The 72089-nt window shown below is 45.0% G+C and overlaps 2 protein-coding genes and 2 pseudogenes across 2 annotated transcripts; 3 read left to right on the top strand and 1 right to left on the bottom strand.

Moving 5' to 3' along the window:
* Positions 1 to 12193: 12193 nt before the first annotated feature.
* Positions 12194 to 13152, bottom strand: LOC115641107 (annotated as a pseudogene).
* Positions 13153 to 27636: 14484 nt separating this feature from the next.
* Positions 27637 to 31382, top strand: LOC115641197 (olfactory receptor 2D3-like). Its single transcript, XM_030544268.1, has 2 exons — positions 27637 to 27648; positions 30471 to 31382. Exons 1-2 carry the CDS (start codon positions 27637 to 27639, stop codon positions 31380 to 31382), a joined length of 924 nt encoding a protein of 307 aa, XP_030400128.1.
* An 11003-nt stretch (positions 31383 to 42385) lies between these two features.
* Positions 42386 to 58280, top strand: LOC115641200 (L-amino-acid oxidase-like). Its single transcript, XM_030544270.1, has 7 exons — positions 42386 to 42398; positions 47841 to 48064; positions 50197 to 50303; positions 52756 to 52957; positions 55704 to 55757; positions 56616 to 56749; positions 57467 to 58280. The coding sequence occupies exons 1-7, from the start codon at positions 42386 to 42388 to the stop codon at positions 58278 to 58280; spliced, it is 1548 nt and encodes a 515-aa protein (XP_030400130.1).
* A 12284-nt stretch (positions 58281 to 70564) lies between these two features.
* LOC115641106 overlaps positions 70565 to 72089 on the top strand; it is a 1592-nt pseudogene continuing 67 nt past the window's right edge.

Below are 72089 nucleotides of genomic sequence, written 5' to 3'. Positions count from 1 at the left end.
GCAAGTGTCCTGCCCTCTGCCTGTGCCAGACAAATCACTGGCCAGTTATTCCAGAACCCTATACCCCTCTGACCCAGATCACTGGTTAGTTCCCCATGCACCCCGTGCCCAAATCACTGACCAGTTAAAAACAATGAGGAGTCTGATGGCACCTTAAAGACTAAAGATTTTTTTGAGCATAAGTTTTTGTGGGTAAAAAACCCACGACTTCAGATGCCTGGAGTGAAAATTACAGATACAGGTATAAATATATATTGGCACATGAAGAGAAGGAAGTTACATTACAAATGGAGAACCAAGTTGAAGGTCTATTCAGTCAGGGTGGATGTGGTCCACTCCCAATAATTGATAAGGAGGTGTCAATACAAAGAGAGGGAAAATTGTTTTTGTAGTGAACCAGCCACTCACAGTCTCTATTCAAGCCCAAATTAATGGTGTTAAGTTTGCAAATGAATTGCAGCTCTGCAGTTTCTCTTTGAAGTCTGTTTTTGAAGTTTTTTTTAATTGAAGAATGGCTACTTTTATATCTGCTATTGAATGTCCAGCGAGATTGAAGTGTTCTCCCACTGGGTTTTGTATGTTACCATTCCTTATGTCTGATTTGTGTTCATTTATTCTTTTACATAGAGGCTGTCCAGTTCAGGGCCACCCAGAGAATTCAGGAGGCCTGGGACAAGGAAATTTTGGGGGCCCCTTCTATAAAAAAAATTGCAGTTCTATATTCTCCTGGGGGCCCCTGCAGGGCCCAGGGCAAATTACCCCGCTTGCTCCCTTCCACGAGCGCCCCTGGGAAAAATAAACCTTCCTCATCTCAGCACAAACCCAGTTTTGAGAAATCTCCTTTGTAAGGTATCACTGGTTCTTAGCATCAGCTAGTGCTAAAAGGCACTAAAGCTCATTAAAAGAGTTGGACAAATATTTTCCATCAAAACTTTTTCTGGATCGAAAACTAGGGGTTTAAATCACGGACAATGTCTGCTTTCCTTCAAAATTTGTTGTGGTTTTCTTAATTGAAAAGCTGAAATTAGTCTTCCAAAACCTGAACGTGGTTTGAGGTTTCAGAAGTGTGTGGCCAAATATTTGCCTCTTGCTGTATTTGATTGTTTAAAGAAACAATAAAAAAATTCTGCTTAAAAAAAAATCCAAAACTTTTGAAACACCTCAGCTTGTAACCAAATGCCTGAGCCCATCCAGGCAGAGATTTTTCCAGGTTTCTGATACTCTGCTGGCTTCCTTGACTCATATCAGTCTCCATAACTTTGACAAATAGAGGCTAGGGACACCATTCCTTACCCATCCTGGCTAATAGCCATTAATGGACTTAATCTCCATGTGTTTATCTGTTTCCTGGAGACTGGCTCCATGGGGTCCCTCACAAACTGGAGATGGTTACTGTGGGTTTGTCTTTAGTATAGCTTATGTACATACTCCACGAACTGAGCATTTGAGCTTGTTCCAGAATCTGGGATGAGCCTACGTTGTCAAAACTGAAATGCTCAAAATAGCACATGCATGTGACTGGACACAGGGTGCTAAAATTAAATTAACCCAGGGGTTCTCAACTGGAGGTCAGGACCCCTCAGGGGGTTACGAGGTTATTGCTGGGGGTCTTGAGCTGTCAACCTCCACCTCAAACCCCGCTTTGCCTACAGCATTTATAATAGTGTTAAATATATAAAAAAGTGTTTTCAATTTATAAGGTGGGAGGGATCGCACTCAGAGGTTTGCTATGTGAATGGGTCACCAGGAGAAAAGTTTGAGAACCACTGAATTAACCCCTCTGAAGCCTCCGGGAATGCGGGGGTGGGGTGGGGGTCTCCCTTGGTATGGTTGGAAAGGATATTGCTCTTCTCATGTGATTCCTCCCCCTAGTAGCTAATTTTAAATGAAGCTACCTTCCCATGACTTGAATCTCCCTATGGCAGTGAAATTACATATAGACTATAATTTGGCATTTGAGAAGTGAAAGGGATGGTAACTCTAATGGAAAAGCTAACAGCTTGGCTCTTCTGCAAGCCCCAAACTGCTGAATGAGCTTTAGGGTAGGGAAGGCTGAGCCTCCCAAATAGTCTGGCCCTGCCCCCATCCGACCCCCACCCACTTCCTGCCCCTCGACTGCCCACCTCCCTCAGAATCACTGACCCATCCTGCTCCTTGTCCCCTCAGCGTCCCCCAGAGACAGCACGCCCCCAACCACCACCCCGGGACCCCACCCCTGCTCCCTGTCCTCTATCCACCCCTCCGATTAGTCCTGACAGACCCCCCAGAATGCCCACAATCCAACCCCCCGTTCCCTCTCCCCTGACCACCCCCCCAACCTATGCCCCCTTCCTGTCCCCAGGACTCCATGCCCCTTAGCCAACCCCCTTGGTCCCAGCCTCTTACCCTCGGCTCCCTCCTCACCCGGAGCCTCAGCGCGTTGCTGAACAGCTGCAGAGTGTCTCTGGTGGGGCCTGAGCTCCATCCCACTCCGAGCCGCATGGTAAGGGGGCAGGGCTGTGAGCTCCATGCCTAGCGGAAGGAGCTGAGCTCAGCCTGGAGCTCGCAGTCCCGCCCCCTCACCAGGCAGGTATGAGCAGGGTGGGGCTCAGGGGCCCCATGGAGCCACGCTGCAGCGGTGTCCGGGGACACTGTTTGATGCGCTGAGGCTCCAGGAGAGGGGCAGAGGTGGGGGTAAAGGGCTGGGGCAGGGACCTCAGCTGTTCTCTTGGGGGCTCATGTGGAGCCCGGGGTCCAGGGCAAATTGCCACACTTGGTGCTCCCTCTGGGTGGCCCTGGTCCAGTTTGGATAATGTACATGGCAGAGAGGCATTGCTAGCACATGATGGAATCTATCACATTAGTGAATGTGCAGGTGAATGAGCCCCTGATGGTTTGGCTGGTGTAGTTGGGTCCTATGAGTACCTATTGGGTTTCTAGAGTATATATGGGGACAGAGATGGCAACAGGGTTTGTTACAGAGATTGGTCTCTTGGTTAGAGTTTCTGTGATGTGGTGTGTAGTTGCTGGTGAGTATTTGCTTCAGGATGGGGGCCTGTCTGTAAGCAAGGACTGGCCTGTCTCCCAAGGCCTGTAGAGTGGGGGATCATTTTCTGGGATAGGTTGTAGGGCATAGATGATGTGCTGGAGAGGTCTGATCTGGGGGCTGTATGGGATGAGCAGTGGTGATCTGTTATTTTCCTTGTTGGGCCTGTCCTGTAGTAGGTGCAGGAGTCTAGTGGCCAATTTGGTGTGGGGGGGACCCTAGGGCTCAAAAAACCTCTCCAGCAGAATGCCAGCTCCTTCAGGAGGTTTCAGGGAGGCACAGCCCGCCCCCAGGTCTGAAATGCATAAGGCCACTGCCTGCTCCCTCCCCCCACCCATAGCCCTGTGCAATCAGGGACAACGATCGTGATCTGCACAAGGAGGAGCCTCCTACAGTCACAGAGACACGGAGCCCTTCTCAGTTGTGCTTCAGACCTGGGGAAGCCCAGGTATAGTGTGATACTATTCTTAGGAGCCCAGAGATCCCAGGGCTGGGGTAGGATGGGGAGCAGGGACACAGGCTGGGGAACTTACCTCCTTCCATCCATTCTTCCAGCCATCCACTGTACTTCTATCCAGCTCTCTGCATCTCTCACCCGCTCGCTATCTGTTCAACCATCTCTCTTTCTCTCCCTCTATATCCTTCAATCCATCTACCTTTTCTCCTCCATCCTGTGATCTGTCCATCTCTCTGATCTTATATCACCTCATTATTGTTCTTTTTGATCCATCCTTCTCTCTGCCTTTCTTTCTGTCATAACAATACACCTCTCTCTCTCTTTCTCATCCATCCACTCTCTCTCAATCTCTCTCGCTCTCTCCTTCCTATCTCTGGGATTTCTTTCATTCTATCACTTTAGACTCTGGGCTTCTAGAAGACCCTGCCAGTTGAGAGAGGCTCAGGATATCCCTCCCAGCCGGAGGCAACCTGCCTTCCAGGTACTTCATTCACACACCGTGCTGGTTTGGTCCCTGGGATGAGTGGTATTCTGTGACCATGTGACACTGGCTCTGAACAACCAGTTTGCTCCATTCCCCTCCTTTTGAGACCTGCCCCATGACCTCAGAAAAGTGTGGGACAGCACCTACAGCCTCAGGACTTCCAGAGCCAGATGCAGATGGTGCTGCCTGACAGCAGGGGACAACGTTAGCTGGTCTCCTTGACCCCAGAGACTCTTAGACATTCAGCTTCACAGCTCGGGGCTGCTTCATCCCAGGCACTGAGGGGCTCAGCTCAGGGGAGCAGGGACTCCAGACTCTATCCTGGTGTCCAAGCATGTAAGCGTCAAGCAGCAGGGATCTGGGTAGAGTAGAGTTTGAGGTGAACAGACGTGTTATTACTGGGGAGGGTCCAGGAGCTGAGGAGGATGTGAGATGGTTAGCTTTGTTAGCTCTGTCCTATGGGTATGATAAAACTACCCCAACTCCCAGGGTGATGTGAGGATAAACCCATTAGAGATTGTTAGGTGCTCAGACACTGTGGTGCTGAGGACCAGATAACTACCACAGATTGGTAGATTTGGTTAGGGTTGGAATCTGTCTTATCCGGGGCCCCTAATCCACAAATATATGCAGGGATATCTTTGGTTAGGGTTGTAAAGTGCTGTGTAAACCTATTGTCCCTTGAGAAGCCCTGTTCCTGCAAAGATTTATGCATGTGATTAGCTTAAGCCCACAGGCAGTCCCACTGCCATCAATTGGATGTGGTTTGGGTAAAGGAGATTAAGACGTGTAGGCAGCATAGGTCCAATTTATAAAGGGATTTACGTGGCTATAGATGCAGATGGATGCTAGGGGCCTAACTCTTATTGGAATCAGTGGGAGTTAGAAAATCCTTTGGAAAATTCTACTTGGTGCCTATCTCATTTTTTGCCTTATCTGAGCTCATAATCCTCCTGAAAATCAGTGAAATTTGGGTGCATTGTTCCTTAAAGTTCTGTTGGAAACCCTAGTTCTGACTGCTGGCAGGATCAGGGTCTAAATTATTATTAATGGTAGAGGGATTATCTTATTCCCTCCCTGCATGTTTAGACTATTGTCCCTGTCAGTCGCACAGAGTAGTACATACAAAATATATGTCAAGTATCAGAGGGGTAGCCATGTTAGTCTGGATCTGTAAAAGCAGCAGAGAATCCTGTGGCACCTTATAGACTAACAGACGTTTTGGAGCATGAGCTTTCGTGGGTGAATACATCTGACGAAGTGGGTATTCACCCACGAAAGCTCATGCTCCAAAATGTCTGTTAGTCTATAAGGTGCCACAGGATTCTTTGCTGCTTATACAAAATATAGATTCATGTTTACAGTGGCAGTAGAATCATAGAATCATAGACATGTAGGACTAGAGGGTACTGACAGACATGATATGGTCAATACCCCTATATAGAGACAGGAATAAGATTCCCTAGACCATACCTGACCAGTATTTGTCCAACCTGCTCTTAAAAAACTCCCAGGATGGTATGACATTCTGTGATGCAATCCAGACTAGCGAGGGGTTGTGTCACCCCTGCACTGCAACCTTGGCTGCCTCACAATGTTTTCCTTTTGTAGATTCCAACATGGGTCGCTCATGGATCAGCATGCGGGTCACACCCTGAGTGCCGTTTGTAGCCACAGCCTGTTCCTACAACTCTTACCCTAGCAGCTTGTCCGCAAACACCAGCCACACTCTGTCTTCTACCAGCCTGGGTTACTATTTGTGGGGTGACCCCAACACATTCCTAGTCCAGAATTCTCCCCTAGCTCCAAGATGTGTGTTCTGCACTGCCAAGCCCTCTCCTGGACAGTTCAGATATTTTAGATCTGTTAGGGGATCAGTATCCAGCAGTTTGCTAGTTTAAATTCAGTTACTTACACAATTCAGTTTAAACACAGCAATTGCTGTCTACTTACCTTCCATTGTCTGACAACTGCAGAGGTGTTAACTGCCCACTTCATGTTTATTGCCCACTTCATTTTAAATGGACTCCTGCAACATGTTTAACCATCTGTCCCATCTTGTATTTAACTTGAACACTCTGGTTACCCTCTTCAGAGCTCTGTGAAGCTTGAAAATTTGTCCCTTCCAGCCCATAAGTTGGGCCAATAAACAATATTATCTCATCTACCTTGTCTCTCAACTCTGTTTCTTGGCATCAGATGTGTCACAGGGTGGACTGAGCCCTTTATGAGGGAACTACTCCCACTGACCTGTGGCTCATTAACAGCCTTGACAAGGCCTGACAGTGGACATGTGTTTCTGATAAAGAGCCAGCAGGGAAGGAAACAGGAGGTGGAAGCTGTGAAGTTGAGCTCCAGCTCAGAAGGGCTGGGACTGGTGGCTTTATGAAGTGGTGACTGGGACAGAAAAAGAGCTTTTGTTTTCCCACTGACTGGGTGTGGGAATCAAACTTGGAGACAAAGGGTTCGCGCAATATGTTAAAGCTATTTAAGGCAGGGGAGTGACATCGTCATAGTTCATTCTTCACTGACTCCCTGCCCAAGAAAGAAGACTGCTGGAAATACCTGGAGAAACAAAAAGACTGAACTAAGGGAGTAAGGCTGAACCCAGGCTAGAGATTTGTCTAGCCTGTGAAAGGAATAAGTGGGGGTTTAAGCTAAAAACAAGTGTAGCTTGCCTTCAAGAATCTCTGCAATCTGCCTAAACAACATTTAGGTGTTAATTTGCTACACATATCCAGTTTCTTTAGTTTATTAAGCTTAGATTGCGTGTTTGTTTTATTTGCTAGGTAATCTGCTTTGATCTGTTTGCTTTTCCTTATAATCACTTAAAATCCGTCTTTTGTAATTAAAAAACTTGTTTAGTTCTGTCTAAGACCAGTGTGTGGAAAACATTACTTGGGAGCAATAACTGTTTCATACCTTCTTCCACATTGAGAGCGGGGGCAAATTTCATGAATTTACACTGTACAGATCTCTGTGTAGCAGAAGATGGTATAATTTTGGCTTTACTCTCGGCGGGTGGGGGCATGCACTTGAGTTCTGGGCAGTTCCTTAGCTGAGCCTTCCCATGCGGAGCTGATTTCAGTGTCTGTATGTTTCTGCAGCTGCGTGTGTCCCTACCTGTATGTGTACTGTAAAGTGAAGTCTGAAGCCTGAAGGAGGGCTTGGCAGCCTACACAGTAGTACAGTGTAAAGAGAACCCAGGCTGGTGGGTAAGACTGACTCAGTGGTACCCCAGTTTCAAGTGGTCCCCCACACGGGAAGGGAAACCCACATTCAGCACCCACAAGCCACAGCTGTTTGGTGCTGCAGCTAATCAACCAGTTTGGCCACGCCTTAGATCACCTAATCAGGGCTGCCTCCAAACAGCTGATTGGGGATGCCATCAAACAGCTGGTAGGCGGCACCATCAAACAACTGTTTGGCAGCTCAGGGAGGGGTTAGGGCAGACGTGGGCAAATTACAGCCTGCCTGCCACGGGACCGTCCTGCCTGGCTCCTGAACTCCCAGCCGGGGATCCTAGTCCCCACTCTCCCCTCGCTGTTTCCCCTCCCCCTCAGCCACACCGCCATGTGGGCTGCGCGCTGTGCACTGGCCTGCCGCTCCTGCTGGTCAGTGTGGGGAGTGCAGCTAGCTCTGGCTGGGTATTGCAGCTGTGAGCTTCTTTTGCTGGTAAGGGGGTCGGGAGGGGAGCAATGTGTAAGGGAGTGGGCGGTTATGAGGAGCAGTCAGGGAATGGGGAACAGGGAAGGTTGGGAGTGGGAGTTCCAGCAGGCCCTCCATACAGTTGCACAACCTCGATGTGGCCCTTGGGCCAAAAAGTTTGCCCACCCCTGGGTTATGGGGAGGATGGAGACCAGTGAGCGACAACAGAGCAGGAGCTTTGATGGGGAGCAGATCAGGGTGGGAAAAGATGGAGTGAGGGTGGGATGTTGGAGGAGGGGAAAGAGACAGAGCAGGAAGAGAAAGAAGGAATGTTGGGCCTTGGGGCAGAGCACGGGTGGAGCTTAGTGTATGAGCCTTTACTGTGTGAGCTAAAAGTCAAATGGCACTTAGCTATGAGATGGGACAGAACATAATACCCAGAAAGCATGTGGGTTATGCATATTTATTAACTCAGACACTCAGCCTTCACTTTGGAGAGGTCACTCAGTCTTTGTGTTGAAGAGGTGTGATCAGCAGCTACAGAGCAAAGTCAGTGAAAATGCCAATTCAACCAAGAGACATGAGAGCATAAAGTGAAGACTGAACCAAATGAGGAACTCCCTTGGATGTGCTTCAGTAACAGACTGTTGTAATTATGGGTTCAGGTCACTAGAGAGATGCACGGACCAAGATTTACAAAAATGACTCACAATTTTGGGTACCAGAGTGTTGCCAATGAAAGTCTGGCAGTGCTAGATCTTCTCCTGAAAGGTGCAGCTCCTAGAAGAACGTGGTTACAATTAAAATATAATTTTAAAAAGAAACATTTCTAGCCCCCATTGAGATGGAGCAAAACCATGTAATGTGACCCAAGGGCAATCTAAATATTAGAAATTTGAAGGCAAAGAAAAAAAACTAACAGTTATAATTTACTGAAATCTCATGTTTTTAAAGATGATCTCGTTATTTTTGTAGCATGACTCATGGTTTTAAAATAGTCGCTTTTCAGGAAGCCCTGGGCACCTGCCTTCGGAAAATCAGGTGCCTTTAAGGTATCTCATTTTCATCAACCAAAATCACTTGTCACTTTCTCAAACCTTAGCCATTGTTATATGCACTTTGGGGGCTGATATGATGCCCCTTGAAATCAACAGGCATCTTTCCATTAACCTTGGACAAATCCCATAGCCAAAGTGGTTCAAAATCAACAATTAGGCTGGTGGGTTCCAGATGAACACATGACATGTGGTCCGGTAAATGGAGTTTCCAACCCTCCAGAGGAGCAGAGATATGAGTGGAAGAAGGGATATTGTGTCTTCTTCTCTCGGTAGGGAGTGTGCAGTCTTGCCAGCCCAGAGCATTCCAAAAGAGTATATCAGGCCCTAAAAATCAGGACATTGGCTTATAAGCAGAAGATTTGTTTTAAATAATAAATTTGCTTTTTCCCCTTTTCCTTCTGCTTTCTGAGTCTTTACGTCATTCTGGTGTCAACTTTCCTGCTGTACTAACCAACCATAAGGGGTGAGACGGAGAGAAACTTTTTTAATGAAAGCTGACATCCTGGTGCAGTCTCAGAACTCCAAGATCTGTTCTACACTACAGACCTATATTGGTATAAAAATCCACCCCCCTGACCAAAGTAGTTATATCAACCTAACCCCCCTGTGTAGACCGCGCTATGTCAGCAGGACAGGTTATCCTGCCACATAGCTACTGCTTCTCAGGGTGGTGGATTAACTATGCTGAAGGGAGACCTCTCTTGCATTAGTGTAGGGCGCTTCTCCCATGAAAGCTCTACATCAGCGCAGGTGCACTGATGCAGAGTTTTAGTGTAGACATGCCCCAGGAGCTGGTGAGTTGCATGGGTTGAAAGAGGGCAGGGGACTTGTATGGCTTGGGGAGGGCAGGTTTTTCTTTGAGGTGGGAGAGGGCAAAGGCAGTTGTGAAGGGTGGAAGCGGGCAGAGGATAGAAAATTCCATATGGGCAGGGAAGATGCTACAGAACCCAAAAGAGGTACAGATGATTTCATGCCCAACTACTGCACCAGCTTGGATCCCCTGGGTGGTCGGGCTCCTTCTCAGCACTTTCTGCAGAGCCCTGTGCACCTCCTTGTTCCTCAGCATGTTGATCAGGGGGTTGAGTATGGGCATAACCAGAGTGTAGACGAGAGAGACCATTTTGCCCAGGTCTTGGGATGGGGGCTACAGGTACATGTAGATGGACTGGAAAGAGTGTAATCACCATATGATGAGACTATATCTCCTGTTTTTTCCCCAAATACAGAGCAGAAACATTTAATGAACAACTCTGTCTTTTCTGCATTATTATTGAGAAGCCTACCATTTCCATCTAGTAATGAACCAATATCATTGTCAGGATACTTCCTGCCCACCAACATATTTTAAATACCTTTTTCTTATTGTCTTTAAGTTCGCTTGTGTCCTTTGGCTTCCCTGATCAATTTTCTACAATTCCTAACTTCAGATTTATATTCTTTACTGTCAGCTTCCCATCTTTTATTTGTTATAAAAAATAAAAAAGCCCCATATTCCATTCCCACACACAGCCCTATGCCTGCCCAAGGGCACAATTGGAAGCCTGCACTAATGATTAGGTAAGGTCCCATAACACATTCCCCAGTCCATCTGTGCTGGAGCTGGATTAGAGCAAGCACCCCCATAGAAGGGAAAGATCCCATATTCCATTCCCAGTGCTCCACCCTAGGTCAGCCAATCCCCCATCTCTCTCTCACACACACACCCTTAAAATTGTAGTGATAGATTCATAGTCTTTAAGGACAGAAAGGACGACAAGGTCCATCCAGCCTGACCTCCTGCATCCCACTTGCTACCTTGTGATTGTCATTTTGTTCTGTGTTTGTACAGTGCCTAGCACAAAGGGGTCTGGTCTCCTAAGTACTTCCACGATGCAGAGAACCAGCTGCTGGTGTGCTGAGACCACTGCTAACCTTGATGACCAATCCTGTCTCATTGTTACTTTGTGCTCCTGCATCTGTCTGTATCTAGCTGTTGTCTCTTGTCTTATACTTAGATCATCAGCTCCTTGGGGCAGTGACTGTCTCTTTGTTCTGTGTTGTTCAGCATTTGGCACAGTGGGGACCTGGTCTATGACTGGGCATCTCGGTGCTGTCAGCTTAACACAAATAATAAATACTAATATTGTGTGTGGAGATAAGTGATTACACTCACAGAGCTCTGGCTCTCTAGTTACCAAGTTGGCCAGTAGATGATGTAGCAAGAATTTACTAGAGTGAGGGATATTTGGGCAGGAATTCATTGTCTGCTCTGCTCACATAACTCATGGACTAATGCCAACTTGAGAGGGGCACTCAAATGATGGAAAACAGAGATGTGTAGGAAAGGCTGTTCACATCTTGTGAAATTGTTTTGAGATTTTTTATCTTTTCCCATCTGGCATCAGCATGAAGGGTTGAAATCTTGAAAATTTGTATGAACTAAAAATTAAAAAAAAATTAATTTGGGTCAATTGAAATGTTTTGTTTTGTTCTGACAATTTCAAAATGTTTTGATTTTTTAAAAATCTCTAGTTACCTTTAATTTGTGTTGAACCATAAAGATGGAAATTTCCATTTACTAACTGTCCAAATGGGAGGTTTCCACAGTTTTGAAACTTCTTTATTTTCTCAATAAATTTTGTCACTCACTGACACCCAGCCCCAAAATGTTCAGGTTGGATGAATCAGCATATGCTGACAAGAGAATTTTGAGTTGAAAAATTCCCAACCAGCTGTAATGGAGGGTCCACATGGACCAAGATCAAAGCCACCTACCACCCTACTGATAGAGAAAGACTCACTCCATAGACTCTGTAACTGCTTCAAGGCATCCCACCTCTGGTTGCCATTTCATCACCTGTTGTTACATGTACAAACTGTGTATTTGGTGTATGATTGGCTCCTTATCTTTCAAATATTTTTGAAAATGCAACTCAGTAACAGTGCTGATTTCTGAGCCAGTATCAAACAAACAACTGATCTGCACCTCGGCTATAAGTACTTCAGCAGTTAGTCTCCAAATGCTCGCTCACACAAGTCGATAGATATGCTGGCACTGTCTGAGCTCCTCTCAGCGCTGTATGCAGACTCTTTGTCCACCAAGAACAGGACTAGGAATCCTTCTGCCGCTGCTTGGCCTTCTACTGTAGATGGGCCACTCATTCCGTGCCGTGCTTGGCACAGCCCTGATCTCAGTTGCAGCCTCTTTGCCACCACAACAGAAAGGAATAAGAATAATCTCTTTGGGCAGGAGAACAGGGATTGTTCCTGGAGGTCCACCAAGGACAGTCCTTGGTTGACTTCCAAAGCGGAGGGCAGGGGTGTTGTGTGAGTGAGAGACGGTTTACGTGGGGTGGGAAAGGGAAGGCAGGTTGTGGGACAGATTAGGTCAGGCTTGTTCTGCAGAATGGGAGAGACCAGAGGGTTTGTGTGGGTGGAGAGGGCCGGGGCAGTGGAGAGAGCAGAAGGTTTCACATGGGCACAGAAGAGGTCAAAATAGTCATGAGAGGTAGAGATGGTTTTGTGCCAATTGCTCTCCCAGCTCAGACCCCCTGGGTGGCCATGTTTCTCCTCAGTGCCCTCTGCAGCTCCCTGTGCACGTCCTTGTTCCTCAGCGTATAGATGAGGGGGTTCAGCATGGGGGTCACCATGGTGTAGAAGAGGGGTACCATCTTGCCCAGGTGCTGGGTGTAGCTTGATGGAGGCTGTAGATACATGGAAATGCCCGTGCCATAAAATAGCGACACCACGACTAGGTGGGAGGCACAGGTGTTGAAGGCCTTGAGCCTGCCCTTCGCCGAGTGAATCTTCAGCACTGTGAGGCTGATGTAGCCATAGGAAATCAGGATGAAGCCCAGCGGAACCAGCAGGAAAATCACTGCGCTGACGAGGAGTTTGGCCTCATTGGCAGAGGTTTCGACACAAGCTAGTTTGAGCAGGGCTGGCACCTCGCAGAAGAGGTTATTGATTTGGTTCTGCCCACACTGGGGCAGCCTCGGGTCAGGATGGTCTGCAGGAGGGAGTTGCCGAAGCTCACAACCAGTCGGTGGCTGCCAGCTGCAGGCAGAGGTGGTGGCTCGTGATGGCTGTGTAGCGCAGCGGCTGGCAGACAGCGATATAGCGGTCATAGGCCATGACAGCTAGCAGGAGGCACTTGGTGCAACCAAGCGAGAGGGTGATGTAGAGCTGGGCCACAGCCAGCCCAAGAGATGGATTTGTGGGTGCTGCGGAAGTTCACCAGCATCTGGGGGCCAAAGCTGGTGGTGTAGCAGAGGTCCAGGAAAGAAAGGTTGCTGAGGAAGAAGTACATGGGCATGTGGAGATGGGGGTCTAGCCATGAGACCAGGATGGTGGTGGTGTTTCCAAGTAAGCTGGTTCTCTGGGAGATTAAAATGAGCACAAAGAGCAGCAGCTCCAACTGTGGCTGGTCAGACACACCTAGCAGGATGAATTCCCCCAAGGAGCTTTGGTTTCCATCTTCCCGTGCCCATTTGCTATACATCACCTGTAGGGGCTAGAAAGAATATGGGTGACAAATATCCCATAGCAAGGAGATTTGTGATATTAGGTGCTAGTGCTGGGATTGACAGTGGGTATTTTTGGAATGGTAGCCTGGAGTCTTAGGAGACAGGTAAGTATTAAGTGAATGGATTAGGGAAAGGCTGGAAACTCTAATAACCTGGGAATGACCCGCCTGCAGCACTGCACACATTTATGCAAAGGTCAGGGAAATCTCTCATCTGTCTGTCTGCAGGGTTGTAGTCGGGTCCATCCCAGGATATTGGAGAGATGAAGCAGATGAGGTAATATCTTTTATTGGACCTTTTATCAACGGTTTTCAGAACTCACAGCAGGGGCAACTTAACTGTTTCACACCAGGTGGTGTCAGGGATAAATCAATGGGAACACAGCAATTCTGCCTGATGAAATATTAATACAAGTAAGCGGACACTATCTAAACCTTTAAGCTCATTTAAGCTCATACAGACATAAGCAATAGATTTAAAGCATCCCAGATATTTACCTAAAAACTGGATGGGTATTGAGTAATTAGCAACAGGTTGACAGTGGACAGTTGCTCACCTACCAGGGAGAAAAAATGTCAAGAAAAATATCACTCTAACTGGCTTCAGAGGACTGCTCCGGAATCCACAGTATTCACTGATCTTCTATAAGTAACTTTTACAAAACACATAGGACACAATAACCTTTACAAAATCAGCAAAGAATCTTGTGGCACCTTATAGACTAACAGACATTTTGGAGCATGAGCTTTCATGGTGAATACCCACTTCGTCACCCACGAAAGCTCATGCTCCAAAATGTCTGTTAGTCTATAAGGTGCCACAGGATTCTTTGCTGCTTTTACAGACCCAGACTAACACAGTTACCCCTCTGATACTTTACAAAATCATCACTTCTCCTATTGTTCAATAAACTTCTGTCAGAGGTGCCCAGACTCCAGGTCTTCCATCCACCAAGGTTTTCAATCTCTCTTGTTGACCTTTCTTTTGCCTCCCCCCATTCTGATTAGCAGCAACTCCCAGCTAGTTTTCACCTTGCCTCTAAAAAAGCTCTTTTCCAATTAACTCTTAATTGTCTGGTGTTCCATTTTATTATTTCACGATATCTCAATGCACAGAATATGGTTGCAATTACCTTGATTGCATTCTGGGTTATACACATCTATCAAATCTAGGGTAACAGGCAAGCTTCCACTGGTGAGAGAGAGAAGCTTTTGAGCTCACACAGAGTATTTCTGCAGGTCTGGGAAATGTACTCAGACTGTCACAGCTAAATGCAAAGTGAAGCAGATTTTTCAGTAGAAGCACTTAAAATGTATTTCAATGGACCATTCATAGTGAAATTGTCTGTAACATGCTTCCAGTCATAGAGGGGAAAGGAGGGGGAAAAATAAGCCGGTGGGGGTGGGGTTAGTGGGATATAGATTCTGTCTCTGTTCAGTCCATGATTTTTAGTGTCCAGCAAAGTTATGAATTTAAGCTTCTAGGTTGGTCTTTTGAAGGTTTTGTGCAGGTTTTCTTTGAAGATGAGGATTGATATGTCATTAATACAATGATCACTTTGTGTCAAGTTTTCACCCACCAGTGATAGAGTATTTTTGTCTTTTATCTTTTTCCTGTTTGAGTTCATTCAAGAGTATAGTGATTGTCTGGTTTCACCCACATATTTGTTGTTGGGGCACTCAGTCCACTGGAGGAGATACGCCACATGTTGTGATTGGTGTGTTTTAGAGTTATGGATCTTGAAAGCCGTGTTGTGGACGGTGTTGATCATCATAGAAATGGAAATATGGCTGCGGGTTTTGTGTCTGTTATTCTGCTAGGATCTGGTACCACTTTCAGTTGGTGTGTCCTCCTCCGTGGGGAGCTTGCTTATGATGCTGAGCATGGTGAGCTTGGACGGTTGTTTGAACGTCAGAAGAACGGGTTCAGGATGTAGACCCTATCAAGTATGTTTTGTAAATTCATAACATTGCTAGACACTAAAATCATGGATTTAACAGAGAAGCTGGATATATGGATTATTACTACAATCTGTGACCCACTGAGCCTCCTTCTACAGGTTCTCCTCCTCATTTCCCTCTATGATGGGAGCCAAGTTCACTGACAATTTTACCTTGAACGATCCCTTGAAATATGTGTTAACTATTTAGCCTTCTGTTCCTCTTTGTACTTTAGCTGTGACACTCGGAGTACCCTTCCCTGCTTTGTGTCAGCTCACCCACCTTGTCTCTCTGCATTTCAAAGACAGTGGTCAATATGATACCAAACACTGTACGTATCTAGCATTCATCACATCCTCATTCAATTTCTTTTCCCCCCAGGTTGTACATTTTCAACTTTCCCCACATCCTTACTTTCATCTTCATTCCTGTTCTTCCATCTCTCTCTTCCCCTCCTCCAACTCTATCAATGTCACCCAAAAGGGCTAAGAATGTTACAAATACATTGAACTCCCTGACAGAAAGATGGGCACCTACTGAGGCTCTTATACCTCCGAATAAGTACATCCATGCATGTGAGACTTGGAAGGAAGAAGTGGGGGAGAGAAATCTGAGTGATAAAGAAAACAAGGAGGAAGATACAGTTGGTGATGGTTGTCAGAGAGCAATGCTGTTTGGCCATTCTTTCAAAAATGGTTTGTGGCCAGAAAGATGAAGACAAGGAGTGGAGATATGTTGAAAGGAAATGAACTCCTTAGAAGCACAGTTGAGAGGCGTTTCTTAAACATGCTGGGTTGTTGGCTATTGTTTAAAAAAAGCTGGGATGAGCTGGGCAGAGGCTGTGGGATTGATGGAAAAACAGTATAAAAAGTGACGCTGTTAATTAATTTCTGTCTAATTTACCTGCAGTCCCACACAATGTGGTGATGGCCATGGGGTGATGGGAGGACGAATGAAATGATGACATGGGAAGAATCTAGAAGACATTAAGGTAAGTGAGTGAGAGGGGAGGAGAGGGGATGGTCTAGAGGATAAATCTTGGCTGAGGACTTCGGAAAGCTGGCTTCAGTACCCAGCACTGACACAGAGTCACTGGGTGATTTTGGGATAGTGACTTCGACTCTCTGAGTCTGGGGTCCCATCTCTAAAGTGAGAACAATAATCTTCTTTTTCGCCCTCCATTATTCTGTCTTGCCTACTTAAATAGGGGCATGGATTGTGTGTCCCTCATTTACTGAGAATCTGTGCAGCACCCAAAAGAATAGAGCCCTGATCACAGCTGGGGCAGGAGCTGCCTCTCACTGTGTGCCCGGGCAGTGACTGGCATGATGGGGACCCTACCTCTGTGAGAGCTTCTAGGTTCAACTGTAAAATAACTTGTTGGTACCCACTGAGGATCTGCTCCAGAGAGAGACTGAGGGAGGAAGAAAACTTTAGGACGAAAGTAAGGTGGGGCAGAGGGTTGGTTAAAAAGAGAACTGCTCCTGATACTCCAGTGAGATCCACCACTGGAGATCCATGCACCCACTGGACTCCCACCAAGGATCTGTGCAGCCAGTTCAGATTGGGGCCACAGCATCTGTGCCATTGATAAGCCTATGCTGGTAACAACCCTGATTTTGGAGATGTGGCAGTAAACATCCATCCATTCAAATCATCAGAATCCCCTGGTCAGTCTGTCTGTCTGTCTCCATTCACTATGCTGTTCCCTTCCCCACTCCCTCACTCTGCCTATTTCAAACCCCCTCCTCCCCTGACTCACCTCCATTCACCTCCAGATCTGCTCTCCCAACTGCTCCTGCCTGAACAGCTCCGGGCTGTTCAGATGCTCCGATACCAGGACAGAGTCTTAGCTGCAATCCCTGTTCCTCTTCACTGAAACCTGCTTTGTGCTTGCAGAACCCGGAGATGAGGCACCCCAGGCCGAGGGGCTGAATGTCTAAGGGATTTGGGAGGAGGGGGGTAAGGAAACCAGCTAACTCTGTCCACCTGCTGTGGCAGCAGCACATCCACTTCTGGCTCTGGAAACAGAGGATGCAGGTGTCATCCCACCTGCTGCTGAGTCCCAGGGGGTCTTACTGGGAGGAGAATGGGGCAAATGTGGTCATTGGCTGGACACGCCAAGTCAGTGTTGCATGATCATGAGATCCCCCATCTGGGCAACCAGACCTGCTCGGTGTGCGAGTGAGGGGCCTGGAGATGACCAGGAGTCTGGACTACTTGTGCCCCAGCCGGGTGCAGATGCCCAAAGCCTGTCTCAGTGGGAAGGGGCTCCTGAGAACCCAGCGACTGCAGTGCTGGGAACATTAGAAAAACCAGAGATGAGAGAGAGAGAGAGTTACTGTGTGTGTGTGGGCTGACGGAGGCTAGGTATGGGTGGATGGAAGTAGAGAGGAGGAGTCAGATGGAGAGAAGGATGGATGTGGAGAAAGAGAGGAAGTCAGAGGTGAATTGGTAGATAGACAGAGAAAGGCAGAGAGAAAGCTGGACAATAAAGAAAGAGAGAGATGAACAGAAGAGGAGAGCTGGATAGATGCAGAAATGTACCGCGGATGGCTAGAAGGATGGCTGGCTAGCCAGACCCCTCTACAGACGTCCTTGTGTCTCCAAGCTTATGGGCATGGTATCTCTATGTGTCTGGGTGGGCCAAGGTCCAAAGCATGGCCAGGAAGGCCCCCATGTCACTGAGACTGCAGGTGTCTTCTCCCACACAGCTCAGGATCTCCGTGCCAGACTTCTAAGCACCGTATGTGGGGAGGGAGACAAACCTTTATGGTTGTCAGAGCTGGAGAGTATGGGGAGAGTTTCCTCCCTGCATCGTCCCCAAGGGGCTGGCACTCAGCTGGTGATGTTTGTGGAGCCCCAGGGACCAGGGTTGACAGTTTTAACAGGGGACTGGTAAATAACAGGTGAACCCTGATTTATACCCAGAACTTGGAAAAAAGAATTGCATCAGTGTCCAACAGCATAGAACAAATCTTTTCAACCTTCTGATACCTGCATTTACACCTGATGAATAAGCTTCTTCTACACACCACAGAAACTTGACAAGGACCTTTTGCAGAAGGGCATGGGGTACTGGAATAACTGGACAGTTACCTGGTACAGAAGGGTATGTGGTACTGGAGTAACTGGACAACGAGCTGATGCAGAAGGATATGTAGTATCATTCTGGCTAGCCAAGGATCTGGTGCCAAGATATTCAGCCCCTCTCTGTGACAGAGAAAAGTCTGGGACTGGTGCCAACTGTCCCTGGCAGAGTAAGTGCCCTCATTAGGCTTCAGAATGCAATGCCCTCATTAGGCTTCAGAATGCAATGTGCTGGGCTTTGTTAGAGTCTTGGCTCCTGGCTGAAGCTAAGGGATCCAGCAATTAAGACTTATTAAAAGCATGCTATTTGTGACATGGCCTCTGATGAGTCCCCTTGTGGGGCCATTAAAAAATTTTCTGCTTCAGATTAAGAAGGGAATCGAAGTGAATCCAAAGGGAGCCAAACTCGAGCGAGCCCCATGAGCAGGAGAGTTTTTGTATTAATTTCCAGTGAACTAAGGGTGCCCAGAGATGACAGGTGTTAGCATGATCCTGTCACTTATACAACATTAAGCAGTCAAACCTGGTTCAGTGTTTTGAGGACAGAGACCTCAGCCGGCTCAATCCCGCGGGGAAACCACTAGAGACTTCATGCCAAAGTCTGGAAATGTATTGAATCAGATGCACCAGAGGAAAAAGAATTTCAGTGCAATATATACATAAGTTTGAATCTGCCATTGGCATGTTCTGAGACCCGAACGTAACCCAAACTTTTCAAAAGTCCCTTTCAGAGAGGATAGCAATTAGACTCTCTTCTTTTGTCAGACCATCCCTCACAAAGGGAAAGAAAGGGTTTTAGTTCAGTTGATGGCTGTGACTGGTGGTTTTCTGTCTTTAACAAAAGAGACTGACACAAGAGATAGGATGGCAGAAGAGAGGCTTCAGGCCTATTCCACCAATTCCCCCGAATCGGGCCCCGCACCTAAGAGCGCCCCGCATCCAGTGAGAATCCCGTCCCTGGCTAGAGACGCCTTTTTAATTTTTACTCACCTGGCAGCGCTCTGGGTCTTTGGCAGCACTTTGGCGGTGGGTCCTTTGCTTGCTCTGGGTCTTAGGTGGCAGGTCTTTGGCATGGCCCCAGCTGCAGTCTCCAGAGAAAGCCACAAGGCTGGGGTGCACAGCCCCAGCTACAGCCTCTGACCTGGCTGCAGCCCCTGGAGGAAGCCACAGGCTGGGGCTGCAGGGTCCTTATTCCAGTCAGGCCCAACTGCAGGGCAGGGCACAGTCCTGCCTCCTCCTCCTGAATCCCTAGAAGTCATGGAGGCCCAGAAAAGCCATGGAATCCATGACTGCTGTGTCTCCATGACTAAATCATAGCCTTAACCATGAGTACATGATGGCCGTCTTCAAATACTTGAAAGGATGCCATAAAAAAGATGGAGAAAACTTGTTGTCTCTTGGCACAGAGGGCAGGACAGGAGACAATGGGATCAAATTCCAGCAGAGCAGATTTAGTGTAAATCTCAGGAAAAACTTCCTAACTGTAAGAACAATAGGCCAGTGGAACAGACGCCTCAGGAAGTTGTGGAAGCTCCTTCACTGGACGTTATCTAAAGGAAGCTGGATAGCCACCTGTCTAACATCTCACAGCAAAATGATTGAACAAATATTATTATTTGATCAGCTACCATTGGCTAATAACATAGTAAAAGCATCCCGGTTGGTTAATAACTTAGATTGTTTAATAATTCAATCACACAGCGCTTTTAATATCATGCTGCAAAGAGCCACAGGAGACACACTGAACAGTCACTTGTGGCTCATGAGCCTCAGTCTGAGTATCACTGGTTTAGACACAACAAACCCTGCTTCTCAGCAGTGGGTTAGACTAGATGACCCTGGCGGTCCCCTCTAACCCAATGATTCTGTGTTTCTATGAGTACCATAGCAACAGCTCCTGCGGCTCCCATCCCATGGGGCTGGCTGGTCTCAGCTCCCAGCTCCAGGCACTGTGATCTCCAGGGTTGGAATATGGCTCAGGGGTAGGTAGGCCCAACCTGAGCTGCACTGTGACTCCCATGTACCATTTACAAGGCCTGGATTGGGGAGCCGAGGCCATCAGCAGTGTGGGATGGGAGCTGCAGGAATTGCTGCTGCTGTGGGGTCAGAGCAGATCGAGCCTTCTCTCCAGCTCCCCATGCTATCCTTCAGCATGTTCTGGCAAGCCAGTTTTTGGTCATGTCCCACATGGTTGAGAAACTCTGCAGAATCTGTCCTTGGACACTGCAACCTACTGTCCAGTCACTTTGCTGCCCTCATGCTGTACCTTCGCCTAAATCCTTCAACATCAGGGTTCCCCAAACATGCAATAACACAGACATCTCCAGAGAAGTGCTGTCCTGTGGACTCATTACTCTCCCATTTGTGATGCTGTCCATGGTGGGGCAGTGTGGAGAGGTGATATGTCAAACAGAGGGAAAGATCTCCAAAGTTTCATGATAGATCGGTGCCCTGCCGTGCTGCAATTTCAGTGGACCATTCTACTCCCCTTTTCCCTGTCATCAGATGTTTTTGTGCATGTGTGTTCTTTCTGTGTGCTGTCCCAGCTCTGAGCAGGCAACTAGCACAGTAGGTCTCAAGTGAACCTTCCAATGACCACAAGATCCGTTAAGGTACAAAGGCACCCGCCAGGTTTATTGTTGACGAAGCGTGGTATAAATATCCTGAAGACTCTACAGGGATACTAAGGCTACGTCTAGACTACCCGCCGTATCGGCGGGTTAAAATCAATTGCTTGGGGATCGATATATCGTGTCTCATCTAGACGCGATATATCGATCCCCGAGTGTGCTTATATCGATTCCGGAATTCCACCAATCCCAACGGAGTTGCGGAATCGACAGGGGAAGCTGCGGACATCGATCCCGCGCGGTGAGGACGGGTGAGTAATCCGATCTTAGATATTCGACTTCAGCTACGTTATTCACGTAGCTGAAGTTGAGTATCTAAGATCGATTTCCCCCCATAGTGTAGACCAGCCCCAAGACATGTATGCTCATGACTATGGATGCAGCTCAGTGAATGATAGGACTCTCCATTTCTCCCTCGGCTGGCCAAGGACACTCCCTCTGAGACCCCTCTTTGTACACTGATACAAACAAGTTACATTTTGCTCCTCTGATGTGGCAAAGTGCCACCCTCAGACGTATTTAGGTGACACCCATTACTTTGTACATGTTGGTTTGAGCAAAACATCTCTATCAATCACACTGTCATCCTGACCTTTTCTTTAGGATGGGGCAGGATGCACCTGTTCTCTTTGGGGAATGTGTTAGTATTGAGGTGTTCTAGTACCACCCTCCTGAAATGTGTTTGCATGTGTGTTTTGTGCCTAGCACCTCTTAGGAGTATGTGTTTCTGCAATATCAGCCCTGTTCTTGACACATTCTGTGAATAGGGCCTGCCTCTTGCTCACGGCCTGGCTTTTCTTTATATCAGCAAGCTTGGACCACTACTTTAGCTCGGGTTTCAGGCCTCATACCAGGCCTCTGAGACAAGGGCTTATGTTTGAGGCCCTCCACCGCCTCCTCTTAGCTTGCTGGATATGACTGAGAGACACTTGGTGCAGGACCTGAGAAGGTGCATTGGTCGGTGGTTTGTATCATTCATAGATGCATCTATGCATAGGTTCCAAAGCCAGTAGGGATCACTCTGATTATCTAGTCCAGTGGTTCTCAAACTTTGCAATAAGGCCACCCCACAACTGCATTTTCTCTTTTTGGAGGATCCACCCTTACCCTGTTACCCCCTCTCCAGCCCCATATTTCCCCCTCCCCTCCCCAGCCTCCTGCTTCCCCTGACCCAGCCCCCAAGCCCTTTGCTTTCATTCTCCCTAACCTGCCCCTTCTTCCAGCACCAGCCTACTTCTCTCTCCCCATGGCCAGGCCACGATCCTTATCAGGATGCAGGAATACATCACATCTCTCTATGTGAGACAGATACATGTATAGCTATCATTCTCGATAGAGATAGAAAGATAGTCATATACACTGAATACATAATGTCAAATAACACACAGACTGAAACAATGCTAATGTCAGTTTTTGCCTTTTGGCCCCGTTCCTCTATCTGGAGCCCCGCAGCCTCGCGGCCCCGGTCCCCCGGCCCGAGAGTGGCAAGTGCGGCTGTCCCGCTCCCGCGTCCGGAGCTCAGCAACCCCGCAGTGCCACTCCTTGGCCAGAGCCCCGCAACCCCGCCGTCCCGCTCCCCCAGCTGGAGCCCCGAAAAAACGCATCCCTGCTCTTTTGGCTGGAGCCCTGCAACCCTGCGGCCCCGTTCCCCCAGCCCGAGAGTGGCAAGTGCGGCTACCCCACTCCCACGGCCGGAGCTCCGCAACCCCGTGGTGGGGCTCTAGCTGGGGGAGCGTGACCGTGGGGTTGCTGTTCTCTGGCCGAGAAAGCAGGGCCAGGGGTTGCAGGGCTCCGGTCACGGAAGCGGGGCTGCGGGGCTCTGGCCGAGATAACAGGGCCACGGGGCCCTGGTGGGGAGAGCGAGGCTGCTGGTTTGCGGGGCTCCTGCCGCTGGAGCAGGGCCGCGGGGTTGAGGGGCTCCAGCTGGGAGAGCGGGGTTGCGGGACTGCGGGACCAGGGCCAAAAGGCAAACGCTGACATTAACATTGTTTCAGTCTCTGTGTTACTTAACATCGTGTATTCAGTGTCGCCATAGAAGGGACGGGCTCTGCATAGACGGATATTTGCCTGGGCATCAGTAGAAAATGTTAAGTAAAATTTGCCTTAAAAATTAAACCTGGTGCTTTGTCATCTTATGTTATCATTTTTATTTCTTAGCTTTCAGCTATTTAAGTCAACTCTAAAACTTTCCTACTGACTGTTTACTATCTGACATTGTATCTCTCTAATCTCCTTCATAACCATCATTGACTTTTTTCCATTTTAATACTATCCCATAGTATCAGAGACAGTGAGAAAAATAGCAAATAAAGGTACATGACTGTATTTCTATCTCTATGGAGAGTGATAGATATACATGCATCTGTCTCACATACAGAGATGTGATGTATTCCCTGCAGCCAGGGCCAGCTTTAGGAAGTGCAGGACTGAATTCAAACAATTTTGATGGGGATAACTTAAAAAAAACACATAAAAAAACACATGTGGCTTGTACTCACTGGACAGTGCTCCGAGCATTCAGTGGCACTCCAGTGACAGGTCCTTCACTCGCTTCAGGTGCTTGGCTGCACTGAAGGACCTGCCACTGAAGACCCAGAGCAAGGAAAGGACCCATCACTGAAGTGCCACCAAAGACCCAGAGCGCCGCCAGGTGAGTAAAAATTAAAAAGGCGCCTCTAGCCAGGGAAGGGATTCTCACTGGGTGCGGGGCCCTCTTAGGTGCGGGGTCTGATTCGAGGGAATTGGTGGAATTGGCCTAAAGCCGGCCCTGGCTAAGGCCGTCTCTGAGGCTGCCAACGGTCCACGTGACTGGCTCCAGCCACTTCCTCCACACTGCGGCAGATTGCACTCCCCAGTCCAGTGCCTGATGCCCAGGGGAGGTGAGAGTGGGGTTCAAGGCAGCCAGAGCCAGTGGGCGGACAACCAGCAGACTGTCCCCCCATGCATGTGCCCCAGTGGTGCTTCCCTCCCGCCCTGATTCACATGCAGCAGGTTGCAGAGTGGGGCACAGGATAGAGCACTACTTCCTGTTTCCCAGGGAAACTGAGATAGCAGGGGAACAGGGGACTGCCCCTGGGGCATGCATGATTCACCTAGCCCCTTCCTGTGGAACACTGATCTAGTCGGACTTCCTGTTTTGCACAGGCCAGAGAACTTCCCCCAAATAATTCCCAGAGCAGAACTTTCAGAAAAAAAACAAGCCATTTTGATTTTAAAATGGCTCTTTTAACCCTTCCCTTTTGTTATTAGTTTAGCACTTCCTGACATCTCTGGCCAGACTGTCCCTGAGTAGATTAGCTCCTCTTCTACTATTTATCCTGCCTTCGTGCTTCTCCATCCCAGAAGCATACATTAAAATACAAACATTAGAATGGCCTTACTGGGTCAAGACCAAAGGTCCATCTGGCCCCATAGCCTGTCTTCCAACAGTGGTCAATGGCAGATGCTTCAGAGGGAATGAACAGCACAGGCAATCATCCAGTGATCCATCCCCTGTTGCTCACTCCCAGCTTCTGGTAAACTGAGGCTAGGGACACTATCCCTGCCCATCCTGGCTAATAGCCATTGATGGACCTATCCTTTTTGAACCTATCTAATTCTTTTTTGAACCCTGTTATAGTCTTGGCCTTTACAACATCCTCTGGCAAAGAGTTCCACAGGTTCACTGTGTGTCGTGTGAAAAAATACTTCCTTTTGTTTGTTTCAAACCTGCTGCCTATTCACTTCATTTGGTGACCTCTAGTTCTTGTATTATAGAAGGAGTAAATAACACTTCCTTATTTGCTTTATCCACACCAATCATGATTTTATAGACCTCTGTCATATCCCCCTTACTCGTCATATTCATCCCAACCTTATTCATCTCTCCTCATATGAAAGCTGTTCCATAGCCCTAAGAATTTTTGTTTCCCTTTTCTGAGCCTTTCCCAATTCCAATATATATATTTGGGAGAGGGACAACCAGATCTGCCCACAGTATTCAAGATGTGGGAGTACCAGGGATTTATACAGAGGTAATATGATTATTATTCTTATTACAGCAGCAGCTTCAGGGCTATTCTAACCTATGCCATCTGCTATGCTCCATAGGGCTGGGGAAGGCATTCTAATGGCCAAGATCACCAGAAAACAAAGCATTCCAAACCTGAGACCTCTTAATCCTAAAATATCATAGAATCATAGAATATCAGGGTTGGAAGGGACCTCGGGCGGTCAACTATTTCAACCCCTTGCTCAAAGTAGGACCAATTCCCAACTAAATCATCCCAACCAGGGCTTTGTCAAGCCTGACGTTAAAAACTTCTAAGGAAGGAGATTCCACCACCTCCATAGGTAACCCATTCCAGTACTTCACCACCCTCCTAGTGAAAAAGTTGATCGTAATATCCAACCTAAACCTCTCCCACCGCAACTTGAGACCATTACTCCTTGTTCTGTCATTAGGTACCACTGAGAACAGTCTAGATCCATCCTCTTTGGAACCCCCTTTCAGGTAGTTTAAAGCAGCTATCAAATCCCCTCTCCCCAGTCTTCTTTTCTGCAGACTAAACAGTCCCAGTTCCCTCAATCTCTCCTCATAAGTCATGTGCTCCAGCTCCCTAATCATTTTTGTTGCCTTCCGCTGGACTCTTTCCAATTTTTCCACATCCTTCTTGTAGTGTGGGGCCCAAAACTGGGCACAGTGCCCCAGATGAGGCCTCACCAATGACTAATAGAGGGGAATGATCACGTCCCTCGATCTGCTGGCAATGCCTCTACTTATACAGCCCAAAATGCTGTTAGCCTTCTTGGCAACAAGGACGCACTGTTGACTCACATCCAGCTTCTCTTCCACTGTAACCCAAGGTTCTTTTCTGCAGAACTGCTGCCCAGCCATTCCGTCCCTAGTCTGTAACAGTGAATGGGATTCTTCCATCCTAAGTGTGGGACTCTGCACTTATCCTTGTTGAACCTCATCAGGTTTCTTTTGGTCCAATCCTCTAATTTGTCTAATTTGTCCCCACTATGGTGGGGAAGAGCAGGAGAGGATGGTTCAGAGTTGGTCAGTTTGGCTTGATGCCACCTGGGGATCCCTGTGCATGAAGACAATTCCAGTGAGAGCTGTGAGTAAGTTTTTGTTGTTGTTGTTGTTGTTCGTTTTTTTGGTTCATTGGTCATTTTGAAAGATTGGGGGGAAAACATAGTTTTGGATCATCCCAAAATGATATTTTTAAAAAAATTGGAAAATAAAGTCAAAAAAATTATTATGGGTCAAGCAAATCATTTCATCTTGACCCCAAACCCAAAATGTTTTGTTTTAATTCTGACCTTATTTTTTAACACTAAAATTTTTTGAAAGGAACTTTGAAACAAAATCTCATTTTGAATCAAAAAACAATTTTGAAACCATCAAAACAGAACTTGATTTTTATTCAATTTTTATCTTAATTTTGTAGTCTAGTTTTTGTGGTTTTGAGTGAAACAATTTGGCAAAATTAACATGAATATGCAAACTGTTTCACTTGATCCAAATTGTTTGGTTGGTTTTTTAGTGAAAAAGAGTTTTGTCTGAAAAATGTTGCCTGTGTCTATCACCAAATTGCTCTCATGCCATCTCTCTGGCCTTTTGGCAAGCATCTGTTGTGAAATGCTGGCAGTAATGGGAGCTGATATTTCTTATATTTTTGTAAGATCTGTCCCCATAATTTCTTGGCAACTGAATAATAATCCAGAATAAAAGTAAGTAAAAGTAGATTAAAGAAAAACCTCTTTGAAGCAGGATGGTCTTTTGGTTAAGACACTGGGCTGGAATGCAATAAAGCTGGGTTCAGTAAGGAATATTAGAATTGATGTACTGAGTGAGACCCATGGTCCATCCACTCCTGCATCCTCTCTGCCTGCAAATCTCTGTGCTACACTGAGCAAGTTCCTTCATCTCTTTGTGCCCCATCTCCCATCTGTAAAGTGAGGATTATAGCCATTTCTTTTCCTGCCTTTTCTTTGTCTTGTCTGTGTAGACTCAGATCTTCAGGGCAGAGACTAAAGCAGGGCCCAGCCCAGTGTGCCTTTAGGTGTTACAATAATCCATATAATAAATGGTAACCAGACAATACTCTTGAGTGGTGTCATAATTCAGTTTCATCCTTCAACTCTTTCTCCTCTCCAACCTTTTGTCTGTTCTGCTTATTAAACTGTAGTTTCCCAACACAGGGATGCTGCTCAACATCATCATCAGCTGGGTTTGTGCAGTGGCTTTTACAATGGGGGCTTGCTGTTGATAAAGAACCCTGTTCCACTGTCATTCTGTACCTCAGTTTCCCCCATCTGTAAAATGTGGATAATAATCTTTACTTACCGAGCAGGTGATGGTGAAGATAAACGCATTAATGTGTTTTAAGCAGTCATATGCTGGGGACATGGGGTACAGATAAGTAACTTTTGATGTGGTGTATATTTTCAGCTAACAAGTTTGTTTTAATTGAATGGCTAGAGGACAAAACCCCTGAGAGACCTTAATAATAACAAGTTGTTTTTGACTTTGTTGAGTTTATTTTAAAAACAAACAAAAGAATGGCCTGGGATTTAAAGCCACCTTTGAAATATCTCAAACCTTTTTGCAGGCAATCCTTGGAACCTTTGTGTTTATTCAAAGGGCAGTGGACCTAAGAAATGAACGAATCACTCTTAACCCTTATTCTTTTAGTTGATTGATCTTTTCCCTACAATGTTGTATGGACATTTTTATTCTTTTAGCCTTTGCTTATTTCCAGTGTATTTTGTTTACTCTTTTGAACCTGGGATAGTGAATCAGATTCACATCATGGGACAAACTGCAAATACTCTGTAATCTACTGAAGAAAATAAATGAACAATTGCTATGCATACACACATGACCAAAACTATGGTTCACAACAACTCCAGCCCATTTATAGTCTAACCTAGTGAAAATCTGTAACAACGTAGCATTGTAACTTCATGTCTCCTGTATCATATGAGTTTCAGTTCTTTTACAAACACATTTTCATTAAATTTATCATACACTAGCAAAAGATTTAATTTATTTGTTTTATTCTTTTTTTTCCCCACTCCTGGAGCCAATGAGAGGTACCCTAGTCTTCTACAATACCTGGCACTGTTCCGCAACTTTGCCTGAGGAATTAGCTTAAGTAATTCTTTTGATTAATAAATCCAGATCCTATACTTTTACAGCTGAAGACACTATGCTGTTCCCTCACAAATGAAGGTAAGTGGATTTTATAATGAATGTTGTGGTGATGAAAATACCACACTGAGGAATTTGTATATATATTGTTGAGAATTAATAACCAAATCATTGGAAAAGATATAAACTCTCAAACTTTGGAGCCTAAACTAACTTCTAAATTTTGGGGATTAGGAGGGAAACTTTCCTTGTGGGCTGGTAATTACATAATTAACCACTAGGGGGCTTCTTACACTTTCCTTTAATTCAAAGCTGATAGTGGCCACAGATGAAGATAGGTGATTGAGTGAGATGGACAAGTAGTTTGATACAGTCTAGTAATGCCTATGTTCATAGAAATACGAATTAAGAGACTGGAATAAATGGACTACTGGTTAAATCCAGAATGAGGGGAGGACTAGAGAAGGTTTTGTGGCTAAAAGAACAAGGAGTACTTGTGGCACCTTAGAGACGAACACATTTATTTGAGCATAAGCTATTGTGGGCGAAAACCCACTTCATCAGATGCATGCAGTGCAAAATATAGTAGGAAGATATATATACACGCAAGGCACTGGACAGAGATTCAAAAACAGAGACAGAAAAAACATGCAAAGACGTAGGGAGACCAGAGAGCAAGTTTGAAAAATCGGGACAGAGTGTGGGGGGTAATAGGTGCTCATATAAGAAAAAGCCCCAAATATCAGGACCGTTCCCTATAAAATTGGGACATCTGGTCACCCTACATAGATGCAGCCCCTACCCCAAGAGCTGAAATGTGCATATCGATGCCCCACAAACACACACTTTTGGATTGTTTGGGAATCTATATAAAATACTATATAATACCAGGGTGGAACTGATGTCCTTCTTTAGTGATCACTGTTTAAATTGGCAATGTATCAGATTTAGACTGAGATTTAATTTTGAGCTGTTGCATTCTTCTCTGCTCCATCGTGGGCCATATTCATAACTTCCTCTCACTGGTATGTTCCTGGACAAATAAAAGAACAGCTTGCACCAGAATCACGGGTACGCCAGGCGTGCTTTACAGCACTCTGCAGCAAAACAGGGAAAGCAGCCAAGGAAGCCAGACACCAGCTTGTTCACCTTTCTGTTTAAGCTGGTTGATGATTGCTTTCCATGACTGGACCAATGCAGCTCTGGACCACACAGCACAGCAGTAAATCTGGGGAGGTGATTGTTCCATTCTGTTCAGCACTGGTGGGGCTTTGCCTGGAGTACTGCATCCAGCTTGGGCACCACAGTTAAAGAATTTGTGAGCAAATTGGAGAGAGTCCAGAGGAGAGTTATAACAATGATAGGATGTTTAGCAAACATGAGCTGGGAGGAAAGGTTGAAAGGACTGGGCATGTGTAGTCTAGAGAATAGAAGTCTGAAGTGCAGGGGGAGCATACATAATAATGGCCTTCAAATATGTAAAAGGCTGTTACAAGAAGGACAGCAATCAGTTGTTCTCTGCATCAGCCTAGGATAGGACAAGAAGCAATTGGCTTAGCTTGCAGCAGGGGAGATTTGGGTTGGGTATCAAGAAAAGCTTTCTGGGGTTATGGCTACACTAGAGACCCTACGAGGGTAATAGCAGACAGCTAATTACTGCAGAGATAACAGCAGTGGCAGCGGTGTCAAGTGGCACCAGACTACAGCATCATCAGCATTGGTCAATGTCCTTCCCTTCTTGTTTTCAGGGCTGAGAGGTGAACACACCTCCGGATCTTTGCTGACCAAGGATAGCCAACCGTAAGCGGGGTGCAGCGGAGGGAAAGGGAGTGGCATGTTAAAGGGACTTTCATTCATCAGATTTTCTCTCTACACGGTGGGAATCTGAGGCAGAGGACACTGCCCAACGCACAGTGAGGTGGGTGTTTGCTTAGGGTTACATGCTTTGGAATCGTGGTTGTGGGTGTTTCCCAAAATTAATACCAGGTTCCCATTGCCTTCTAATAAAAGTTCTCATTTGTTACACACAGACTCATTGCTTGCTAGTGGGGCAGTTATTGCCTATTAGAAGTGCCCTGGGGTGGTGTTTAGTTTTCTTAGATTACTGGTTGGGGGCTGTTTTGTATTGTTAAGAGGAACCTCTAGATATTACTGCCAACTCCACCTGGTAGAAGGGTTACACAGACAAACAGAGCCTAGTATGATGCTGCCCTGATGTTACCTGATTAAAGAAAAGACGTCTTGAGTAAATGACTTAATCTACCTTTTGCCCAACTGTAAATTGGAGATAGCGTGTGCTTCCTTCATGCACAGGGGTGTCATGAGGCTAAAATCCATTGCTGACTGCTGTGATGACCATCACATATGTGTTGAGATAGATGGAACCTATGAACCTTTTGTGCTTTATCCCCCTTGAATGTGGTTTTTAGCATTTATCTCTTCCCACCCCCATCCCTGTCATGTAAAACATGATGAGAAATCTTACATGGCAGAACAGAAGCTCCGTGCCAGAATTCATCCTTCTGGGATTCTCCAGCCAGCCCGGGATGCAGCTGCTGCTCTTTGCAGTCTTCCTGGCCATCTATCTAGCCATCCTCTTTGAGAACAGCCTAATTTTTGTCCTTATCAGGATCGACTCTCATCTCCACATGCCCATGTACTTTTTCCTGGCCAACCTCTCTTTCCTGGACATCAGCTACACCACCATCACCGTGCCGCAGATGCTGCTCCACCTCCTCTCCAAAGAGAAGAACATCTCTTACATCGGCTGCATCATCCAGATGTACATCTTCCTCTCCCTGGGGATAACTGAGTGCATCCTCTATGCTGTGATGGCCTATGACCGGTACGTGGCCATTTGCCACCCGCTGCACTACACTCTCATCATGAGCAGGTCGGTCTGTGTCAAGATGGCTGCCAGCTCTTGGGTGGGTGGTTTCTTCTTTGCCATGGTGCACACTGGCATCACTATGAGGCTGCCCTACTGTGGCCCAAATGAGATCAAACACTTTTTCTGTGAGGTGCCAGCCATTTTGAAGCTGGCTTGTGCAGACACACGGGTCACCGAGGTGGTGGTCTTCGTGATGGGAGTGATACTTCTTATGACCCCAGTCTTCTTGATCCTGGTTTCTTATGTGTTCATCCTAGTGGCCTTGAGGATCTCCTCAGCTGAGGCGAGGTTAAAGGCCTTCTCCACCTGCACCGCACACATCACCATGGTGACACTCTTCTGTGGCACTGCTGTGTTCATGTACATGCATCCTGCCTCCAGCTACTCACCCGAGAGGGACAAATACTTCTCTTTCTTTTACAATGTGGTGTGTGCCCTCCTGAATCCTCTCATCTACAGCCTGAGAAACAAGGATGTCAAAGGAGCTCTGGTCAAATTGATGGGTAAAAAATGACCTTCAAGGGAGAAGAATTGTCATGTGGTTCAGGACTCCTGGGTTCTTTCTCCAGCTTTAGGAGGGGAGAAGTGTTCAGTGGCTGGAGCAGGGAGGGGCTGGAACTCAGGACTCCTGGGTTATATTCACCATTCCGGGAGGGAACTGGGATCTAGTGAGTTAGAACAGTGGGCACTAGGTATCACAAGTCCTGATTTCTATCCCTGGCTATGGTCCAGGATAACTGTGTGACGCTGGGAAAGTAAGGCACGGAGAAAGGCAATGAGCTGTGTTCAAAGCCCAGGACTCCTCCTGACTGCCTGCCATACTGCCTCTCAATTTTGAGTTTTTAAATTAATAGAGCTGCCCTCCAGTACATTTTAAGTGAAGGCTCCTTAACTATTGAAATCACTGCTCCATCCATTGCATTTGGATTGACATCCTTAGATGGTTTAAGGCAATACAAAGTGTATTTATTCCCTAAGATGAAATTCACTCCTCTGTAAAGATCTAGCAGAAGACCTATGAAAGATCAGAATTTGCATTGGTTTAAAACTGGTGCAAATACCTGTGTGAACACATTGATGTTGGTTTATAAGGCAGATGTATATTAATAGAATGGTGTCAATACACAAAGTTGCAGAAGTAAACGCTTCATTAAAGTATGTGTCAATCAGAGCATCATTGAACTTCAACTCTCAAAATAGGACGTAAATGGTGCATGGGCATTTTCCTGGTCCTTAGCTTGGCTGTGAGTTTCAGTCCAAATCATTGGGAAAAGGTTGATTTTGTGGAGGATAAGTGGGCCAGTTATTAGTAGGGCTGGATTGCATGGGCAGGGACACATTCATTAAAAATGGACCAATCCAGCTTATGTTTGTTGGTTTGTATGTTTTTGTTAAATATGCATATAGAGACCGAGACACTTTATATAAATAAAATTAATTAATTAATATCAATGATTAGCTCCAATAGGGATTTTTTCATCCCTACATGTCAAAGCAGGTAGTTATTATTAACCACCTTTTACAGATGGGAAAATTAAGGCACAGGGCCCTGTATTATCTAGCTCTAGGCAAATCCACCAGCCAGATCTATAGCCAAGAATAGAACCCATGGCTGTTGAGACTAAGTTCAGTGCTCAATACACTAGGTGACTTTGCAAGTATTTACTAGTGATGGAACAATTTTGATTTATCACCACACTTACCAAATAATTCCATTTAACTTTTCTTCAAAATTCCTGATCGCCCTTCAAATCTCTCCCCAGGCATAACTGTGCTGCAGAGTTCACTTGAGTGACTGATATCAGGGTCTGAGCAGAATATGAAAAGTAAAATAATTTTTTTAAAAATTTAAACATAACATTTTTTTTCTTTTTTACAATTTATCATTTGGAACAATAAAAGAAGTGTGAAGGAGTATGGTTGACCTACTTTCTTACATATTTTATATCTTCTACCTTTTGAAGAAGTAAAAAAAAGCAAGGTAGGAGCTTGGGGAAAATAATAACGTAAGAACGTCAGACCAAAGGTCCATCTAGCCCAATATCCTGTCTATCGACAGTGGCCAATGCCAGGTGCCCCAGAGGGAGTGAATCTAACAGGCAATGATCAAGTGATCTCTCTCCTGCCATCCATCTCCATCCTCTGACAAACAGAGGCTAGGGACACCATTCCTTACCCATCCTGCCTATTAGCCATTTATGGACTTAACTGCCATGAATTTATCCAGTTCCCTTTCAAACTCTGTTATAGTCCTAGCCTTCACAATCTCCTCAGGCAAGGAGTTCCACAAGTTGACTGTGCGCTGCATGAAGAACATCCTTTTATTTGTTTTAAACCTGCTACCTATTAATTTCATTTGGTGACCCCTAGTTCTTGTATTATGTATGAAATGAAAGTTCAAAATTTGAAAACAGAAAACAAAAATTTGGCAGGTTCCAAAAGTCAAAAGGAAATGATATTTTTAATTCCAAATTTGGAATGTAGGACATTATTCAAATTTCACAGCGGAGCACATATTCTCTTTCAAGAATATGCGTGCTAACAATAAAATAAAAAACATCAAATGTTTAGAAACTCAGGAAATGCAGTTTTAAAGTCGTGTTTTTCCAACAAGGCACCCAAACTGTCTAAATTCTGACCCACTAGAAATACCTGCTGATTATATTCTCTTTGTAGAATATAAAATATATGTATAACAGAATATTGGCTTTGCTACTTGTTTAATATAAACTTGTCTCATGCTGAATGTACTGCATGTTCACTGCACTAATCTTTGTTATTTACACACACTTGCTCCACTTTCATGATCTGAATTATCAGCAGTATATGGAGCCAATCTAGCTTTTCCTCATATGACATTTAGACAATTGGAAGCACAGTGCCAGGTGTGATGCAATGAGGTACTTTGTGTCATGAGCACCTTGCAGGACAGATACTTTACTAAGGACTGGATAGTGTGTGCCTTTGTTATGCTGCTTGTCTAAGCAATCACTTGTATGCTGTGTACCGTCAATGTCTGTGAGCTTATCTGGTTGCTCCGGTTCAGCTGCGTCACTGTAACGCTTAGTCAAGATGCTCACTATGCAGACAGGAGAGCTTGTCCCATATGCCACCTCCCTAGATTGGCCAATTTAGGTTGGACATATTCCTGGAGGTTTCATCATGTGACATAATCTTTAATTAAAGCTTCACCTTTAATTCCTGGAGTCTCCAGGATTGACCCTGAGAGGTCGCAGCTGTATTGATGGGAGAAGCCCTCCCACAGACCTAGCGTAGTCTACATCAGGAGTTTGGTAGGTATAACTGCATCCACACCCCTGAGCAATGTGGTTATACCGAGATAAATCCATATTGTAGACTAGGCTAAGAAAAAGGCCATAAAGCACCATGACCATTATTCAATTCAGGAAAAATGGCGTAAAAGACTAGAGGGCATGAGGAAATGGTGGGGAAAGTGAATTCTTTTCAAGGAAGAATAGAGGGCAGCCAGATTCAGATGTGTCTGATGGCAGATGAAAGGGGCAGGGCCTCCCAACACCCTGTCACGGCTGTACCAGGTCTCCCTCTGTATCTCTTTACAGCAAGTCCAGCCAAGCTAGATGGGCGTATCTTCTGGTTTCTGATTATTCTGGTCTCCAATCAGCTGTCCAACCTTGTCCCCTCCCTTTGCACTCAGTGCATAGCTGTAAAAATCACTGAAGGAAACTGAGGCACGTGACTCACAAAAATATTGCCAACATTTCCACATTCATCACACATCCATACTTCCTTGTTCCCAAGTCCCAAGTGTCGGGAAGTTGTTGACTCCACCCAGAGTGAGACCGGGACTGTGCTCAGCACATCCTAAAATAATGCCAATGATTCAATGTGTCAGCCAATTCCCCATATTTCATCAGACACACAACTAGGACTTCCTTGTAGGAACACCCACAGTATGTTTGTTCCCAAATCGCATGTACGCTGCACCTGGCCCCTGTTGTATTAATGGCAATGGAATAAATGGGTCCAAAGAGCCAGAGATGTCAACATGACCCTAAAATTGTCCAACATTAAACAGCTTTAAACAAGGTCTAGAGTTTGGTATGTAAAGACCTCAGTTTGCTTAGCACCATGGTAAACACACCTTTAAACAGGCTTTTAACTTTTTACAGCAGTATTGCAAAATATATTGTCTAAGCCAGCTAAGCCAGACTTTTTATAAACAGGAGACAAAAGATGGGTAGGAAAAAGAAGAAAAGAGGTGGAGAAGGTAAAGGACACATGGGAGTGAGGGTGGTCACGGATCCACAGGATTGGTGCTGCACCCCCAGATTTGGAACAGTCTCTAGGAGGAACCTATGCCAGATCTCAAAGGGTTCTCACTCCTCCCACACAGGGGAGGCCATGAGGCCTCACTACCCCCTTGACAGAACCTCCGATTTTCAGTCCTCCTGTTTCCCACTGTGAGCGCTGTGCAGCGAGTCCAACTGAGACAGACTCCTCATGGAGACCTGTCCACTCTTTGGGGGTCAATGCACATCATCCAACATTTGCAGTGACACTCACACAGTGGTGTCAAAACAGTCGGGTTTATTAATGAACTAGAACACAGCCTAGGAAGTCCGTAGATTAATTAAGCCAGTGCTTAATTTGTGCCAAGGCTGAACCTAAGAAGAACATAAGAGCGGCCATACTTGGTCAGACCAAAGGTCCATCTAGCCCAGTATCCTTTCTTTCGAGAGAGACCAATGCTGGGTGCATCAGAGGGAGTGAACAGAACAGGGCAGTTATCAAGTGATCCATCCCCTGTCGCCCATTCCCACCTTCTGGCAAACAGAGGCTAAGGACACCATCCCTGCTCATCCTGGCTAATAGCCATTGATCGACCTATCCTGCTGAGCTCCAGCAGCTCTCAGCTTAGCAGTTCATATCCCCTGCTCCTCTGGCATTGCTGCATCAGTTATGAATGTAAAAAAATTGCTTGAGTCCTGGCACCTCTTTCATTACAGATGAAGCACTGATTAAAGCCTAGTCCATTCTGGTTAACTCAGAGCCCAGACAAGCTGTAGCGAACCCCATTTTTCAAACTCTGTCTCTCTCTTCTTCTGACCTCCTTGGTCAGATCCCAGGGGAGAGCCCCAGCTCCTTCCAGGAGCCAACTCATCCTCTCACCTCACACCTTCCCAGTTCTTGAGCTGAGGGATGTTGCTTCATTTCCCTGCTGAAAGGTGGGAAAATCCATCTCCTTCTGGGTCCTTGGCTGCAAAGTGTCAATGTACTGGTGACTGGCTTTGCCATTGTCTTCTCAGATTCTCCATTGGCAAGGGGTTGGCCTTGGCCAATCCTTTGCAATGATTCTTTCAGTCTCAGACAGCTAAGTCTTATTCATACCTATGTCTCTTAGTCTGTCCTGAGAGCAAACCATGCAAAACACAGGGGAAACTGAGGCCTGTCTAGGAGTCATAAAAAATATTACAGAAAATTTCCACTTTATTGGTGGGGAAAACACAGGCTCATCTCACAAATGGTTTTCAGGATTTAGCCGGAGCTGGTGGAGGTGGTGGTGTCATCTGGGTCCCTCTCCCTAATCTGGTCTGGTCAGGACATCTCACAGGATCTGACTGACAATGGCCCAGTGATGTTACATCTTTCAATCAACCAGCATCCCTGACCCTGTCTTCTAATTTTCCTACCAATGTCTCTTTTTCTAGGGACCCCAAAAACGAATGGTGGATGGAATAGCTCATTACTTTGTCCATCAATTGGGCCTAATTTCCAACACACCAATTTTGGTTCATTGATTTCCTGTCCCAAATTTCTCTTGTGTACCAGAAATGATCTTAACACAGTTCTTGAGTTGTATCAGTCTGCCTTTTCATTTGGAATAGTTCAGTCATTCCATCTCCCTTTTTACACTGTTTCCCATCTAATATATGTGATTGGAACATTTTGGAAAGTTGTATCCACTTTTCCACAGCTGAGCTCACAATCACCGTAAATGTGTAGGTGCGTTTATTACAACACATCCCCATGTCAGTCTTGGCACATTACGTACAAAGGTATGCAAGACGATTTAGATAATTAGAGTGTAAGCAGAAGACAGTAATTGTTGAGAGCATCAAAGCCTTTCGTTCAATTGCTTGGAGTTCTCACAGTGCCACTGAATATAGATAACATACATTCATCATTGTGCCCAGTTGCCTGCAGTAGCTGCAGCACGGAGAAAAATATTGGCATGGAACTCAAACTGAGATGGAGCTGCAAATTAAAACTGGGATGATCAAAATCTGTTAACCCTCTGGAAAAAGAAGGGCTTGGTGAAAATGAAGTTTATCATTTTTTACTAAATATTTCAACTTCTCATTTGAAAAATTCAAAATGGAATGAAACAAAAATATCTTTTCATTTCCAATTGACATTTTAATCGTCAACATTTTTAATATTTCAAGAATTTAGATTAAATTCTCAGTTTGTTTTGGCTTTTAGAAACTAAAATTTTCAGTTTTCTGTCTTTGTTTTGATAGGATTTTAAATTGCTTGCTTGCTTGCTTCCCCCCTCCCTCCAGGGAAAAATTGTGGAAAAAATACAAACAATAGAGAGGGAAGGGTAAAACCCAAATGTCTGGAAAATATTTTTTTAAAAAATATAAGAAAGTGGTTGAAATACATTTATCATTTTTTTTTATTAATTGGAAAAATGAAAAAGGTTATTTTTTAAATAATACGTTAAATAATGTTTAAAAGACAACAAATTAAAAAAATGTTTTCACATCTTTTCACTTGGAAAACAGTAAAGATGTAGATGTATTTTGACATATTTTTTAAACATTTCCTTCCTTTCGAAAAAATAGGAAAAAAAAGAGAGAATGGGGATTTTTTTTGGTCAGTTTCCAAAATCCAAAACAAAATTATATTTTAATCAAAAATGTGGTACACTCTTCAAAATTCACCATTTATGGTTCTTGCATATTACCAGGGCCAGAGCAAGGATGTTTCGTGCCCTAGGTGAAACTTCCACCTTGCGCCCTCCCGCCCTTGCGGCAGCTTCCGCCCTGAGGTGCCGCTCCTGCGGCAGCTTCCCACCCTGTGCCCTGAGGCACCCCCTGCCCCAGCTCACCCCTGCTCCGCGCACGAGCAAGAGCATCCAAGCACGCTGTGGCTGCTTCACTTCTCCCGCCTCCCAGGCTTGCGGCACCTAAGCTGATTGGGGCTGCAAGCCTGGGAGGTGGGAGAAGTGAAGCAGCCACGGCGTGCTCAGGAAGGAGGCGGGGCAGGGGTGAGCTGGGGTGGGGAGTTCCCCTGCATGCCACCCCCCCCTTACTTGCTGCAGGCGGCCCTCCCTGCATTCCCCTGCCCCAGCTCCCTCCTCCTAAATGCCGGTGGCGACCTGGGCGGCCAAAGATCTGGCCACCGTGGTCGCTGCCAAAGAAAATGGCGCCCCCCAAATCCCAGCACCCTAGGCGACTGCCTAGATCTCCTAAATGGTTGCACTGGCCTTGCATATTACATTTCCAGAACATTAGAGTGCAACAGCAAACAAATAACACTTAATATGTGCCTTTGTTATGCTGCTTGTCTGAGCAGTAATTTGTATAGTGTGTACTGTGAATGTCTACAAAGAAGGCTGTAAAACACCACAATCACTATTCAGTTAAGTAGGCATGACTGGCAGGACAGAGAGACTATGGGTATAGGAAGAGATGGTAGGAAATGTGGGTGATTTCCAGGGAAGAATCATAGAGTTACAGCATTTAAAGCTAGGCGGGCCCACAATATCACCTAGTCTGACCTGTATATCTCAGGCCACCAATACTACCCCACCCCCGCACATTAAACCTCAACAACCAAAATGACACCAAAGTATTACAGCGTCAGGACACTAGACTATTATGTGCCGCAGGCAAAGAATAAAGGGACCAAGGTGCACCAATGCAAAGGCAGGGAAATGATTAAGTGAGATACACCCAGGTAACTCTGGGTTATGACCCACACCCACATGCTATCGAGGAAGGTGAAAAAACCCCAGGGTCTCTGCCAACCTGACCTGGGGGAAAATTCCTTCCCAACCCCACATATGGTGATCAGTTAGACCTTGAGCCTGTTCACAAGAACCAGCCAGCCAAGCACCTGAGAGAGAGACAATGCTCAGTGCCAACTCAGATCCCTGGCCCACTCCACTCAAGGCCTCATCTCCAGCCATGGCCATCTCTGATTCTTCAGAGGAAGGAGATTTTTAAAAGTCTCTTCCTGACCCCTGCCAGTGGCCATCTGAAACCCTGAAGCCTGAGCTTTGGGAATGGAAGACATAAACCAGAAGTGAGTCCTGGGTTTGCTGAGCCCTGCCTCCACCATCACATGCAACCCCATCATACAACTGCACTCTTAAATTTGGCCAGCTTTCACTTAAAAACAATTAAATTGTTTGCCCCCACAACTTCTATTGGGAGGCTGAAGAACTCCACTAGTAACCCCCCTCCAGTCCAATAATTCACGTTTCAACACCATCCGTTGACTTCTCCCCTTTAATCAATTCCTTATCCTACTTACAATCCTTATACTAATCTCCATTTTCCCTAACTAATAATTTCCCATGTAGTACAGTGTCAAAAGCTTTACTGATGTCCAAGTATGTTAGATCTACTGCACTTACCTGTCTAAAAAACCAGTTATTTTCTCAAAGAAAGAAATTAGGTTCGTCTACATTTTCTAAACCCATGTTGCATTACATCCCTTTACCTCTATGAATTTAATTATTCTTTCCTTCACAGTTGGTCCTTCAAAACTGCATACTACTGAGCTCAGACTAACAGGTCTGTAATTGTCTAGATCTTTTTTTTCCCTTTTCTTAAATGTAGGCACAGTGTTAGCTATTGTCCAGTCATAAGCTACAACCCCCGAATAGATAGATTTATTAAATATCCTTGCTGCCAGATTCATGTGCCAGTTCTTTCAGTATTCCAACATGGAAATTATCCATTGCCCTCAATTTGAGCACATTAGGGTCTTTAAGTTTTTCTTGCATCTCAGATGTGGTCATGTCCAGTTGTAGGCATTCATTTCCACCAGCCATACTGCCTTCATGCACATTTTCCATATTATTGAAAACCAAGGCAAAGTATTCATTCCGTTTTTGGACCATTTCTAGATTATCTTTAATCTCCGTCCCATCCATACTGCATAGCACCCCGATCTTCGTCCTTCCTTATTCTTTTTTTTATTTACATAACTAAATAACTTATTATTATTTACCTTAATTTCCTTGGCAAGAACAAATTCAGCCTGACTTTTAGCAATTTTCACTTTGTGCCTACATTTTATAAAATCCATGATGTGGCTTTCTTTGCTGGTCAACCCCTTTTTCCAATCCCTTGAGGCTCTCTGCTTACTCCTAATAATTTTTTTGAGATGCAGCAAAGAGTCTTGTGGCACCTTATAGACTAACAGACGTATTGAAGCATGATATGCATCCGACAAAGTGGGTATTCACCCACGAAAGCTCATGCTCCAATACGTCTGTTAGTCTAGAAGGTGCCACAAGACTCTTTGCTGCTTCTACAGATCCAGACTAACACGGCTTTCCCTCTGATACTTTTTTGAGATGGTTATTCATCCGTATGGGTCTTGGGCCTTTCCATACAAGTTTTTTTCCCCTTGTCTGGGATGCACAATAGCTAATTTAAAGAAATTCCAAGCCTTCTCCACAGTTAAGTCCTTGAGCTCTTCAGGCCAGCTGGCTTTCTTGACTAATACCTTCAATTTCCCGAAATCTGCCCTTTTCAAATAAAAAACCATAGTTGATGTCCTGGGTTTGATTATCCTTCCATTTAATTTAAACTGAATCAACCTGTGAGTACTTTATCCAAGGTTATTTCCAATGGCCAGCTCTTCTGTGATGTACTCACTACTTACCAAAATGAAATCTAAAATTGCATCATGTTTTGTTGGTTCAGTGACAATCTGATGAAGAGACCTGTCCTCTGTCACATCCAGGAATAATTGAGCCTTACCATTATTAGTTGGATGTATTTTCCAATCTATATCTAGGAAGTTAAAGTTTCCCATTATGACACAATTCCAAAAAGTATTTATTGTTCTAATTATATTAAAGAGATCACTATTCATATTGGAATCTGACCCATGAGTTCTAAGAGATTAAGGTGGGCAAGGTAATATCCTTTATCGGACCAACTTCAGGTTGGGCTTCTATAGCCAACCCATAATGCTATCCCAACAGAACCTCTTTTACAATCCTTCAGCAAAAAGGTTTTGATCCAAACAGTTTCTGTTTTGTCCACACTATCACTTTGTATTTGTTTACAGTTTACCATTTCACGGATGTACAATGTCATCCCACCAACTTTGCCTTTACTGCTATTTCTCCTAAACAGCATAGACCCTTTAATGCCTGTTGTCAAAGTTAGACTCAGGACTCATAGTTTGTCAGACCACTCTGTTTTATTAGCACAGCGGTCTGCTAATAACACCCAGATAATGTGAGCACCACGCAAGAGCCAAACTACCTCAATTTATACAGTTAAAAAGGGAGCAAACTTGACAAGATAACAAAGGGAGCAGAACTGACAAGGTCATCGGGGGCTTGACATACATAGTTAATTTCCTTGCTAACTTTTACCAATCTCCCACTAATGTTTCACCATATGGATTCATTTTTTTTGTCTTAATGTTTCTTTTCCTGACACCTGTATTTCAACATTATTTCTGCTTAAATGCATACAGCATTTCTTTAATCCATTCTTGTTTTTACAGTATAATTTATTTTACTTTCATATTGTATTCCAGTCCTGAGTGCTATTACACTATGTTCTTATGATCCCTGTAATACTTACTCTGATCTCCTGCACCAGTAATTCCAGTTCCTCCAATGTGGGGGAAGCTATCAGATTCAGAGTGCAGTAGCAAAAGATTCTACTGCAGAGCCTCCCAATACCAACATATCTTTTTTCCCTTGAGGCCAATGTCCTGATTCAACCCAGAGTAACCCACAAGCTGTGCTGAGCAACTCATAAGAAGAGGACCTATGAGTCCATATGACAGCCATCTCAGTGTCATTAGGTTCAGAGCCAGGGCCAGCTCCAGAGTGCTTGGGGCGGCATGCCGCGAGGGGCGCTCTGCCGATTGCCGGGGGGGCTGCAGGCGGCTCAGGTGGACCTCCCCCAGGCGTGCCTGCGGAGGGTCCGCTGGTTCCGCGCTCCGGTGGAGCATCCGCAAGCACGCCTGCGGGAGGTCCACCAGAGCCGCGGAACCACCGCACCCCCAGCAGAGAAGCCTGCGGGAGGTCCACCGGAGCCGCGAGACCACCGGACCCCCAGCAGGGAAGACTGCGGGAAGTCCACCGGAGCCGCGGGACCGGCGAGCGGCAGAGCGGCCGCCCCCCGCCACCTCCCGGGGCGTGCCGCCTTGCTTGGGGAGGCGAAATTGCTAGAGCCGGCGCTGCTCAGAGCCAACAGTTCCTACCAGGAACTAGCGGAGTGTATAAAGTAACAGGGCTCACTGATGACTTGAGCTGCCAGCTGAAACATGGACAGGTTCTGTGAGTGAAACGTCTTGTCTTAGAACTTTTGCAGTGGGATGGGATGGGTTACAATTCTGGGCACAGAAGGATGGGACAGTTTGCTCTTTTGGGCCCATCTTATTTTGTCAGTTAGCTGAAGATATTCAATTAACTTTAATATTTCACATCTTTCTCTCCCTCTCATTAGCATTGTTGTCTTTTTCTTTTTCTCCCTCTTTTACAATTGATTTTCTCCCAGAATCCCTTAATCCTTTTTAAGTGTGGAATTTGGCAAGCACACCACCAATGGTGTATTTTTGTTTGTACTTGGCTTCACCTACATATTAAGATCAATTTTATTGTCCAATGCTCCAGTACAGAGAATGTGTTGGGTACAAATTAGGATTTCAGGAGATGGAGAAAGTTACTTGAGGGGCAGCTGTTTTAGATTTATTTCAGACTACTAGAGAGGAACTGGTTGAGAATCCGAAGGTGGAAATCTAAGTTAATTTTACAGCTGCTGGAAATGTATCATATGAAAAATGATTCATGGGAAAATTGATTTTAATGGAAAAATTTTTATTTCTATAAAAATCATTTTTAATGAAAAAATGAGTACTGATTTTTTTCAAAAACTGAAATATTTTGAAAACAGCAGAAAAATGATTATTTGTGGGTCTTCTTTTTGTTTTTGTTTTTGTTACTTTTTGCTTGCTTTTTAGTCAATAAAACAGAAAATTTCAATGAGAATTTTTGGAAAAAATGAAATCTGTGCATTTAAAAAAAATCAAAGGCAAATACCATTTTGTGTCCAGTATTAGTTCATTTCATTTCTTCACTGGAGAATTTTTATCTTGCAAAGCCTTCACTTATGTTAGATGGAAGATTCTAGCAGTCAAATGACTTTTTCTGTTACTCTTCCATAGTCCAAAATACATGACTTCGTGGCATGGAATTTGAATGGGACTGATGCCAAATCCACACTGCATGGATTTAGCTGGTGGGGCTGGTTAATGAGAGACTCGCAGTGTATGGTTATGAAGGAGACTAGAGAGGAAGAACATGGGGAGACTGCGAAAAATGCAATGTATTTAGTGTGCTGGTATCTTGTTCTTTGTCAAAATTCTGATTTGCCCCTCGTAATGTAGTAGAACTGAACATCTGATGCTTGCTGGAGGTCAGGGCATTTATGAGGATTAGCTGCTTGAGATTCACTTCAGATAAGCAAAATAATGTTGGTAGATTGGAGAAAGCAATTTGAAGAATTACTGAGCCATACATCAGCCCCCACAATTGTGTGAGGCTGAGCATGATTTGAAATAAATTTTAGGGGGTTGGTTTGATCAAAGACTACTGCTGGGTGCTCAGGAGGAAGCCATCGCCATGATACAAATTTCTTTCCATCTTTGGGTGAGCATTCCCACTTGCCTGCAAATTAATTTCAAATCCATCAGTAAATCTCAAATGAATGTATAACATACGTCCCAAGTACATCAAAGGTTGTTATAAGGGAGAGGGAGAAAAATTGTTCTCTTTAACTGCTGAGGATAGGACAAGAAGCAATGGTCTTAAATTGCAGCAAGGGCTGTTTAGGTGGGATATTAGGAAAAACTTCCTAGCTGTCAGGGTGGTTAAGCACTGGAATAAATTGCCTAGGGAGGTTGCAGAATCTCCATCATTGGAGATTTTTAAGAGCAGGTTAGACAAACACCTGTCAGGGATGGTCTAGATAATACTTAGTCCTGCCTTGAGTGCAGGGGACTGGACTAAAAGACCTCTTGAGGACACTTTCCAGTCTTACATGTCTATGATTCCTCCAGAAGTTCCATGCAGTACAGAGAGTTCCACACTCTTCGCAACACAGCTATAGTTTTCAGGAACTGAACCAGGAGCATGGAACTTATGTGGTGTGTAGGACCTTTTCTGACCAGGACGAATTCCACCCTAAATTGTTTTCATGCCCCCAGATGAGGTTTGGAAATGATTACCCTTGCTAACCTGTTGCTCGATCTACCCTCTGCAAATTAATCTCTGTTTGGCATGTAGTTCCATGGAAATTAACCTACAGACAGTATTTCCTGTTCTGTAGATTAATTGCAAAAACAGTAGGTGTGGCAACTCCTATCTCCAGCCCACGCATCCATTTGGAAATCTTAGCATATCACATACAGAACATGCAAAAGATGTAGATAATTACAGAGGAAGAACATGGTAATTATTGAGAGCATCAATGCCTTCAATTTACACCTTCCTGGTTTCACCTATGAGAATGCATTACATAAACATATTTCTGGTTGTGGCGATCATGAACAATTTCTGATTTCAAAAGATGGGATGAGTATTGCACTCAGGTTACTTTCAGTGATTCTGAAATATATGGCTATGGACTCAGAGTTGGGAATTTAAACAGCAGACAGTACCGGATTTTAGGGAAAAAATAATGTCTTATTCTTCCAACAGCAGGAAAAATTACAATTTGTACTTTTTAAATTATTTTTCATTTCTCCAGAAAGGTTCTTGGAATTTGGATTTCTTCCCTCAACCTACAAGGCTGTGTCTACACTACAGTTACTCCCATGTTGGGAACAAAGTTAGAATACATCTGTTCCCAGATCTGTTTGTACTGGAAATGGGACCTGAAATATATCCCCTAACTTGGAACATAGGCCTCCATATCATTAGTGGCTCAGTTTTTGGACTGAATCAAAGCTTGGATTGAGTGTAGCTTAGCCAGGGGTGTGAGAAAAAGGAGATTTTGCCTCCCTGATCTGGGGGCTTTCTGTCTGCCAGACCAGTCACTGATGCAAATTAAAGGAGGCTCAGAGATGCTCTACTTTGTCTTAGAAATCATAGAACAGTAGGGCTGAAAAGGATCTCAAGAGGTCATCTAGTCTATCCTCCTGTGTTGAGGCAGGAACAAATAAACCTAGACCATCCCTGACAGGTGTTTGTCTAACTTGTTCTTAAAAACCTTCAATGACAAAGATTCCACATAGTTAACCTGTTCCAGTCCTTAACTATCCTTACAGTTACATTTTTCCAAATATCTAAGTTAAATCTCACTTGCTACAAATTAAGCTAATTACTTCTTGTTCTTCCCTTGGTGGACATGGAGAACAATGACTCATCATCCCCTTCATAACAATCTTTTACATATTTGAAGATCGTTATCATGTCCCCCTTCTGCCTTCTGTTCTCTAGACTAAAGATACCCAATTCCTTCAACCTTTCCTCTTAGCTAGTCAGCCAGTGGAACTCCTTGTCAGAGGATATTGGGAAGGCCAAGACTATAAGGGTTCAAAAAAGAACTAGATAAGTTCCTGGAGGATAGGTCCCATCAATGGCTCTTAGCCAGGATGGGCAGGGATAGTGTTCCTAGCCTCTATCTGCCAGGAGCTGGGAATGGGTGACAGAGGATGGATTACTTGATGATCACCTGTTCTGTTCATTCCCTCCAGGGCACCTGGCATTGGCCACTGTCGGAAAACAGGCTATGGGGCTAGATGGAACTTTGGTATGACCCAGTCTGGCCATTTTTATGTTCTTTGCTCATGTTTCCTAAACCTCTTATCATTTTTATTGCTCTCCTATGGACTGTAATACCTCAGACTGGACACCGTACTCCAGCTGAGGACACAGAGCCAAGTAGAGCAGAGGAGTTGCCTCCCGTGTCATATATACAACACTCCAGTTATTGGCATTTGCCTTTTCACATCAGCATCACATTCTTCTTTTTCCTTGCAACAGTCCCTTCAAATAGGGTCAACTCTCCGAGTCCTATCCCTATTGTCAGTTTATGCCATGTTTTTAATGTCAGCTGCCAGCCTGACACTAACCGTCCTCCTTTTTCAGCCGAGCTTGCGACCAGGTATGGTTGACTCATGCAATTTGTGATTAACTATTAGCCCCCAGATCCTTTTCAGAAAGACTGCTTCCTAGTCAGTCATTTTGTGTTTGTGCATTTGATTTTTCCTTCCTAAGTGCAATACTTTGCATTTGTCTTTGTTGAATTCTTGTTATTCATGTTGGACCAGTTCTCCAATTTATCAAAATCATTTTCAGTTTCCAATACTGTCCTCCAAAGTGCTTGCAACCCCTCCCAGCTTAGTGACACCTGCAAATTTCATAACCACATGCTCTACTCCATTATCCAAACCTTTGATGAAAATATTACATAGTACCAGACCCAGAACAGGACTCTGTCAGATACCATTAGATTCATCCTCCCAGATGACATCAAACCATTGATAGACTACTCTTTGAATAGGTAAAAGCAGCAAAGAGTCCTGTAGTACCTTATAGACTAACGGATGTATTGGAGCATGAGTTTTCATGGGTGAACACTCACTTCGTTGGATGTGACATCCGACGAAGTAGGTATTCACCCACGAAAGCCCATGCTTCAATACGTGTGTTAGTCTATAAGGTGCCACAAGACTCTTTGCTGCTTTTACAGATCCAGACTAACACGGCTACCCCTCTGATCTTTGAATAGGGTTTTTTAACCAGTTGTGCACCCACCTTATATTCCTTTCTCCTAAACCACATTTCCCTGGTTTTCTTATGAGAATGTCATGTAGGACTGTGTGAAAAACCTTACAAAAATCAAGCTATTTCATGCCATGTCTTGCAAGATATATTTATTTTAGCAGCCAGTGGCCCACAGAGGCAGTCAGAGATCTCTGGGATATAAAGTTAACCCCCTTTTTGCCAGGCAATGCTACATGTCAGCATGGGAAGGAAGGGTGGTGTGGGTGCTACTAAGGTTGCTCTGAACCATACAATAGAATTTATATGGTTTAATTGGTCATTTAAAGCCCTAAGTGGAGTGGAAATTGAGTTATGTGATGAACCCACATGGTTCTCCATGTGACACTTCCATAGTTGTGCTCAACAGAAGAGACAGCGCCTTCACACTCAATGAGGGGAGAATCATGGAAAAAAACAAAAATTTATCTTGACTAATGGAAAGGAGCAACATTCCTGAGTTTTTGAACGACATAAAGCAGACTCTGGTTAGGTCTCTCAATTCAGCTCATGAGGCCAAATCTTGAAGACCGCATTCAGAGTCACATTGTCCACTATACATGATTTTCTCCTGCACCATTCCCTCTGAGAATGGCCAGCCCCCAGACTATTAGATCCCTGTGGCACACACAGATCTAAGTGTATTTGAGAGGGTGGAGCCAGGACCCTTAATGATAGATTGTGGTTTGAATAGTCCATGTGATATTTTAAAGTTTATAAGACAACTGTGAGGATCTGAGTATTCACTTCACTGCTTTCAATTTATATGCTCACTGCGTTTGATCGTAATAAAACTCCTTGTTAATATATCTGAGCTCCACAGCTGAGACTCTTAGCTTCTCTCTACAGCTCAGATGGATCGTATCAATGACATTACTGAGCTCTGTGGTCTAAGAGAATGAGTTTGCTTCACCATTTGTGCCATCTGTTTTCCTCTCATCTCTTTCTCTCTAGTCTTCCTCCAGATCTTCCTCCTGGTGGTAGTCCCAAGTTTACAGATTCTCCCGGGCAGAGAGACGAGGTGGGAAAAATGCTTCATTGACCCTGACTATGAAGAACTGGTGGCTATTGCCAAAAATGGACTGGAAACTGGGTGTCGTTCAAAGAAGGTGGTGATTGTTGGGGCAGGAATAAGTGGACTCACAGCTGCCAAACTGTTGAAAGATGCTGGTTGTAAGGTAATTCCATGGATGGCATGTAATGGAGGCTGGAGGAGACTAAGACTCCCCAAACCTCGCATCACTGGGGGGAAGAGCAGTGGTGGATTGCCACATGGGTACACAGGGCCCATGCTCAGGGGCCCCCAACCAATTTAGGTCCACTGGAAAAATTTCCCCCACCACAACCCCAGGTCTGGAGAAGCTCTTGCTCCCCGCTGCAGCACAGAGCTTTTTTGGTCTCAGTATCACGGAGGGTTGGGGGATGCGGAAAGGAGCAAGTGGGTGTGAGCCCTCAGGGGGAAGATGCAGAGTGGGGGCAGGGCTGCGGGGGAAGGGGAAGTCCTGGCTGGGACTGAGAGCTTGACCCTCGCTGAGGCTGAGCTCTGAGCTGCTCCCTACTCCTGCCAGGGGGGCGGGGTTAAAGGCAATGACTGGGGGTGTGGCCTCAACCAGAAAAGGTGGGGCAGGGGGCTAGCCTCCCCAAGAGGAAGCTTCACCCACTGCTCACTGGTAATTCTATTAACTGAGAGAAGCCAGAGACAGGCCAAGGACTAAGTGCTCCCTTGAAATGGTCTTATTACTTCTTTTTCATAGAGTAGACAATGCTGAAGAATAAAACAAGGTGAAATTAAGTTAAGTTAACTGTGAAAGGAAGGAATCAAGAAAGCATAGTGCCGTATATTATTGCCATTTCCAGGGGAAAAAAATTAATTAACTTAAATTTAAGGTTGCCAGAATATTAATAATATTACCATAAGAAAACTTAAATACCAAAAATGTTACAGGTAAAAAAAATCCCAATCCTTGCATTTCATGGAAATGGTGATTAGTTAAGGGAATGTTCTCAAAGGTTCATGTATTTCAGACAAAATTCTATACGCATGAAAATTCATATTCATGATCTCACAACAACCTTAACTTGGCCCTTTACTCTTTTTCTTTATTTTGTTTTTCCATCAAAGGTGCTACTCTCTTGGTTTGCCTGTGGGCCTTGAGAAAGCCTGGAACCCATTATCCCTACCCATACCTCATATATCTGCTACTTCCCCTCTCAGTATCACCTAAGAAATACAACCCCCAGAGCTGCAAAAGTCAACAGAGATTGCTTGGGCACATATATGAGAAGGGTTTAGTTGTTGCATTAGAGACTTGCTCATTGAAAACCTGTTTTCTGTAATACACGGGAAAAGAAAATATTCTCCATATTAGAATCTGCTTCTTGAGATCCCAGTTCAGGAGTATATCTCTATTCAGGAAGAATGCTTGAGTACATTCTTAACTTTAAGCACATCCTTCAGTCCCATGGAGTTCAGATTCATCTTAAGCACATGCTTATGCGGGTTCCCAAATCAAGGATAGAGTGTGTCCATAAATTGTCCAAAATTACTTTTATAAAATAAGCATTTTCTTTGTGCGGTGACCATTTGCAATAGAAATGAGAGGGGATAAATCAGTCATCATTGTTAAAGAGAGCAATATACAGGAGAGGTTTTCAAACTTTTTGTATTTGTGACCCCTTTTGCACATCAAGACTCTGAGTGTGACATCCCCTTATAAGTTAAAAACAGGAGGTTAATTTAATTTAGTGGGGCTCAGGACTGTTAGCCCCACAGAACTGACAGCTTGCAACCTCCGTGTAACCACCTTGCGGCCCCCTGAAGGGTCATGACCCCATGGGCAGCTGGCGACCTGGCCATTGAGAGAGGCTAGCCCCGGCTCCTCCCCTTCTGTCCAAGGACCTGCCCCTCCTTTTTTTGCCCACCTCCCTAGCAGGAGCCCAAAGCACCCCCACCACAGCCCTGGGGTGGCCAGGTGATGTGGTAGCAGCACCTCCAACCCCGAAGCACTGGACAGTGCAGTCCGAGCACCAAACAGCCAGCTCGGCCCCAGCGCCAGCCGCCCCGAGTCCCCATGGCAGACCAGCAAGCCCCAGTCCCAGCCAGTGTGGGCTGGGGCAGAGCACAGGGAATTGCAGAAGGGAGACCGGAGGTGGAGGGTGGGTGGGGCCACACCAAGCTGTTTGGGGAGGCACAGCCTCCCCCAGCCTATGATACCTGCTGCCCATGTATGACCCCCAGTTTGAGATCCTCTGATACAGTCACCATATACCAACAAGGGATTGAAAATCATAATATGTATTTCGTTCCCAGGTTCTCATTCTGGAAGCCAGTAATCACTTGGGAGGACGCATCTTGACCCACAGAGAACAAGACTGGTATGTGGAATTGGGAGCCATGCGTTTACCAGGACATCACAGGTAATACCCTGCTCAGCCACTAATCTTGTTCAGAATAGGGGAAGCCCTGTTTTGAAAACTTTTAGGATAATTCCAGGGAGGGGGGGAACTCATTAAAAGCTCAAATTTGAATAGACTCAAATGCCTCTTTACTCCATGACATCAAGTTGTCAGTCTGTGTGCAGAGGGGAAAGAAATATCCATGGAGTTGTCACTTTTCCTGCATAAGTGGGCTGAGAGTAGGTGGGCAGAAGTAGCTAAATCAGCCTAAAAGACACAGACTTTAGGTGTGGACCAGATTAACTCCCCACCCCACTCCCACAGCAAATGGGGAACTGGATATTAGATTCATAATTAGGTCCCAGGTATGTTCTTGGATGATGCAACTACACCACAATGGATCGTTAAAGTGAAGTTACGACTGGGAGCACGTATCAGTAAATGAAGGGGAAAAATCCACCTAGAACACTTCAGTCAGCAAAACAACAACTGTTTATAACCCAGGAAATCAACAGTTAAGGTTGAGCTTACAAACTCCACCACATATTGGAAGGTTTGGACCTTATCATATAAAATATCAAGCTACCAATGCTCTGTCCCCATGGAGACCCCAGCCTGCCACCTTCCAGCCACGATTTCTTTCATACCTTCTTTGTAAAATGTGCTGGTTTTGTACTATGAATTTTTTCAAAGGGCTTTCTGAATATTTATTAGTTGGAGTTAGTCAGGGTTTCAGACTGACCAGCCAGTAACCACATAGGTTCTCCAATTTTCTGGGCCCATGTTGCTTATTGAAAAAAATGGGACACATGATAAGTTTTATAATTAAACAGCAAAAAGCTTTGTTAACACAGCATCGACGTTGCCCTGTGATTGCTCATGCCCTCCCAAAACATTGAGTTCCGCAAAACTCACACCAGCTAGAAACCAGAAAATACAGAATCAAAGTAAATGCCTACAGAAACTTAACTTGGCCACTCTAGAACTGGCAATACTTACTGGGCAGTACCTGCATGCACGCCAGCTGCATTCACTGTGTTAGGTGTAGCTGTATCACAATGGTGGAGGAATATGTTGGAGCAGGTTGGAAAAGTAGTGATTGCGACCTGAGAAGGCCAAGGGATTTGTTTCAGGAGCATGAGAGAGCTGTGGTTGTGATATGAGGAGATCTGGTTCCGAATTCACCCATGTGTATTGTCAAAGGAAAGAGGTGTATATGTACCTTGAAGTTCCAGACCACTTCTGAATGTTTCAAAAAGTCAAGTAGCAGCTCCTGTCCCATGGGGCTGGCTCGGTCCACCTCCCTGCTCCAGACACTGCAACCTCTGGGGTCCCAGTGCCACTCAAGTTTGGTCCAGCTTTCATGCCAACGGGAGTCCAGTTAGGCTAAATCTGAGTGAGTGGCCCTGCAATCCCATGAGCCAGTTCACAACTCCACTCAGACAAATATGTTTTGACATTTCTGAATAGACATTGTTTGACATTTTTCATTTCACTTTGGGGTGGAAATAGTGTCAAAATCTGTTATTTTTGACATTTCCCACAGGATAAAATGTCCATTTATCCAATCAGCTCTATATATGAGTCTACTGCTACCTTCAGAGAGCTCCATCTGGTTCTTTAGCACAAGTACTAGTGGGGTTTGTTTTAAATCCACAGGTCCCTAAATTCAGTCTGTGCATTTATACTAACTAGGAGCATTGTTGAAGATGCATCTGTATCACCAGCCTGTTTGTTTGTTTGTTTCCTGTTAAGAATTTTAGGAATGGGCAGCTTTTGCTATCATGTCTCTTATAATAATCAAGGAAAAGTATGATTTTACGATTAGTAGAAGTAATACTTGATCATGGATTATCCGGGACTGTTCAGGGAGCAGACAATGTTGGGAGAGATGGTCTAAATTTCCCAAGCAAAAAGTAGTTTTCATTGAAAAAAATGACATTTTTCCAAAATGTAAACCATTTTGCGAATTTTCAACTTCTTTTCAGTTTTGAGCAAAATTTTTCATTTCACTAAAATTTGTATTCACTAAAATTGTAAACATTTTTACAGTCATTACTGAAATGGTTACCAACATGGTTCATTTTCTGCAAAACATGGTTTGCAGTAAATAAACTTTTTGATATTTTGTATTAAAAAGCTTGTGAAAATGGGTCTGATGCAAATGATGCCAAACTGAAATAACTTCCGTATTTCAAAAGGTTTTCACAATTTAAATCTGGTTTCCTGATTGGTCCTCTGGTCAGGTGCTTCAGGTGAAAGAGACATTAACCCTTAGCTATCTGTTTATGACACCAGCACTAGTTGCATGATTGACTTTTGGTAAAGTGTGGATCTGGAGTCATTACACACAAATTATTTCAGTTACATAGGTAGAGTTGTAGGATTTGTATTAGAGGGTCATATGCAAGCATATAACTTTCTTTCACAGTTTTAAAATTTTCTCTTTTTCCCCCCTTTCCTTTTTCTTTAGGCTTGTGCGTGAATTTATTAAAAAACTGAAACTGAAACTGAACCCGTTCTATAATAGTAATGACAAGGGCTGGTATTTCGTTAACAATGTCAGGGCAAGAGCTGGAGAGGTAGAACGAAACCCTGATATCTTGCAATACCCCGTGCTTCCCAAAGAAAGAGGAAAATCTGCCAGTCAGCTTTATAATCAGACACTGGATAAGGTATGTGGGTTGTGGAAAGGATTCGTGACTGTGGGTATGTTCTCATTAAAGTGTTAACTTGGATTGTCTCTTAGGTGTTGGCCCTAAACCCCTCAAACTTAGTCGTCTTTTCAGCCCAGACTCACTGGCACATTGGAGCCTGGACTTTGCTTTCACTTGCACTAGTAACCCACCCACTGTGCAGTGAAGATGGAGGATAAAACCCTTGAGTGCTGATAGGCCTCCAGTGCCTTCCCACAATTCCCCCCGGGGTGGCCATGCTCAGGAGGACAAACAAGTACCAGGGATGAAATATAAAGTGGCTTTGCCTACTGCATCATAGAAAGCCGTGGAACGAGCCTCTGGAAGTCCTAGCAACACACATGGGTGAATGTAGCACCATTGAGGGGACAGTCCCTTGTCTTTGAAGTGTGGCAGCTCATGCCAGTGGTAGGCTAACCAGGTGCCAATTTTTTGGTTGTTGAAAATTTGAAGTTAACCACTGTTAGAGAACTGTTAATTTGAATAGGTGGTGGCTTCTCGCTTCTGGGAGTTTTGCTAGTTTTCTTTGTCGATTTACACACATGCACAACATTGCTAAATTATAGTTGTATGCATGAGACTTAGGCTCTCAGGGTGTGTCTACACTGAAATAAAACACCAGTGTGTGCTGACTTGGGCTCATGGAGATATAAAATTGCAGTGTAGATTTTTGGGCTTGGGCTGGAGCCTGGGCACTGGGAACCCTCCTGCTTTATGTGTTCCCAGAGCCCAGGCTCTAGCCCGAACTCAAAAATCTACACTGCAATTTTATAGCCTAGCAGCCTGAACTCCGTGAGCCCAAGTCAACTGACACGGGCCAGTTGCCAGTGTTTTATTGCAGTGTAGACATACTCTTAAAGGACAGATTTTCAAAGGTATTTACCATCTAAAGAATGCAGAGAGGCACCTGGGGCTAGATTCACAAAGGGACATAGATGCCACCAGAGTAGGGTGACCAGATGTCCCAATTTTATAGGGACAGTCCCGATATTTGGTTTTTTTTTTCTTCTATAGGCTCCTATTACCCCCCAACACCTGTCCCGATTTTTCACACTTGCTATCTGGTCAGCCTACACCAGAGTGATAGAGTGAGAATGACTCTGTAGTCTAGTGCAGTGGTTCTCAACCAGGGGCATGTGGAGGGTGACCAAATGTCCCAATTTTATAGGGACAGTCCTGATATTTGGGGCTTTGTCTTATACAGGTGCCTATTAGCCCCCACCCTCGTCTCAATTTTTCACACTTGCTATCTGGTCATCCTAGGTACATGTACTCTTGGGGGAAAGCAGAGGTCTTCCAGAGGGTACATCAACTCATCTAAATATTTGCCTACTTTTACAACAGGCTACATAAAAAGCACTAGCGAAGTCAGAACAAACTAAAATTTCATACAGACAATGACTTGTTTATATTGCTCTATGTACTGCACACTGAAATGTAAGTGCAATATTTGTATTTCAATTGATTTATTTTTTAATTATAGGGTAAAATGAGAAAGTCAGCATTTGTTCAGTAATAGCGGCTGTGACACGTTTGTATTTTTAGGTCTGATTTTGTAAACAAGTTGTTTTCAAGTGAGGTGAAACTTGGGGGTATGCACTACAAATCAGCCTCCTGCAAGGAGTACAGTCAGGGTTGCTTGTACAATTTGTATAGTGGGGGTGCTGAGAGCCCTTGAACCAAACTGTAAACCCTCTATAAAACAGAAACCATTTCAAACCAGAGAGTGCAGCAGCACCCACAGCACCTAGGGTAGTCTGGAAAAGTTAAAAGCCACTGGTCTAGTGGTAGGACATTCATGTGGGAGACCCCAAATCCAATCCCCCTGCTCCACTGATTATTTATCCAAACTGGAACAGCTTTAACAGGAGAGACTAAGGGAGGCCCCCATGAGACACTCACCTGTGAGGTGGGAGACTCCTCCTTATAAGCTAGATGGGGAACATGAACTGGTGGTCTCCCACATTGTGGAAATCCCCTAATCACTGGGGTAAAAGCTATGAGCTTACGGCTTAGAATCCGAAGTGGAGATAGGTGCTGAACTCCCTAAAATGGAGGGGGTGGGGCTTAAGACACATCACTTTCCTTGATGTTTCCCGTTGGCTGGTTTAGGTGGTTCCATGTGTTGGCTTTTGTGGATTCTGTTCTTCAGCGCTTAGAGCACGCTATTGATTGTAGAGAGCCTGAGCACATGACTCAGGCTTTGTGAATCCCAGCAGTTTTCCAGGCAAAGAAAGTTAGGCATTGTGATGTTGAGTGTTGCAACTCCTAAGTCCCATTGTGAATCTAGCTCATAATATTCCTTGATATTTAGGCATTTAGATGCTTTGGAAATCCATGTAGCTGCTTATCTGCATCTTTAGATGTCTAAATACCTTTGAAAATCTGGCCCTTAAGTACCTAAGTCACTTCTGGAAAGGGGAGTTAGGCCCTATATTCACTTTTGAAAATTTTACATTTAGTCTATTTATTTTTGTTGTTTGGACTGTCTCAGTGAACACAGTTCAGTCAGCTGGAGAATTGTAGGAGCAGAAAACAAGAGCACTATTAAAAAGATTTTGTTAACAGCTCTTTCACTTGAGCAGTCATGTCATGTCCTGCCCCCTTGTGCCTATGCCCTAGGATATGGCCTATAAGTACATTGTAACATACAGGGAAAATAATAAACTTTAAAGGTAAAGCCATCAGCATGAAACAAACGACTGTTTTCTTGTTTGCTCCCCAGGTGACAACAAACTGCAGTGTTCTGAAAGAGAAATATGACTCCTTTTCCACCAAGGTAATTGAAGTTGGTATTCCAGTAGCTTTAAATCTAAGGGTGCAAATTTTCTAATCTTTCCTCACATTAGCCAATGGAACTCCTCGTGGGATAGATCTTGCCAGGTGTACACAGTACATGATAGGAGATAATGCATCAGATCCCTCCTAAAGATCCTGGCTGGGCAGAGTTTGTATGCTCACTTCATGGGTCTTCCTGGAACACCGCACACTTCCCCTTTGGGTCTTCCTGGCTCTGATTTGTGGCACGGGGAGGGCAGGGACATGGATCCACATTATCTCTGTTTTTTCCTACCCAAAACTCCAACCCATAGAAAGTGAGTGGTCTCAGTGCTACCATACTCCCAGTATGTGTGTCATGAAGACACAACCCTATTCCAGTCCTGTGCAACCAGGTTGGCATCTCTTCTTCCCACCCTAGCTCGCTGTGTGACATCCAGCTATGAATCTTCATCCACAGTTATTTTTATCAGATAACCTTCCTCTGTGGCTCTACCCATCATTATTTTGACCCCACAGGAGATTTTGGGCTGGACCATGGTTCTTTAATCAAAGACAATGATATCTCGGTAGGGACACTTTGAGTGAAATCCTGGCCCCATTGAAGTCAATGGCAAAGCTCTGATTGACTTCACTCAGGTCAGGCTGTAACCCGGTGAGTCAAAAGGGATGAGGGATTGGTAATGAGGAAGAAGACAAATCACACTGGAGGGTAGTGAATAGTTTGACACCTCCCCTGCCTCACTGATGTTGAGTAATTCCTGTGTTCATTTGAAATGAAATATCCCTTTGACTGTCATTTCTCAATGGGGATATAATATGCACGTGCCTTCCACTGTCTCCGCTCTTCCCCACCCAGGAGTATTTGATTAAAGAAGGAAATTTAAGTAGAGGAGCCATTGACATGATTGGTGACGTGATGAATGAAGATGGTCTATTCCACATGTCATTTCTTTACTCTGTCATGATCTTTACCACCTTCTCTGAGAAGACGTGAGTAGAAAACAGTCTTTATTTACTTGCTTTGTATGTGGAAGCACAATGTGTCTATGGTAGGACCTGTCTACGTATCCATCCATTATTCATTATATGCATCTGTCTGTCAACCTCCTCCTATCTCATCCATTTGTCATCTCATCTAGCAGTACAGCTAGCTGCCTTCTCTGAAGTAGGCACTGATGGTCTGAATTGTCATAGAGGGTAGGTGCTCATGACTATAAATTTATAGCCACGAAAGTCTGGGGACACTTTCACAGGAAATGAGCTTGGCATTACTGAGTGTCCACATCTACTAACTGAGTGAATTCTGATGGCATTCAATAATTAACTCAACAGTGTGAGTATGTGCTAGGGGCATATTGGACCATAGCTGTGTCGTAGCCCTTGGTCAAATGATCCCAAATCATGGCTCATTAATTCCATCCAGCGCCTCCATGAGGCACACCTACTTTGAAGGCAATCTGAGAACCATGGGGATTTTAGAGCGTTTAGAAGAAACAAGCTTTAAACTGAAAGCTGGCCTTAAACTTAATTACCGCAGACCTAGCATTCCGCTCTAATAAAACAAGCTAGAGTTGTACAGTCAATGGAGGCTAGATTCTCTCTCCTATTATGCAAGCTCTGCCTATTACTCTTGTGGCATTCTCTCAGATAACTGTGGGGAGATGCTGTAACTGTTTGACTATCATCTTTTCCCCACCTTTCTTTCAGTTATGATGAAATCACGGGGGGATTTGATCAGCTGCCGCAGGCTTTCTACCAAGATATTCACAGGAGCGTTATATTTAACTCCCCAGTAGTGAAGATACTACAAGACAATGACCAAGTGAAAGTGTTTTACCGCAGACCACACTCCCCATTCCCCTTCTCTGTGATGGCCGACTATGTCCTTGTCACAGCCACGGCAAAAGCCACACGGCTCATTAAATTTTCTCCACCTCTTTCTGCTAAGAAGACCCATGCCCTGCGCTCCATTCATTACGCAAGAGCCACTAAGATATTTTTGATCTGTTCTGAAAAATTTTGGCAGAAGGATGGAATCTATAATGGGAGGTCAATCACTGATCACCCATCTAGAGTCATCTACTACCCCAGCCACAATTTCTCCAGTGGGGCGGCGGTGATCCTGGCTTCCTACACCTGGGTGGATGATGCTGAATTTTTCATTCCCCTCGATGATGAAAAGTGTGTTGATGTGGTGCTGGAGGACCTGGCAGAAATCCACCGGGTGCCCAAGAATTATATCCAGAAGATCTGCAATAAACATGTGATCAAGAAATGGGGCCTGGACAAATATACGATGGGAGGATATGTTTCATTCACCCCATATCAATTTGTTGACTACTCTAAAGCTTTGTTTCAGAATGAAGGGAGGGTCCATTTTTCAGGAGAACACACCGCCCAGCCTCACGCCTGGATCGAAACGTCTATGAAATCTGCTGTGAGAGCAGCCAGGAACATCCATGGTGCTATAAATGCATTGCCCTGGCAACAGGAGAAGAAACTGAAAGAAAATGAATTGTAATTAATAGTAATAATAGTTATGATAAGAGTGATTGGGGATGCATCAGCTGTTGACTGGGGAATTAGAAATTGCACCGCAAATCACCAGGCATCACTAGACTGTGACTTTATATGCAGCCCTGAAGTAGGGGTGCATAAGATTCCTGCACCAGGAATAGACTACTAGGCATGGTCTACACTATGTGGTGGGGGGGTCGATCTAAGATACGCAACTTCAGCTATGAGAATAGCATAGCTGAAGTTGATGTCTCTTAGATCGACTTAGATTGACTTACTTTGCGTCCTTGCTGCTGCTCCCTCATTCACTCCGCTTCCGCCTCTCACCTTGGTGCAGTTTCGGAGTCGATGGGGAGTGCGTTCGGGGATGCATGTATCGCGTCTAGACAAGACGCGATACATCCATCCCCGATAGATCAGTCACTACCTGCTGATCCAGTGGGTAGTGTATACATACCCCTACACTCACACTGTTGCACTGCCTCGGTCACTGTGCTCAGCCACCAAAGGGTGAAACCCAGGTTGTACCCAGTCCCCTAACTCCCCCGTGCTCCAGGAACGTGATTTGTGAGCAAGTAGCCTCAGTTACTCCTAGGTATCCTACTCCAAGGTCTGGGTAGCCCATGTAAGAGTATAAAGGGTGTTTCTACTCCCTCCGCTTTCCCTGATCAGGCACATAATCTGAACCACATTCTAACCTCCTGTCTAGGTTGTATGGAAACTGGTTGTTCTGCCTCCCACTTCTGGAGCCAGCAACAATTCCAGCACTCTTGCAGATCCCATCAGCCTACCCGGCACTCCCCAAAGCGGACAAGGTGGAGAAGTGAATGGCTGCAAAGAGCAGTCTTCATCTCCAAACAAGTGGCAAAGTCTCTGCATGGCATTGAAGATCCCTGAGGAAAAATTGTCTTGTAGGGCTCCACCTGAGATGGGATAGATAGCGCTGCACCCCACGCCATTCAGGTCTGTGCCTCAGAGACACAATTTGTCTATCGGTGATATGCGGTGCCTAGTAGGAAACCTTGATTACAGTCGTCGTCATTCAATGGTCTACTCGGATGGAAGCTGGTGCAATTTGTATAGATGTTGGCTATCCTTTGGACAGATTGTTAATAACTACATGCCATTGTAGTTTGCAAGAATAAAATCCAAATTCATTTTCCTCTCAATGCCACAGGAAAATCTTGCGCCCAGCTCTGTTTACCCCAAAATCATGCCTTGCCACTTCTAACTCCAGCTAGAAAATTAAAACTATAGGAGAACATCAATCCACATCCCAAGGTATGAATCACATTGTCTAAGGAGTCCCCCCCAACTTGAAATTGCTAGCTGAAGCACTCTCCTGAAAAATTGAAAAATAAGGGTAAGAAGCTTATTTTCTAAACAGATTGGCCTATTGCATCCACTGATTGAATCAAGTCCCAGATATGTGAGTGGAAACTGCATGATTGAACTAACTAGGGAAAACAAAACAAAAAACAAAAGCCCTTGTTGTTCATCCTCAAAAAACTGAAGGATGAAGGTCTTGATACCCCCAGAATATGAACCACCTGCCTTTCACCACAAATTAAATCCCGAAAACTTATACTCATGTCTGCCTTATGAAATTGATATATACGTGACTAATCTGTTTTATTCCTCCAATACTATATCTTTTATTTTGTTGTAAACCCCAAGAGAAGGTGAAAGGAAATATATCAAATATAATCAAAGAATTTAAAAAACTTGTCTATGAATTGTGCGGAAGAAGAAGAAGAAGAAGAAGAAGAAGAAGAAAAGCAAACAGTAAAAGATGTAAATACTTAACACGGTTGGCTTTTGACTATTAAGATGAATTACTTAAAAGGGGAAATTCTAAATAATAGTGGGGGCTAACAGAGAAATACAATCTCTGAAATGAATAAAACCTAAAAAAACTTTCTGACAAGAAAAAGATCTAATAAGTGCCATTAATGCCTTCTTCCGGCTACTGAAGGAAGTAGCAGAGAAACTGGAGGAGCTATCATTCATAGATTCACAGATTCATAGACTCTAGGACTGGAAGGGACCTCGAGAGGTCATCGAGTCCAGTCCCCTGCCCTCATGGCAGGACCAAATACTGTCTAGACCATCCTGGATAGACATTTATCTAACCTACTCTTATATCTCCAAAGATGGAGATTCCACAACCTCCCTAGACAATTTATTCCAGTGTTTAACTACCCTGACAGTTAGGAACTTTTTCCTAATGGCCAACCTAAATCTCCCTTGCTGCAGTTTAAGCCCATTGCTTCTTGTTCTATCATTAGAGGCTAAGGTGAACAAGTTTTCTCCCTCCTCCTGATGACACCCTTTTAGATACCTGAAAACTGCTATCGTGTCCTCTCTCAGTCTTCTCTTTTCCAAACTAAATAAACCCAATTCTTTCAGCCTTCCTTCATAGGTCATGTTCTCAAGACCTTTAATCATTCTTGTTGCTCTTCTCTGGACCCTCTCCAGTTTCTCCACATCTTTCTTGAAATGCGGTGCCCAGAACTGGACATGTTCTCATGTGAGAGAACAATGGTAAGTTTAATATAGAAATAAGCTGATCACCATGCTCCAAAGACCGCAGGAAAGGGCATGAAACGTGAGACCATTGAGAGGAATGTCTGAGTTCCTGAATGCACCAAAGAGCTGCTCATCCCCAAAAATGTGACTGGATACTTCAGACCAACCAGTGTGGACAACCTCTCTCCTCCTCCCATGGTTACCAGGACTAAGAGGAAGTGGCAAGAGACTATATTTCTCTTTGCTTTATTAAATATAAGTACTTGCAAAGTTAGCTGTGCTGAGTCTGTGCTCTCTAACTACGCCTAGAAGAACTGGATTTTAGGGTTTTGACTGAGTAATGCTACATGCTGGTTTATTCTTTACATGTCCAAACTGGGAAATCTCAAAGAATAGCTTTTAGGCAGGGTAGGTCAGCACAGATTTCTATCAGAAAATGTTGGTTCACAGGAATTAAGATGTTCTGCAGCATAGGCGCTGGCTTCCTCATTTGCCCGGGAATGCTTGATCCCTGCTTTCCAGACCCGACTCACCCTCCACCCCTGCCTCCTCTCTTCCCACCCCATTCCATCCCCTCCCCTGAGCGTGCCCTGCCCTTGCTCCTCCCCCTTTCCCCCACTGCCTTCTACATGCCACTGATCAGCTGATCACAGCAGTGGGGAGGCAGTGGGAGGAAGGAGGAGGAGCTGATTGGTGGAGTTTTGAGTGGGCAAGAGGAGCTGGAGGGAGGGAGAGGAGATGATCGATCAGGCTGCCGTTGGATGCTGAGCACCCACTATTTGTTTCCATGGCTGCTACAGCCCCAGAGTACCTACATAGTCAGCACCTATGTTCTGCAGGAATGTATTAATTCCATTGCCATTTTCTATGATAGCAGACACATAGATCAAAAACTAGCTCATCCACCAGCCAGCTAAATGGTAGGTGAGGTGTCAGGGTCTCAGGACTCCTGGTTCTGAAGCAACCTGTATGGCTGACTGCCTGGGAGCCCCCTGGGCAGCAAGGAAAACCACCTACCATTTCTGAACTCTTACAAGATTTATTACGAAATGGAAAATTCCATTCCCATGTAGGTCTGCTTTTATATGATTCCGTCTGGTGTTTTAAACTAGTCCCTCTCAAACTAATCAGCAGGAATGAAGCACATTCATCAAAAGCAGGAAACAAAGTGCAACTTTCATTCCCTTAAGAGTTATATTATATACATTAATTGTATTAGACGTTCTAAAGAATTGATAACTGATTATTATGCAGTAACTGTTGTAAGAAAGAACTGTAGACAATTTGAGTGTTCTGTGCTTGGCCCCAGCATTAGCCTATGTCAATTGCTTTCAGAACTGTATGTTGTATTCAGTAAGTGTCTGGAACTGCTAGCATCCAAACTTAATCTACAATCCTTCTTTAAACTGTTGGCTGTATACACATAGACTTGAGGATGAATTAATAAAACTGTTTTCTTGCTTAAAAGATAGCAAAATGTCCTAATTTGAGAAGAACTGTCCAAGGTAAAAGTTGACCTGAGATGATCTTATCATTAAAATTAGTAAGGTAACCATCCCTGGATTTGGGGGGGGGGTTATTAAATTTCATAAACTTATGAGCTATACTATTTACCCAAAAGAGGCAAATCTTATTTGTTACATTTGGGCTTTAAAATCGAACTGGCATCTGGCAAATTTATAAAAGTTGACCCCCATTTATACTTACACCAATAGAGACTCTTTCAAAAGGCTCCTTGGCAAATAGACAGCGGGACCTCATCATGGGCAGCACATAATGGAGCCTGGGGATGCTAAGCCTCCACAAACCCCATGACACTGGGGAGGAGAGGGGAAATGGCAGGTTTGGGGCATCCTGAAAAATCTCCCCCACCAAAGTCCCAGAGCTGGAGGAGAACTTGTTCCCCACCATGGCTTCGAAGCCACTTCAGGGGCACAGAGCTTTTCTGGTCTGGGGGTCACAGTGGGGGAGGGGGTAAGGGGCACACAGGGAAGAGGCCTTGGGTGGGACAGGCGAAGTGGGGGCAGAACGAGGAAGAGGCCACCAGGGAAAGGCCAGAATGTGGTGGGACTATGGATGGGGCTGTTAGAGAGCTTATTCCTTCACTCTTACCCTTCCCCTGGTCCTTTATGCATGAACAGAGAGCAACAATACCCGAAGTCTGAAGGTGCAAACAATTCGATGTTTATTAGGGTGAACCTCCAGCAAGCTTAAATTTAAGTTTCTTTTCCTTATATTTTGAATCCCAACTTACTTTCTGTTTGCCCCTAATTTATATAGTAATATTTTTTGCTATACCTTAACCAATTATTCTACTAAAATTTACCTAACCAATTCTAATGTATTGTAACATGATTAGCTAACCAATTATATCCCACCACCTTAATTAGTTTACACCTAGCAAAATTAATTATACAACAGACAGAAACAATCACAGAACCAGACAGATTCACATGGGAGGGCAGACAATTCTGCTGGACAGTCCTACCCCAAGGATATCGGGACTCCCCTGCAATTTTTCACAAATACATAAGACAGGCTCTGAAGGGGATGGATTCAGCAAGGTGCATACAATATGTAAACAAGCTGTTGCTAATGTGAAAAACAGACAAGAAAGACAGGAAACTAACCAAGCAGGTCCTGAATGCTTTGGCAAAAGCAGGGTTAAAGGTCAATAAAAAAAAGGCTCAGATGGGACAAACAAAAGTAACCAACTTAGAAGTGAAAGTGTCCCAAATGGGAAGGGAAATCGCTAAGGGACGGGTGCAACTAATCCAGTCCCTACCACTGCCTACGAATGTTAAAAGCTTGCAAAGTTTTCTGGGTCTAACTGAATTTTGCAGGGATTTTGTGGCCAATTATGCAAAAATAGCCCAGCCTCTATTTGACCTAACCCGAGCCTCAACTTGGGAATGGTCAAAAATGTGTACTAAGGCAGTGAAAGTACTAAAGAAAAAACTGGCCAGTGCTCCAGTGCTGGCCTCCCGGATGGGAAAAAACTCTTTTATTTGTACCCTTTGGTATCTGACAATACCATTGGTTGTGCATTAACACAGGAGTATGAGGCAAAGGACCGACCTGTGGCCTTTGCCTCTCGACTTTTAAGTGCTGTGAAACTAAAGTATGGATGATGTGAAAAGGTGCTGTTGTGCACCTACTGGGGGGTAGGGAAATTCAAATACCTCACAGAAATGCAAAAACTGATAGTCCAATCTCATCATAACCTCCTGCAACTGTTAAACATGCATACTATCTTACAGGGACAAGTAAGTGGGCAGCGTATTGCCAAATGGTTGCTGGCTCTACAGGCAAAAAACATTGAAGCAAAAGTGTTAAAAGAACCCATAGTCTGGGTAGCCGGATTACGTCTGGCTGGCACCCCACACCAATGTGAAGCCAGCCCAGGTAAAACCCAACATCAGGTGTTTCGGGCAGCTAACCCCAATCAGGTAAAGAAGGGGAAACTGTTATGGTTTTTAAATAAAAGTTGTAGGTATCAGGGGGAACAGAAAACTGCAGGTTTAGCTGTTGTGGAAATCAAAAAAAAAAATAAAGCAGTCAGCACCATTGGTTTCTCACTGGAAGCAAGGTCAGCTCAGAAGGCAAAACTGGCAGCCTTGCTAACAGCTTTAAATAAAGTGAATCCCAAATTTGAGCCAAAATGTTGGGTGATGGTAAATTCAAATTATGTATTTCGTGGGGCCACGTTAATGCTAAGATGGTGGGCAAATAATCATTTCAGGGCAACAAATGGCTCCACAATCAAGCATGCTAACTGGTGAAAGCAAGTGAAGAAGCTCAGTCACTGTTTTACACAAATCAAGACACCTCCACCAACCTATCCTGAAAAAACACTGTACCCACCACCACTGCCAGTGGACGTTATAAGCTGGCAAGCCACTGTTACAGCCCCTGCAAGCAAGGCTACCAGGAAGGAACTACAGGAGGCAGGAATAGTGGCCCCAGTTGCAGAGTGGGGGGATTATGCCCCACAAGTAGTAGAACAGGCATAAATCTGCCCCTTGTCCCTGAAGGACCGGGAGGCAGTACTGGGCCATTTGGGAAAGGTACCCCAGGAGGATTGGGATCAGTTTGTGCTGTGGCTAGTGGAGGTGGGAAGGGAGATGGAGGGTTTAACTCGTAAGAACCAGGTGATTATATGGCGTAGTCTTTTGGGATGGGCACCTTAGGAACTGATGTGGCAGAAGTGGCACACCCATTTCTAATCCCTGGACAGCTGGCAAAACAATTGTTTGGGGTGTATTCTTGTACTGCAGGGATGAATAAGATGAAGCGAATCCCTGGGGAAACAGGGTGAGATGCACTTAATTGCATACAAGCATGAGCACGGTGCTGGGTGGATCCCCTAGACGGCCCATGGGTGATACCCGAGACAGGGGCACCAGGAACTGGTGGGGATGTGGAGCATGGTAGGGGTGTGGAATTGCTAAAAAAATTGTTGGAACTGAGCGATCCTCAGTTCGTGGGACATTTATGGTTGCAGCATCCTAAACTTGCTCCCAATCAGCTGCCCCAGTCTTTGGAACAGGCAGATGTGTGGAGGCAGATGCATCAGGGGGGAGAGCCGGTCCATGTTATTACTGAAGGGGATCAGTACAAGGTGGAAAGGGGTGGGGTCAGCCCGAAGGGGAGGAGGTAGAGGGTGAGGTCGTGGCTTTGGGGGGGTAGTCAGGGACGAATGGGCAGCTATAAAGCAACAGATCCAGAGACTGCAGGCTAGACTGACTGCCCAGGACCTTACTAGATCAGGGGAAAGGTGGCCCCGGAGGCCAGGGAATTGGTACTGCCTGAAATGCCAGACACACAATTTTGCTTGGAGACAGAAATGCCTTCGGTGCCAGGACCCCCGCCCCCCCTGTGAGCCAGTGGGAGGGACAGAGGTAGGTGCTGCGATGTAGGGGTGCCCTGAGAGGCATCCTGTCCATGTTCTCAGTTTAGGATGGGATGTATCTGGTCGCCCCACGCTCCAGGGAGCGATCGAAGGGAGTCCCTGAGGGATTTTTTAATAGACACTGGAGCAGCCATCAGCTTAACCACATGGGGGCAGTGGACCCTCAGAAAAAGCTGTAACAATTGTAGGGGCAACAGGACGGGAGACACAGTTAACCCTGAGGCGGGGACAGATCAAAGGAGTCTGAGGGGAAGGGGAGATTATGTGGGGTTGTAATGATGTGCTAAATCTGTTAGGGGCAGAAGATTTACACAAGCTGGGACTTGTGCTGATCTTAGCCAATTGGGTGTGTTTACTGGGGCAAACACAGGATGGTCTGGGCTATACCATTCCTATGGGGATAGCCACTATGACCACAAAAGCAGCACATGCCCTCCCACCACCCCCGGCTGGATGGGAACACATCCCTGTGTGGGCCACAAATAACCTGGACCGTGGTAGGAGCAGCATGGAGGTACTGCTAGAGGAAGTGGACCCTCCCCCACAGAAATAATATCCCATTCCTCGGGAGGCATTGACAGAGGTGGGGGCAACTATTGGGAAATTAAAACAAAGGGGACTAATTAGAGCAGTTGCATCCCCTTGTAATGCTGCTGTGTGGCCAGTAAAAAAGCCAAACAGCACCTGGCGCCTCACTGTGGATTACAGGGCACTAAATGCTCTGGCCAATTCACCAGCCTCAGTAGTGGCAGCGTACCCTGAAATGCTAGCCCGCATTGGACCCCAATTCCGAATTTTAGCTACGTTGTACATAGCAAATGGGTTTGGGTCTCTGCCACTAGCTACCTCATGTCAGTATAAAACTGCATTCACATGGGAGGGCAGACAATTCTACTGGACAGTCCTACCCCAGGGATATCGAGACTCCCCTGCTCCCATGTGGTTAAGCTAATGGCTACTTCAGTGTCTATTAAAAAATCCCTCATGGGACTCCCTTCAATTGCTCCCTGGAGTGTGGGGTAACCAGATGCATCCCGTCCTAAACTAAAAACATGGACAGGATGCCGCCCAGGGCACTCCTACATCACAGCACCTACCTCTGTACCTCTCACTGGTTCAAAGGGGGGGCGGGGATCCTGGCACCGAAGACATTTCTGTCTCCAAGCAAAATTGTGTGTCTGGCGTTTCAGGCAGTCCCAATTCCCTGGCCTCCATGGCCACGTTTCCCCTGATCTGGTAAGATCCTGAGTAGTCAGTCTAGCCTGCAGTCTCTGGATCTGTTGCTCTATAGCTGCCCGCTTGCCCTGACTACCCCCCTCCAAAGCCACAACTTTGCCCTCTACCTCCTCCTCTTCGGGCTGACCCACCCCTTTCCACCTTGTACTGATCCCCTTCAGTAATAACATGGACCGGCTCTCCCCCCTAATGCATCTGTGTCAAGCATAATTCCCAATTCTGGACCTTAGCGTCCAAAATATGGGTACTAGCATGAATTCCCCTAAGCTTAATTACCAGCTTAGATCTGATAGGCTGCCACCTATCAGGACTGAGAGTAGAGCGCCTGATAGACTCTGGTCTCCCCCAAAAACCTTCCCTGGGGGTCCCAAGACCCAAATTCCTTGAGTCTTACAACAAAGGGAAATAAACCATTCCCTTCCCCCTCCCTTCTTCCTCCCAGCTCCTTCCTGCCCTGGGAACACTAGGAGATCGCCTGATTCAACTTCTTGAATCACCACACCGAGAGGAGTGTTACCTTCCCCCTCACCCAGAGGCGATACAAATTCAAGCTGCGTGAATCTAACACAAAGAGAAAATTTATCCTTCTCTTCTCCCCACCAATTCCTTTGAACCTTAACTAGGAGAAAAAAAATCAAACAGGTGTTAAAAGCAAAACTTTTAATAAAAAAGAAAGAAAAAAGTTAAAGGTTTATCTCTGCACTTTAGGTGGTAAAAAGTTACAGGGTCTTTTAACTATAAACAATAGAAAGAAACTTTCTCCAGCAGAAGCACAATTTAAGCTACTTCCACCAAGTACACATATGCAAATGAAAAAAAAACAAATTAAAAGACTATGACCGCCTTTTCTTACTTACAATTCTGAATAGATAAGAGACTGTAGCAGGGAGACTTGCAGAAGCCTAGTTGCACCTCTAGTGCCGTCCAGGACCCAGAGAGAACAAAGCCAAACCCAAAACCCACAAACAAAGGCTTCCCTCCATGAGATTTGAAAGTATTTTGTCTCCTGATTGGTCCTCTGGTCAGGTTATTGTAGGTCACTATTTGTTAACCCTTTATAGGTGAAAGAGACATTAACCCTTAGCTATCTGTTTATGTCAATCTGTCTTCACACATCTGCCTGTTCCAAAAACTGGGGCAACTGATTGGGAGCAAGTTCAGGATGCTGCAACCTTAAATGTCTCACAAACTGAGAATCACTCAGCTCCAACCATTTTTTCAGCAATTCCACACCCCTACCATGCTCCACACCCCCACCAGTTCCTGGTGCCCCTGTTTGGGGTATCACCCATTGGCCGTCTAGGGAATCCACCCAGTACCGTGCTCATGCCTGTATGCGATTAAGTGCATCTCGTCCTGTTTCCCCAGGGATTCGCTTAATCTTATTCATCCCCGCAGTACGAGAGTACACCTCAAACAACTGTTTTGCCACCTGTCCCGGGATTAGAAATGGGTGTGCCACTTCTGCCCATCAATTCCTAAGGTGCTCCATCCCAAAAGACTACGCCATATAATCACCTGGTTCTTACAAGTTAAACCCTCCATCTCCCTTCCCACCTCCACTAGCCACAGCACAAACTGATCCCAATCCTCCCAGGGTACCTTTCCCAAATGGCCCAGTACTGCCTCCCGGTCCTTCAGGGACAAGGGGCAGATTTATGCCTGTTCTACTACTTGTGGGGCATAATCCCCCCACCCTGCAACTGGGGCCACTATTCCTGCCTCCTGTAGTTCCTTCCTGGTAGCCTTTCTTGCAGGGGCTGTAACAGTGGCTCTCCGGCTTACAATGTCCACTGGCAGTGGTGGATACAGTGTTTTTTCAGGATAGGGTGATTGAGGTGTCCTCTTCAGCTTCATTAGTGGGGTGGATGGTCTGGGGTCCCCAAGTTCATTGCCCTCATGTTTACATTGATAGAATTTCTTCTTTAAGTTTTCTACTCTCTCCAGCAGTTCATCTCTCTCTCTCCGGATTGCCTCTCAAGACTCCTCTGTCCGTGCAGCATTTCATGCCTTCAAATCTGCCACCTCTACTGCTAACACAGATTTTTCTGTTAAAATCCGCTGCTGATCCACAATCCCCTCCAAATCCTTAATGTGTTGGAGGAGATTGGCTTCCCTTTTTATCCAGTATGCCATCCCAGCACACAAACCTTGTAATACTCTTCCCTTTTTCCTACATTTCTTTCCCTTGGGGTCTCCCAAAGCCTCCCCTATCTCCTTCTCAATCTCATCCCAGGTGGATCCCTTCACCTGGTATGGGCCCTGGTTCTTCCTTATCCATTTGTTCAAAATATCCGTTACCCCAGCTTGCCAGAACCCGCAACTACCATCACGAGAGTTCGCCATACCCACTCCAAGCAGCTGCGCGGACTGTTGGAAAGGGGGCTCACAGGCTGCCACTCACCTATCCAATGCGATGCATCCGAGTCACAGTATCAAGATGTTAGAGAGTTTATTCCTTCACTCTTACCCTTCCATGGGCCTTTGTGCATGAACAGAGAGCAACAATACCCAAAGTCCGAAAGTGCAAACAATTTGATGTTTTTTGGGGTGAACCTCCAGCAAGCTTAAATTTAAGTTTCTTTTCCTTATTTTTTGAATCCCAACTTATTTTCTGTTTGCCCCTAATTTATATAGTAATATTTTTAGCTATACCTTAATCAATTATTCTACTAAAATTTACCTAACCAATTCTAACGTAACATTGTAACATGATTAGCTAACCAATTATATCCCGCAACCTTAATTAGTTTACACCTAGCAAAATTAATTATACAGCCGACAGAAACAATCACAGAACCAGACAGAGACCATGCAAATAAACATACAAAACAATACAGAAGTAAGGATTTCACAACTACATCTATACAGACATAAGGGTTCTTCAGCTGTGTCTATTGATAAGTGAGTTCTTGCTAGACAGGATGTGATCAAACTAAGTTTCCTTTTACATCTTCTAGGCTTTTCCCTTTCTCTGGAGGTGATAGATTGAATCACCTTCCTAACAGTTTCAAATTGCCTTATATAACTAGTTTGGAATGTGAGAACGTGACCATACATTTCCCAGTTTATGGCTGCTAAAGAACCAGGCCTCAAACTATCACAGTAAAAGAAGGCTACTACACAGACAGTGATTTTTAATTCTTTCTTTTATACCTCTATAACTAGCTAAGTAATAAGTCTTAAAGTACAGGCCTTTGCAGACAGTCCTGAATATCTATATCCTAACAGAGGCTGTGGGCAAAATGGGTGGGCTGTGGGCAGAGAGCGCCACCTTGGTCCCACATGAGGTTAGCCTCCCCAAATGGAAGCATCACCCACCACCCATGGACTTTGTCAATAAGTTCTTGCAAATGCTGACCCCACCTATTCTGGGGAGTACAAAAGGAAGGAGTTTGGCCGGAGACATTAATCCTATGTCCTGGAGTTCTCAGACAAGAGAAACTTAGCCTTAAATGGGATAATCAGATAGGTCATATTGTCCCTGCAGCTAAGTAGGGCTTTCCGTGCCCTTCTGCACAACCATGTAGACCCTGCCTGGATGCCAGCTCCAAGTGCAAAAGCTCCATGTCAGATTTTAGCCTTCTGGGATTCTTTCCATCTATAGGAGGATGGAGCTGCCGCTGTTTGTGGACTTCCAGGCCATCATCCTGGAGAACCTCCTTGGGACTCCCATCTATAACAATGCTGGCTTTGGTGGGACCCAACTGAGAGTATCAATTCAAGACAAATTGCTTAAAGCTGGGCAGTTACAGCCCAAGGCTGGGATTCATTTGCACACAAAGGCAAACCAAACCAGCCAAACAGAGAAGAGCTTAAGTTTGTATCAATAAGAATGAGTCCTTGTGGCACCTTAGAGACTAACAAATTTATTTGGGCATAAGATGTCATGGGCTAAACACCACTTCATTGGATGCATATATCTCTCCTTTCCAATGGAAAAATTTTAGGAAAGGTACAAAAGTGAAAGAAAGTAGGGAAAACCCCAAATTTGGTGGGGCTGTTAGTCTCTAAGGTGCTACAAGGACTCCTCATTCTTTTTGCTGATACAGACTAACATGGCTACGACTCTGAAGTTTGTAGCAATGTTCCTCCAGAAGTAAGAAGCAGAATTAAAGATAAGATGAAGATGAGTCAGCTGCCTTTTATAGTCTCTTCCAGGTGGTAGGACACCTTTGTTCTTACTGTGGAAAATTACAGCAAGCAGAAAGCTCAGATGTGGATTGGTGTCTTCTAAAGTCCATTGTCTGTTAAGTGTTTCTCGATTGGGCACTTACTGAGAATAGTCCCTTCTCTAGAAGCTGACCAAATGTTTCACTGAGGCTACTTAGAATCAAAACTTATTGAGATAAAAGTACCTAGCCAATATTCATAACTTTAGCTACAAAAATGATACACACATACAGAGAGCATAATCATAATCAGCAAATCATAACCTTTCCTTAGACACCTTACATGACAACCTTTGTACAATATTTGCTGCAAATATATAACAGTGGTTGCAACAATGATCTAGATGGTCACAGGTTATGTCAGTAACATCACACCATCTCCACATACTTCTTACTGGCTAACCAGTCATTCCTGGACATGAGCTACACCATTACCACTATGATGCAGATACTGCTGTACCTCCTCTCCAGGAGGAAGAGTATCTCCTGTGCTGGCTGTCTCACCCAGATGTACATCTTCCTCTTCCTGGGGATAAGTGAGTGTGCCCTCTATGCTATGATGGCCTAAAACTGGTACTCAGCCAATTGCCACTCTCTGTGCTGTACCATAACACGAGCAGGCTGATCAATACCAGGATGGCAACTGGCTCGTGCACATGAGGTTCCATCTTTGCCACAAGGCACATCAGCTTCACACCATGAGTCTGGTCTATTGCAGCCTGAACAAGATCAACTACTTCTTCTGTGAGGTGCTGGCCATTTTGAAGCTGGCCTGCATAAACATATGGGTTAGTGAGGTGGTAGACTTCACTGAGGGGCTGATACTGCTCCTGATTCAGTTCTCCTTGATCTTGGTTTCTTAGGCTTTCATCCTAATGGCCATCTTGAGGATATGTCCAGCTGAAGGGAGTTCCAAGGCCTTCTCCACATGCACCTCACACGTCACCATGGTGACAGTCTTCTA

The sequence above is a fragment of the Gopherus evgoodei genome, unplaced genomic scaffold (genome assembly GCF_007399415.2).
Source record: "Gopherus evgoodei ecotype Sinaloan lineage unplaced genomic scaffold, rGopEvg1_v1.p scaffold_33_arrow_ctg1, whole genome shotgun sequence".
Taxonomy (NCBI): Eukaryota; Metazoa; Chordata; order Testudines; family Testudinidae; genus Gopherus; species Gopherus evgoodei.
This window is presented reverse-complemented; position numbering and strand designations above follow the sequence as displayed.

Bases quoted from the DNA above. Each gene is read 5' to 3' on its own strand.
- LOC115641200 (XM_030544270.1), top strand. The intron at 52,958-55,703 runs GTATGTGGGTTG...TTTGCTCCCCAG, and splicing joins ATAATCAGACACTGGATAAG to GTGACAACAAACTGCAGTGT. The intron at 55,758-56,615 runs GTAATTGAAGTT...TTCCCCACCCAG, and splicing joins ATGACTCCTTTTCCACCAAG to GAGTATTTGATTAAAGAAGG.